This window comes from Equus quagga, chromosome 2, assembly GCF_021613505.1.
Source record: "Equus quagga isolate Etosha38 chromosome 2, UCLA_HA_Equagga_1.0, whole genome shotgun sequence".
Taxonomy (NCBI): Eukaryota; Metazoa; Chordata; class Mammalia; order Perissodactyla; family Equidae; genus Equus; species Equus quagga.
In genome coordinates, this window is record NC_060268.1 from 57,025,802 (window position 1) to 57,097,437 (window position 71,636).

General features: G+C 40.4%; 3 protein-coding genes and 2 long non-coding RNA genes across 7 annotated transcripts in view; 2 read left to right on the forward strand and 3 right to left on the reverse strand.

The window, feature by feature from the left end:
* Nucleotides 1-10,520: 10,520 nt before the first annotated feature.
* Nucleotides 10,521-15,205, reverse strand: LOC124235806 (uncharacterized). The gene is made up of 3 exons (XR_006887571.1): nt 15,148-15,205; nt 13,269-14,533; nt 10,521-11,247 (listed from the first exon to the last, which is right to left on the reverse strand). It is a non-coding gene; the product is annotated as an uncharacterized LOC124235806 (long non-coding RNA).
* A 966-nt stretch (nt 15,206-16,171) lies between these two features.
* LACTB (lactamase beta) lies at nt 16,172-28,164 on the forward strand. 2 transcript variants are annotated; one of them, XR_006887595.1, is made up of 6 exons: nt 16,172-16,603; nt 17,063-17,129; nt 18,654-18,844; nt 19,134-19,485; nt 20,711-20,872; nt 27,386-27,522. XR_006887595.1 is itself a non-coding variant. In XM_046654407.1 (6 exons), exons 1-6 carry the CDS (start codon nt 16,241-16,243, stop codon nt 27,915-27,917), a joined length of 1,671 nt encoding a protein of 556 aa, XP_046510363.1. In that variant the 5' UTR covers nt 16,175-16,240; the 3' UTR covers nt 27,918-28,164. The 2 variants fall into 2 exon arrangements, 1 of the variants encoding a protein (XP_046510363.1); XM_046654407.1 differs by having other exon boundaries at nt 16,175-16,603; nt 20,707-20,872; nt 27,386-28,164.
* LOC124235883 (uncharacterized) lies at nt 20,880-29,574 on the reverse strand. 2 transcript variants are annotated; one of them, XR_006887596.1, is made up of 3 exons: nt 29,354-29,574; nt 28,303-28,890; nt 20,880-21,012 (listed from the first exon to the last, which is right to left on the reverse strand). It is a non-coding gene; the product is annotated as an uncharacterized LOC124235883 (long non-coding RNA). The 2 variants fall into 2 exon arrangements; XR_006887597.1 differs by having other exon boundaries at nt 28,303-28,440; nt 28,728-29,574.
* Nucleotides 29,575-41,883: 12,309 nt separating this feature from the next.
* On the reverse strand, nt 41,884-45,700 carry RPS27L (ribosomal protein S27 like). Its single transcript, XM_046651187.1, has 4 exons — nt 45,572-45,700; nt 44,568-44,676; nt 43,782-43,892; nt 41,884-42,081 (listed from the first exon to the last, which is right to left on the reverse strand). Exons 1-4 carry the CDS (start codon nt 45,575-45,577, stop codon nt 42,053-42,055), a joined length of 255 nt encoding a protein of 84 aa, XP_046507143.1. The 5' UTR covers nt 45,578-45,700; the 3' UTR covers nt 41,884-42,052.
* A 22,499-nt stretch (nt 45,701-68,199) lies between these two features.
* The window catches only part of RAB8B (RAB8B, member RAS oncogene family), a 66,906-nt gene continuing 63,469 nt past the window's right edge, over nt 68,200-71,636 (forward strand). Inside the window, exon 1 of the mRNA XM_046653780.1 lies at nt 68,200-68,397. Coding sequence (XP_046509736.1) covers nt 68,274-68,397 — 124 coding nt within the window. The 5' untranslated portion in view covers nt 68,200-68,273. The remainder of the gene's footprint in view (nt 68,398-71,636) is intronic.

Here is a 71,636-nt window from a genome sequence, read left to right on the forward strand (position 1 = left end):
ATGCTGTGGTAGGCATCCCATGTATAAAGTAGAGGAAGATGGGCGTGGATGTTAGCTCAGGGCTGTTTTTCCTTAGCAAAAAAGAGGAGGATTGGCAGTAGTTAGCTCAGGGCTAATCTTCCTCCAAAAAAAGACAGTGTTGGCAAGGATGTGGAGAAATTAGAATTCTCATACAGTGCTGGTAGGAAAGTAAAATGATGCAGCTGCTTCAGAAAACAATCTGGCAGGTTCTCAGAAGACTAAACATAGAGTTATCATAGGACCCAACAATTCCACTCCAAGGTACATACCCAAGAGAAATGAAAACATACGTTCACACAAAAACTTGTATACAATGTTCCACAAAAACTTTATGCAAATGTTCATAGCAGCTTATTTGTAATAATCAAAAACTGAAACTAACCCGAAAGTCCATCAACAGCTAAGTATATGAACAAATCGTGTGATATCCACACAATGCAATGCCGTCTATCAGTAAAAGGAATAAACTATCAATACCTGAAGTATCATTATTAATTTCAAAATAATTCTGCTGAGAGAAAGAAGCCAGGTAAAAAAAGAAAGCACATACATACTATATGATTTCATATATATGTAATTCTAAAAGATGCAAACTCATGTATGGTGACAGAAAACAGATCAGTAGTTGCTTGGGGAGTGGGGAGAAAGCAGGGAGGGAGGGACGGATTATAAAGGGGAGGGATGGAAATGTTCACTATCTTGATTGTGCTGATAGTTTCACAGGTGTATACATATGTCAGAACTTATCAAATTGTACACTTAATTTTTGTACAGCTTATTATATTTCAATTATCTCTCAATAGAGTGTTTTTTAAGTATATATTAACAACATTCTTTTTAAAAAACACCTGTAATCATAACAGATTCCTCTTTCTCCACATTCTGGTGATCTTCATACATGTTTGTGTTTTTGCCACTGCAAATTAGAATGTCTTACTTTTTCCACTTAACACCATTTCAATGAATATTTCTTAAATGATCCCTTGTTATCGTTTTCTCAGGTTTTTATTTTGTTATATGTGAATTTTTACATTAACGTATAAGACACAGACAGAACAGTGCACAAAACATAAGTGTACATCTCAGTGAATTATCACAAAGTGAACACACCTACGTAACCTTGTTTTGCAAACAAGTGTCTCAGTTTCTTAAGGGTGGTATTTGGGGAAGAACAATTCATTGTGCACGGTCAAAGATAAACACAGCTGGACATTAGCTAAAGCAATGAAAACAGCTTTTACTCAGTAAATCTTGACAGTTGGGAAAATGAGTGCCATTCCAATTTGTGCAAAAGTGACTGGGCGTTTTGAAGGAAGAATGAAGGATTAGGGAGGAGTAGCAGTGGGGGCTTCAGCAGAGTCAGGGAAGTGAAAAATTACAAAAAATGGGAAGAAGGGATTGGTGCATGTGAAACCCATCTGGCTTTGCTAAGCGGCACTTATTGAAGTCAGGCTTCCAACCTCCCACAGAGACTGGGAGGCAGGGGCCCTATCTTCAAGTGTTGACTGGAACAAACAGTAAATGCTCTTGGCAGCCACAAGTATTCTCAGGCAAGCACTTTAACAGGGCTAGAGTCAACCTGGGAATGAGGCCTTGAGCTGTTAGGTACTGTTAGTGTTAGTTCAAGTCTTTATAGCCAAAGTTGAGGCCTAGGTGAGAAGAGGGCTCAGAGGAGACTGCCTGGAGTTAGTCAAGGAGAGAATCTTTGTCAGTACAACTGTCCCACAGATTGGAGGATTTTCCAAATCATCCTAAATCCCCTTCCACTAAATGTTAGGGACCGTTTTTCTCCTCCCCTCATTATGATAAGCAAAAAATAGCTTGATGTCTTTCCAAACGCCCCATCCCATGAAAGCCACTGTTAGTGCTGCCTAAATAGCTAAGATAAATACAGCCAATGGTTAACATAAGTTAGCATAAGGGAAGCCATCTTATAGAGGGGAACTATGTTGGGACTAAAACAAGACACCCCCTTTTCCTTGTTAGCAATGCTCTAGTTTGCACATAGCTTAGAAAAGTACACATCTGTTTGCTCTGCTATTTTTGTAGCCTTGGCTTATACATAGACCTCCCTATTCTGATAAGGCAATAACTTTGTTCTTTCAGCTTTTCCAGGGATGTAATGACTTTTGGGAAAAAATCTCTGCTGATATCTGTCCCTGGTGAAGAGAGAAAAGGATATTCGGTAGTCTCAAGGACTACAACTCCAGATGGTCAACATCCTGAGACCCCCCTTTTTCAGCCCATTTGCCCTATAAAACTGCTTCAAATTTTTGTAGTTTTAAGATGGTTCTTTAGGACACGAGTCCACCATCTTCCCCTTTGCCAGCAAACTGTAACAAAAAGACCCTTTCTCTCTTACCACCTCGCCTCTTGACTGTTGGCTTGTCTTGTGGTGAGTAGAAGACCCCCTTTGGTGGTTACACTACCACACTAGATAATGTCTAATGTGCCTTCTAGCTTTGAAATCCTACAGTAATATCACTGGCTGTTTCATCTCCATTTGAAGATAGAGCCAAAGAAACAGGCTGAAAAGACAGTAGTCAGAAGTGTTGGATAGGCTGTGGCCTTCCCTCCTCTGTAAATCTTCACATGGAATGCATACTCCCTTGCCTTATATAAATTCCCAAGGGAGCCAGACAAGGAAATAGGCACAACCTGTGTTACCAAACCTAAAGTGAGTTCGCTCACCCGTTGCGCAGCCAGCCAATCTCTGACACCGGGTGTGGCGGAAGAAAGTAGGAATTTTATTTTTGCACAGCGCTGAGCAAGGAGAGAGGGCAGCTAACGCTCAAACCCCAAACTTCCTGAAAAGCTAAAAGGAATGGTTTTTATTTGGGGGGGTTAGGCAGGGGAGGGTGAGAATATGGCCTTGCTGGTCGGAGCTTTCCCACCAGCCTGTCTTTGGCCTTGAGACTACTTGCAGAGAGGAGGGAGCCCCGTGACCTTGCTGGTCAGCAGCTTTCCCACCAGCCTGTATCTCCTTGCAGGGAGGAGATCATGAAGCCAGGTGCATGTCCTTGGCGGTATCTGTCTCCATGGAGGATAGTGGATTCTGGAGACAGGAAGCCAGAGAGTAAGCAGGGAATGAGTGCTTTGGTTTTAACCCCATATATGCTGGGTTTAATGTGGGGAAACTGATATCAGCATCGGTATCACCTGGAGGGAACCCTATTTCAAATTCTGATTCTGCCATTTTGCTTTATTTCCATGAGGAACTTAGCCTTTCTTAGCCTCAGTTTTCTCCCTTGTAAGGGAGATAATACCTGCTATTAAATAAAGTAGTCTAATAATGGTGAGGGGGCCTAAGAGGCCAAGATAGCTGAGTACTCATTAAGATGTCCTGATGACCTGAATTCCATTTTCCAGTCCTCTGATAGGTTTCTCTCAAGCTGAAAGTCAAGATCCACAGATGAAAACCTTTAGAGATTGAAACTTTAGTAGCAGACCGCTAAAACCACCATTTAAATCAGTAATCATCATAAATCAATTTACATATTTTTCCATAAAAAGTACAATTTTACACTCATTCATAGAAAGTTTTCAATACGTACTTGTGGAAAAGCTTCCCATGTGCCAGGCACTAGGGCTAAACCCAGACAAAACAGTCTCTACTCTGAAGGAATGTACAGATCATTGGCAAATCCAAATAGTTAGGTAAAAAATCAAATCCAAAAAACAAATCCAAAAAGTTAGGTCAAATTGCAACATGCGGCTAAGTGCTACAGTAGAGGAACGTAGGGCAAGATGGAGGGAGGAACGAGGTGCCTGACACTCTCGGGGGCAGGAGTTTGCCAGGTGAACATTGGAGAAGAGAACATTCCAGGAAGAAAGAAAAGCCTGTGCACAAGCCTGGAGGCATTTAACAGCCTTCTGTTTTCAGAAAACTGAGATAAGAGCACCAGTGAGAGGTGGGAAATGAGGGAGGGTCTGATTCTGAAGAGTCTTTCATATCAGGCACGTTTCTAGCTGCAAATCACAAAGACCACTCTAGCCAGTTCAAGCAGAAAAGGAATTTATTAAAATATACTGGGTGGAATGACCATACATTTTATTTCCTCATTTGAGAGGGAAAGGGGTGCTATTTTTAATTATGCCTGCACAGCAGAGGTAAAGGAGACACACATAGTCTTTAATATTAGGGCATTCCCAGAACCTGGGGAGGTGAGAGCGGCCGTAGTGCCCGGAACAGTGCGGGAGTCCACAGTGGGGCAGCCCTGCGCAGAAGGGCACTGGGCACTACAAGAACCCCTACCACTGCTGCCCCAGAAACCGGATGTCTCGACCACCACGCTCAATGGCATCACCAGCTTCTGAAAAAAAGCACCTCTGATCAGTGGAGCCTACTTCACACATCTGCTGCCAAGTGAAGGGAGACTGGGATAAACATAAATTCTTGACGCCATCATCTACCAGCTGTGTGGCTTTGGGCAAATTACTTAACTTCCTTGTCCCTCCATTTCCTCATGTATAAAATGGCAACAATAACAATGCTATCCACCTTTAGAGCTGGTATGATGCTTAAATGAAATGATGTATGTAAAGTGCTTAGAACTGTGCCTGACATGGAATAAGCACCTTTATTTGCTATTATTATTGTTATTCCTTAGGGAGGTAGGATTCATAAGATAAGAAATTCTCTCTAATAAGGGAAAAGTGTTTTAAGGAGGCCCCAAAGAAGCCAAATATCCACGACAACTTGATTCAGTGCTGAAGAGTATAACAAAAATGAATTACTCCACTCATTTCATTCAATAAAAATGTCAGTGTCCATGGGGCTCAGGGTGCAAATAATACTTTATCTTCTTATTTGCATAAATCAAATTAAATACAGTTAGGGCCTCACCTATCAAAGTTGGTAAAAAGCACAATATTAACCGTTTTGGGGGGAGGGACTCTTTCCTCCTCTTAAGTATCAAACAAGAGCCCCAAAAAATTGTGGCGACAGGTTGCTGGTCCTCTGTCTATGGTTGCTGCTGTGGTGTTCTGTGGGGATCCCCAGGCCTGCAAAGGCCACTTGTAGGTGGGAATTCCCTCTGCACACAACCTCATCAGTATCCAGCTTGGTCTTGGGAGGTCTTCACTGAGCTTGGAAAAGCCATGGTCTTTGGAGGTTCCTGCTCAATGTGCACAGGCAGCTGTGCCTTCTAGAGGCAGGCTCTCCAGGGCTGTGCCAGCTGTTCCAGACCCAGGGCCACACTCTTGGAACCTGCACAAACCGTCATTCTCCTGTCTGCTCCCTTTCCCCATGCCTGTTCCCAACAGTGGGTATGGGTGTGAGAGACTAGAAGGAAGGAGGAGGGTGATGAAAGAAAGCAAGCAGATGCCTCTCCCTGCATAACCCCCATTCAACTCCTACCAGGCCCCCAGGCAGCTGCAAGAGGCACCCTGCCCAGCTCCTGGAGACAGGTGTGGACTGGACTTGGCAAATGGAATAGTATCTGAAGCAACTGAATAGTCCCTTGAAATTACACTATTTTAATAGCTAGATGTGGCAGAAAAGGTACTAGAGCAGACAGAGATATCACTAAAGCTCCCCTCTACCCGGCTGGAAAGGGATTTGGCGAAGCAAAGCAGATAGCTGGGCAAGACAAAACCGTCTCTGTTTGCTCTCCGGTGGGTTGAGACCTCTTAAATGGACCAGTGAAGGTTGTTAACTACCCCCTGGGGACTCAGAGTCCTGGCTGCCCTCTTGGCAGGGGAGGAAATGTGGTTTATTCCTTTGTGGGCTGCTTTTTTTTCCGGAAAAAACAAGAAAACAGTTTTTCTCAATAGGTTATCCACATGCCTAGCTAACCACAAGAGTCTGGACTTTCTCATGTGGCTAAACAGAGCTTGAGCTTCAGAGTATTCATCCTGGTTCATACTGCATCTTTTATTTTTAAATAAACTTTTTATTTTGAGATAATTGTAGATGCCCATGCAGTTCTAAGAAACAAGACAGAGAGATCCTGTGTACCCTTTATCTGGTTTTCCCCATGGATAATCTTGCAAAACTATAGTAAAATTTCACAACCAGGATACTGACAATTGATGCAATCAAGATACAGAAAAGCTCCATCATCACAAGGATCCCTCATATTGCCCTTTTAAAGCAACATCCATTTCCCTCTCCTTAACACCCGGCAAACACTCGTCTGTTCTCCATTTCTATAAGGTTGTCATTTCAAGAATGTTATATAAATGGAATCATACAGCTACATATCTTTGGGAATTGCTTGTCTCACTCACCATAATTCTCTGGAGATTCATCCAGGTTGCTGTGTATATCAATAGTTCTTTCCTTTCTTTGCTGAGAGGTATTACATGGTAGGAATGTAACACAGTTTGTTTAACCATTCACCAGCTGAAGGACATCTGGGTTGCTTTCAGTCTGGACCATATGAATAAAGCTGGTATAAATATTCACGTACAGGCTTTTGTATGAACATAAGTCCTCATTTCTCTGGGCTTAATGCTCAGAATTGCAAATACTGGGTCATATGGTTTGTTTTTTTAGGAAACCACAAGACTATTTTCCAGAATGGCTGTTCCATTTTACATTCCTTCCAGCAATGCATAAGTGATCCAGCTTCTCTGCATCCTCGCCATCATTTGGTGTTGTCACTATTTTTTATTTTTGCCATTTCAACAGATGTGTAGTAATATTCCACTGTAATTTTAGTTTTTATTTACCTATGGAAATGATTTTGAACATCTTTTCATGTGTTTTTTGGACATCTGTATATCCTCTTCAGTGAGATGTCTCTTCATGTCTTCTGGCCATGTTCTAATTATATTGTTTGTTCTTTTCTCTGTTGAGTTTTGAGAGCTCCTAAAATATTCTAAATGCTAGTCCTTTCTTGGATATGTGGTTTGCAAATATTTTCTCCCACTCTGTAGCTTATCTTTTCATCCTATTATGAGAGTCTTTCTCAGATAAAAGTTTTTAATTTTTAAGTCTAATATATTAATTTTCCTTTTATGGGTCATGCTTTTGGTGTCAAGTCTAAGAATTCTTTCAATAGCCCCAGACCCCAAAGATTTTCTCCTAAGCTTTATTCTAAAAGTTTTATAGTTTTACATTCACATTTAAGTGTGTGATCCATTTTGAGTTAAATTTTATGTGAGACTTAGATTGAGGCTCATTTTTTTTGCTTATAAATGTTGAATTGTTCCAATACAGTTTGTTAAAAAGGTTATCTTTCCTCCATTGAATTACTTTTGCACCATTGTCAAAAATCAGTTGGACATATTTGTGTAGGTCTATTTCTACATTCTCTATTCTATTCCTCTGGTCTATATGTCTGTTCCTCTGCCAGTACTACACAGTCTTGATCACTGTGTTATATAATACGTCTTGAAATCAGGTTGACTGATTTCTCCCACTTTATTCTTCTTTTCAAAATTGTTTTAGCTATTCTGGTTTCTTTGTCTTTCCATAAAAATTTTAATACGTTCTTGTCTATATCTATAAAAAGATCTTGCAGGGATTTTAATAGGAATTGTGTTAAACCTGTATATCAGTTTGTGGAGAATTGACATCTTTACTATGTTGAGTCTTCCAATCCATGAATATGGTATGTCTCTCCATTTATTTAGATCTTCTTTGAGTTCTTTCATCATTGTTGTGTAGTTTTCAGTATACCAGTGCTGCACATATTTTGTTAGATTTACACCTAAATATGGTGGGATATTTTTGAGTGATAAAATATGGTATCGCATTTAAAATTTTGGTGTCCAAGTGTTCATTGCTGGCATATGGAAATACAATTGGTATTTTTATGCTTTTCTTATATGCTATGACCTTGCTGAACTCACTTATTAGTTCCAGGAGGTTTTGTTTGTTTGTCTTTAAAGATTCCTGTGAGGTTTTCTACCTATACATTCAGATTATCTATAAATAGGAACAGTTTTACCTCTTCCCTTATAATATATGTGCTTCTTATTTCCTTTTCTGCCTTATCTTACTGGCTAGAATTTCCAGCACTATGTTGAACAAGAGTAGTGAAAATGGACATACTTGCCTTATTCTTAATCTTAGGGGAAAGCATTCAGTCTTTCCCATTAAATATAACTTAACTGTAGTTTTTAGAGACAGAGATGCTCTTTATCAAGTTGACCAAGTTCCTCTTTATTCCTATGTTTCTGAGAGGTTTCTGGTTTGTTTGTTTTTTGTTTTTTTTTTTTTTTTTGAGGAAGATTAGCCCTGAGCTAACATCTGCCACCAATTGTCCTCTTTTTGCTGAGGAAGACTGGCCCTGAGCTAACATCTGTGCCCGTCTTCCTCTACTTTCTATGTGGGATGCCTGCCACAGCATGGCCTGCTGAGCAGCGCCATGTCCGCACCCAGGATCCAAACTGGCGAACCCAGGGTCACCGAAGCGGAGTTGTGAACTTAATTGCTGTGCCACCAGGCAGGCCCCTGAGAGTTTTTATTATGAAAAGCTGTTGACTTTTATCAAATAATTTTTCTACATCAATTGATATCATTATGTGATTTTTCTTCTTTAGCTTGTTAATATGGTAGATTCTGTTGGTTGATTTTTTAAAATATTAAACGAAGCTTCAATCCTTGGAATAAACCTCACTTGGTCACAGAGTATAATTCTTTTTATGTACTGCTGAATTTTATTTGGTAGTATTTGTTAAGAATCTGTAAGTCTATATTCATGAGAGGTATTGGGCTGTAACTTTCTATCTTTTTTTGTAGTGTCTTTGTCTGATTTTGGTATCAGGGTTATACTATGGGAAGGTGTTCCCTCCTCTTCTATTTTCTGGGAAAGATTGTAGAGAACTGGTGCTAATTCTTGTTTAAATGTTTGTTAGAATTCTCCAGTAAAACCATCCGGGCCTAGAGATTTCATTGGGGGGCAGGGGTGTTAAATTATAAATTCAATCCTCTTAGTAGTTATAAAGCTATTCAAATTATATTTTGGTTAAGTTGTGTCAAGTTTATCAATCTTTTTGAAGAACCAGCCCTTTGTTTCATTGATTCTCTCTATTGTTTTTGTTTTAAATTTCATTGATATATGCTCTTTATTATTTCCTTTCTTCTGCTGCTTTGGGTTTATTTTGCTCTGTTTTTTCCTAGATAGGAGCTTAGACTATTGATTTGAGACCTCTACTCTTTCCTAATGTACACCATTTCCCAATTTATATAATTTAGTGCTGTAAATTTCTCTCTCAGTGCTGCTTTATCTGTGCTCCATAAATTTTAATATGCTGTATTTTCACTTTCATTCAATTCAATGTATCCTTTAAATTTTCCTTGAGGCTTCCTTTTTGACCCATAGATTACTTAGAAGTGGAAAAATGTGAAAATAGAGAAAGTGAGTAATAAATTCTAACCTATCAAAGCTATCCCCTTATATGAGACTTTTTCCATACAGAGTGTAATTCCAGGTATTCAAGAGAATGTAATGTGTTCACATAGATTTGCAGGCTCTGGCATGAAGGCATAGGTTTCCACCTCACATAGAAGACATACTTTGTGATGGTGCTATAGTGAAGGATTATTTGATTAGAAGTAACAGAAACCCATTCAGATTAATTTTGAAAAAACTGAAAGAAGAATTGGGGAGATTATTGGAATGTTTAAAGGAATTCTTACAGACATGCCCCAAACAGGAAGTGTACTGGGGGGCAGGTGAGCTGAAAGCTGGAACCTAAGCCATCAAACTAAAGCAGCTCTGATTCTTAATTAACCGTCTGTCTAACTAACTAATTATATGGCCTCTCATCTATGCACATCTGTCTCATTCTCTTCTCTGCAGACCAGCTTTCTCTATTTCTCAATACTTGAGGAAAAAGGTGGCCATCTGGTCCTCCAGGATCCACCAGCCCAAGCACTCAAGAAAGACTGATCAAAATTCCTGTACCACCGTTAAAAAGTTCTGGGAGAGAAAATCCAATTTGGCTGACCCTGGGTAGGGGTTTACCTGTCATCCAATCATTTGTGGCAAGAATGAACAGGTCATATGACGCTCTGTCGTCTGCTCAATAAAAGCTTTGGAAACAAGCTAGGAAGGGGTTTTGCAAGAGGGTATAGGGATGGGATAAAAATGAATGGCAGTGTTAAAACAGTATGTGATCCTTGCTAAGGGGTGACAGCCGCCACGTTTAATCTTGACAAGGTTCACTGGGAGGCATGCATCTTCCCAGATCCAGATACAGTAATAGCCCACCAGTCACAGCCCGTTTCTGCTGATACACATGGGAATCCATAATGCGGTCAGAAAAAACCTGGAATTTCTTGCTAAAGACTTTGAAGATATGGGTAAGAAACTGATTAGAGACTAAAATGGTGGGAACCTGACAAAGGATTGAGTGCCCTTAGCACCCAGTACAGTGCATAGATCACAGCAGTCTTCACTAAATGTGGTTGAGTGAACGACAGAATCTCATAAAGACCTGGAAGAATGTGTCAGACAAGAGACTTACCCTGAAATGGGCTTCCAACCAAATTTATGTTTTATTTTTTTAATTTTAATTTCATAGAATACATATGTATTCTTTTTTGAAAAAAATAACCTAACAGATGAAGCTAAAATCCTCTCCGACCACCACTTTGAATTCTTGCCTCCTCCCTCACTCCCCAAGAGAATCACTGCTGTAAGTCAGGTGTGTGTGCTTCTAGACCTTCTAAAATACCTCTACAAGCATATACATGTACCCATCAAAAATACGTAATGCTGTGTAGGTTTTAAAAATATATAAATGGTATTATTCTGTACAAACTGCTCTTCAGTTGTCTTTTTTTATTTAAAAAAAAAAAAGTTTTGCTTTATATTTCTTCTAGTCGGCCCAGAAAGAGACCTAGCTCATTCCTTTCAATGGATACACAGTATTCCATGGTATGGATGTGCCACAACTTGCCCATTCCCTTAGTGAAGGGTGTTTAGGTTGTTTCCAATGTTTTGTTATTATCAAAAATGCTGCAATAAACAGTCGTGTATTATTTCTATATGCACACGTGTGGAAGACTGTAAAAAAGGGTCACAATTCTCCACCCTCCCTATATCCATACACTTTACAATGAGAGTTTGTAGCTCTTCTCATCAACAGGTAAAATCCTTTTCTCTTCCCCTTAAATCTAGGATGACTTTGGACTTAATTTGGCCAATAGAATGCAGCAGACGTGACAGTGTGCCAGTTCCAAGCTTAGGCCTCAAGAGGTCTTGAATGCTTCTGCCTTCTCTCTCTTGGATCTCTGTCCAGCCATCAGGTGAACAAGCACAGGCAACCCTGTTGGAGAAAGAGAGACCAGACAGGACAGAACTGAGCTGTGTCAGCTGAGGGCAACCTACCCCAGCCAGCCCCCAACTAACCCAGCAGCAGACTGCTGACAATGACTGAGGCCAGAGGAAATCAGAAGAACTGCCTCGCTGAGTCTAGCCCAAGTTGCCAACCTGGAAAACTGTGAGCTAAATAAATAGTTCTTGTTTTACAGCAAAAGTTATCTGATGCAATGTGTGCAGATACTTCTTTAGAGTAGTAGTTTTCAAACTTTAGCCTGTATCAGAATCAGCTAGTGGGCTTTTAAAATCACAGATTGTAGGGCACCACTCTTAGAGTTTCTGACTTAGTAGAGCTGGGTGGGACCTGGAGCATTGGCATTTCCAAAGAGTTCTCAGGTGATGCTAATGATGGTGGTCCAAGGGCCATACTTTGAAAAACGCAGCTCTAGAATATATAACCTAAAAGTGGTGGTGTGGGTCATGAGTTATAAGCATTTTTTGATAGTTAATAGTTACTCCCAAGTTACTATCCAAAATGAATGTACCCTCATCTAAATTTTAGGGATAAAAAAATAAACCACCCAAATAAAACTTTAAAATCACATAGTGTGAGGAACAATTGTGACCAAGTAGCAGCATTAAGGAGGAAGTACTTAGTAATTCTTGACGTTGGAAGGTGCGGCAAGAAGCTGATTAACAGTATATTTATGACCTCTGATGTCGACACACCAAAGCACAGGGTATGAGTAATGAATTTTGAAATGTTAACCCAAGCAAACAAATAGTATTTCACAATACTACATATTATAATACAGTATATACTATACTGAGATATAGTTGAACAGAACTTGTGTCCAGAAGCAGCTCCAGAAGAGTATTCCTTCTTCCAAAGAAATAGCCGGGGAGGAGGTCCCGAATAGTCACTTCCTAGCCTCATCTCTTACCTCACTCGCCTTAGGTCTCCATGGCAGCCGCCATGGCCATCTCTTAATTCCGTAAGTGAAACCTCCTCCCTCCCACCACAGTCTCTGCACTTGCTGATTCCTCTGCATGGAACACTTCCTCTCTCTTTCTGCCCAAGGTCTTAGATCTACCTTCACTTAATTAGGAAAACCTCTCCCGATCTCCCAGACTAAATCAAACCTCACAATAATAGCCTCTCAACGCACTATGCATCTCTCCTTCTCAGCACTTACTACAGCGGGATTTTACATTTGTTTCTGTGTTTATTTGACTCATGACTTTCTTACCCTCCGGCCTGTAAGTTCCAGGAGGGCTGAGACCATGTCTGTTCTGAGTCACCATTGTAACCTCAGCAACAACTTTGTCTAGCAAAGAGCAGATACCCATAAATATGTGTTGGATGATTAAAAGTAGGGTTCTGCAAAAGCCTTAAAAGAACCTGAGGTCAAAAGTACAAAGGAAAATATTCAGGAGAGGAAACAAAAGTACTACCTCCGAGTCTCAGAATAGCAATGACGGGCTCCCCGCTGTATGAACAACCATCTCAAAAGAGTACTGGCTACGGGACCTCTGACCCCCTGGAGAGAGGTTCCTACTGGTGTACCAGTGGGTTCTATCTGAGGTCCAGCCCTATTCAATACTTTGAATGAGACAGAAGTTTTGCCTGTCTTATTGGAAGAAGATATGAAAGTCAAAAGGTTTATGATATAGCCAAAACCAGAATTTAGATTAAATACCATAGAAATACTAACTCGAAACCAATAAGATAAAGGTTAACAGAGCTATATGTTAAATCAATTTTGCAAGTACATGATATGGAAGGGAAGCTGGATTTGACTATAACATTTATGTAAAAAAAAAAAAGACTTGATTGCTGACCACAAATTCATTATGAACCAATGCTGTGATTCAACTGGTAAAAATGTTAACTGTCCAGAGGATAGGAAGTGAGGGTCTAGTTCTCAGAGCCAGTTTGGGGCCTGGGAACCTTGAGATGTGAAGAATGGTTAGAGCAGCTGGAGAAGTTTAGCCCGCAAAAGTAAACAAGAGAAAACAAAAACTGACCTCGGAGGCAGGCCACCGCCTTTGCGCTTCAAACTCCAGAGGGAGAGAGATGCCCTTTTTAAAGCTCTCAGGACTTTTTATTTTCCAGAATTTCTGATAAGCTCTTTTTCATATCCTTATGTTCTTGTTTCATTTATTCCTATTTTAGTTTCATAATTCCTTGTTTGTTTCTTGAATATTGTGATTCATTTCTCCCTTTGAGAATTCTTTGAAAAAACACATATTTAGTTTTCTATCGACTCATCTTTTTTTTAGCCAGAAAATGCCCTTTTTTTCACTTTTCCTGTAGATTGTTCTACTGCTTTCATTTGTCTGAGGTTATTTCACTTTTTGATTATTGATTTTGTTGCCAGTCTTTCTTAGAAATATTTTCCTTCATATGTTTTGGAAATTTGGTTTGCAGGTTTATTTTTAGCGGAAAAACTCTTTCCTTCTTCTTTTTCCTTCCTTTCCTTCTCCTCTTTCTTTCTGTCTTCCCACTCTTCTCCCTGTCTAGGGATTTACTTTTCTTCCATCTAGTTTCTCTGGCTCCCAATCCAGAGCCAGCTAAAATATTGGCACTCTGGGCTCCCCTCCGAGGTGACAGTAAAGATCCTGCCAACACATCTGCTACCTGCTGGGTCAGGTTGCCTCCTAGGCATTGGGCTTGCTTGGAGAACCTTTATTTTGTTACCTTCACAGAAGCCATACTTTGGGTGGCCTCTACCTGCTTCTAAACTGGTGGAAGTCCACAGGAGCTTAGCTTTTGCTCTCTATGTGGCTCTGTGTTTCTGTTCCATTTCTGATCCAAAGAGAGGTAGAGAAGAGTGCATAAAATATATATATACAGTTTTTAAAAGAATGGTAAAATGAGGACTTATTGTAACCACCACTGGTTATGTCTGTCACATTTTTCTCTTTATATTTTTTCTCTCGCTGTCACGCACCTCGATATGACCTGTAGGGACCCTGTGATGGCAATCTCCAATACCATCTTGACAGAGTGCACATGTCCACCCTAACTGCAGGTGCTGCTCCAGAGACCTGTGAGTTTCAGTGCCAAACCCTGTGGGTCCTAGGATACCCTGATCTCTTGGGGGTTGTGGCTTTGTGAGCAGCCTCAGCACCTTATAATTATTTAGCCCCAGTATCTCCTCACTAGGTGTGGTTACCATTATTGCCTTGTCCTCCAATTAAACAATTATTAGCTCAAGATGTTTACAGCTTCTTCTCCTGACACCAGCTTGTGAATTCAAGCCTGCGAACTCTCTCTCTCTCTATTCCACCTGCAAGGAAAGACAGCAGCATTTTATACATTGGGTATAATGTCCCAGTACCTAAGGCCTACAAGCTTTCAAAAATCTTTAAGAAATATATATATCAAAGTATAAATAGAAAATTGTAAAATCAGAATGGATGTTTAATTATCTTCAAAATTAACATTGTATTGGGGCCAGCCCTGGGGTGTAGTGGTTAAGCTCAGCGTGTTCCACTTCAGCGGCCCAGGTTTGCAGGTCGGCTCCCAGGCGCAGACCTATACCACTGTCGGCCATGCTGTGGCAGTGTCCCACATACAAAATAGAGGAAGTTGGCACAGATGTTAGCTTATGGCTAATTTTCCTCACGCAAAAAAAGAGGAGGATTGGCAGCAGATGTTAGCTGAAGGCAAATCTTCCTCAGCAAAAATATATGTATCTATTTTTTAATTAATATTGTGTAACTAATTGTTCAATTAGGATTCACACATTTTACATTTTGTAGCAATTTGAGGTTTGTCCACTATAGTGGAGCCATTTTAAATGGAGTCGAGCAGCCCTTCCAGAGAAACTGCCTTGCTGTCTTCAACCTTGGGCTGGGCAAAACCTTTGGAGTGGGCCAAAACAGCAATTGTTTTACAAACCATTGTTTGAAAAGTCAGCAGGAGAACTGGACATCCTGATCACAAGGACTGAGGATTGTGGACTTTCTGAAGATAAAATCAACAGTCAATCAATGTTTAGCCAAGTCTAGCTCTCTGTCTCCAACTCCAATTAAAATTCTTTGTAATACAAACTTCCTCCTTTGCCTTTAAAAGCCCCTAACTTTTACTCCCTAGTGGGACACTATTTGGGTTTCTACCTGAATCTGTCAGGCTCCTCGAATTGGAATTCCTGAGATCCCAAATAAACTTTTTGCTTCTCTTGCTATGCCTCTTATTCGTTGACAGGTTAGATTTCTTATTTCAAGAGAATCTCTGATTATGTACAGATGTCAGAAATCATAGCTAACTGTAATTTTATGAGTTACTTTTGGATTAAAATTTTTAAGTGCCAAATTTAAAACTTTTTTACAGCAAAAGAATTTTTTTTAAATATAAGGCCTGGATATAAGTTACTAAGTTTGCTGTGGTGTAGAGCTAGACCTCCAGAAGTAAGAGATTTTAAAAGAGCCTTAGGTAAATGGAAGAAGTTGAAATGAGACAAAGAGTGGAGATGGCAAAAGAGAAAAAAGAGAGTTCTCAGGGGAAAAAAGATGCCTGTTGAGCGGCTGCTGTGTGCCAGGCGCTGTTCCAGGAGCTGAGGATCCAAAAGCAAAAGTCCTGGCTCTCCAAACAGGTCACAGCCCGGTAAGGAATCAGATTAGTTCAGCGAAACAAAGCGTTAAGTGTTATTAAGGAGGGGTGCGCACTGGCAGTCCAGGTGTGGCGAGAACATCCACGGGGACGGGAACTAGGAAGTCTTCTCAGATGAGGTGACAGCAGATTTGATGAGAGGCAGAGAGGGAAAGTCGGGGGAGGGGGATGAAAAAATACCCAGAAAGAGACAGGCAAGGAGAAAACAATGAAAGGAGGAAGGGCTCGATGCGATCGGCGCTCCGGACGTCGGCCGTCGACTGCTAGAGTCTGAGCGCGGTCCCCGCCCCCTCCCCTCCCCGGCCGTCCCCTCCCTTCCCCGCGCCTCCGCAGCCCGCCCGGCCAGCGGGAGCTGCGAGGCTGCCGGCTCGCCAGAGACGCCATGTACCGCCTCCTGTCAGCCGTGACCGCTCGGGCCACGACCCCCGGGGGCTGGGCGTGGGGCAGCGGGCGGCGCGGGGCCCACCAGCGCGCCGGGCTGCCGCCGCTCGGCCCCGGCTGGGTCGGGGGCCTCGGGCTGGGGCTGGGACTGGCGCTCGGGGTGAAGCTGGTGGGCGGGCTGAGGGGCGCGGCCCCCTCGCCGCTCCCCGCAGCCCCCGACCCCGAGGCGTCGCCTCAGACCGAGCCGCTGCCACCGCAGGAGCTGTCCCTCGCCCCGTGGTCACCGCAGACCCCCGCGCCGCCCCACTCCAGGCGCTTCGCCAGAGCCATCGAGAGCAGCCGCGACCTGCTGCACCGGATCAAGGTGCGGCGACAGGGGGCGTGGGCGGCCGGGCAGCCGGCGGCCCACCCCCGGCGTCACCTCGGAGTGGGGCCCCTCGATGGTCGTTTCCTGGGGCCGAGCGGACGCCAGCCGGGTGGTGGGATGCCCGCGGTCGGCTTCTGAGAAACACTTCCCATTTCCTGACCGCACAGCCACGGTCAGACGTTCTTGGGGGGTTGCCCAAGTCGAGGCGGAGGTCACCGCCCGCCTAGGGGACCGCCCCTTCCCCCTCCGTGTGCCGACAGCGTACACCCCTCACCAGTAGCGCCCGGCCGGCCGGAGGCGAGGTGGGCGGGCCCGGGCCGAGGGGGCGGGGCCGAGCGGAGGGGGCGGGGCCGAGCGGAGGGGGCGGGGTCTGGGGGCGCCGGAGGAAATCGGTGGCGGAGGGGCGGGGGCGTTGGGCTGTCTTTGAACTGTCGGTTGTTTCTCCTTCGTTCTTAGGATGAGGTGGGCGCGCCGGGCATAGTGGTTGGAGTCTCTGTAGATGGAACAGAAGTCTGGTCCGAAGGTGGGCTCAGAAAGTGTTACTTAGTGGCTTGTTTTGTGCCAGTTGGTGAATGAAATCTTGATGTTTTACCGCCTGGCGTGAATCCCATGAAATGCTGTTCAGTTTACTTCAAGCCACACGTATTGTAGAGAAAACGTGTCTAACAATGAAGAATTAGGTTTTCTATAAACAAGATTTAAAATGTGACTCTAATGAGTAAATTGGAGTCCTCAAGATAGCTTGTTTCTACCTTTACTTTTCTGTAACGACTGGATTTATTCTGAAAGTTGTGTATAGAACCATCTGTTAACTGCGTATTTGTAGATAACCCTGATGACTAGATAAAGCATGAGAACTTTGTGTTTTTCTTTTTTAATTCAGTCAACAATTCATTGAGTCCCCTGTTTGTAATATGCACTGTACTAAGTACTGGAGAGAGACACGATTCCTCGTCCTTAATGAGTTTACGGTCTACTTTATTACTTTCTTTCAGGAGGCAGAAATGTCCGCTACTTTTTCAAAGAAAAAGCTAGAAACTTTGGGAGGAGGATTTCTAATCATTTTATGATACTTTTATCAAAGCATATTTTATAACTTGATTTACATCTCCATTGCACACCAATTGGTCCAACTGGTCATCCCAGGTTTTGAGGAACTGTGCTTTTAGGAAATGTTGTTTCAGACATCATTTAAAGAAAGTAGTACTTGTTTACTCCTTACTATCGGAGCAGTAGGGTTTTGAATTTAAAGAAAAATGATTCTTCTCCCAAGTATAAGTATAGTCTAATTGTGATACCTAATTCATGGAAATATTTTAGTCAAAAATGAATGTAAATATTAGCTTTATGGGTGAGGGCTTTGTTTTTATGTAGATATTTTTCAGCATAATCCACATTTAACAGTTTAAAAACAATCATTATACCTTTTCTTTCTTTTCAAATCTCAGTTATTTATATCTCAAAGTTAGATTTCCACACTTTCAGCCTGTCAAGAAGGTGAAACCAAACCTAAAAAATTTTCTAGAAGGAGCTTTAAATTAGAGGTACATTGTTTTTCTTCTAGTTTGTAACTGAATTAAATTGATGGTTAGCTAGATTGGATTTGTGGGACATCTTTTCACATTCATTTTTATTGGGTGACTATTTTAATGAATTCAGTGGAAACTCACTGAAAAATCGAGAATAAATATAATCTGAAGAAGAATGATGTTTTCTTTGAAGAAGGTAGAGTAATTTATTTGAAATGTAGAATAACTAAATTGTTTAGTTAAGCTAAGAAAAATTAGTGTCTGAATCAGAAAATTACTATTGTGCACATGGTACAATTCAGTTTAGCTATAAGGTTAAATTGTTAGACTTACTGTTGTCAGTGTTGCTAAGACACTCATCGCTTACATGTTCAGTTTTAATTCACTTATAAGAGTGGAATATCTTTTCCTTTAGATAAATACACAGGATGTTTTAAGATAGTGTTATTTCAGTTTTTCAAGACTCCTTTGACAATGAAGTCAATTAATAGTGACTTTTTGCTTTTTTTTCCCCAAAGGTTTAGGTTATGCTGATGTTGAGAACCGTGTACCATGCAAACCAGAGACAGTTATGAGAATTGCCAGTATCAGCAAAAGCCTCACCATGGTTGCCCTTGCCAAATTGTGGGAAGCAGGGAAACTGGATCTTGATGTCCCAGTACAACATTATGTTCCTGAATTCCCGGAAAAAGAGTATGAAGGTGAAAAGGTAACAAAACTCACAGTTCATTTTACTAATGACATGTTAAATGGTTTACAGTTTCATAGGATTCTTTGGTTTGTTTTTAATAATTGTTAATGGATTAAGTTTTCTTAATCCAGATGATAATCAAGTGGGTATTTTTCTGAAATTTAAGGCTAAAGATCTGTATATGATATATTTTTCCAGCAGCAATTTAACATAGAAAATATTAATTCCTGATGCATTATTCCAAGGCTACTTACTTTTTATTGTACAATTTAATCATGTAATTGAATTTTCATGTTTTTACAATTAGGTTTCTGTCACAACAAGATTATTGATTTCCCATTTAAGTGGAATCCGTCACTATGAAAAGGACATGAAAAAGGTGAAAGAAGAGAAAGCTTATAAAGCCTTGAAGATGATGAAAGGGACGATGGAATCTGACCAAGAGAGAGAGTTAAAAGAAAAAGGAGGCAAAAGTAATGAAAAGAATGACTTTGCTAAAGCTAAGATAGAGCAGGATAATGAAGCCAAAGGCCGGAATTCAAAGCCTGGCAAGAAAAAGAATGATTTTGAACAAGGCGAATTATATTTGAAAGAAAAGTTTGAAAATTCAATTGAATCCCTCAGATTATTTAAAAACGATCCTTTGTTCTTTAAACCTGGTGAGTTTTAATTCCTTCTCTTAATGAAGTCATCATTATTTGAAGGATTAATTTTCAGAAAATCCAAAATGACACCACTCTGAGTGCATTCGATGTGGTGGGTGATTGTGGCGTGGATTTTGTTGTCAGTGCAGCGCTTGCCTTTTTGTCTGTGGTTCCTCACACAGCCTAGCATCTAGGTGGCCAGTTGTCTAGATTTAGCCTCGTTAGTGGCTACCCAGTCATTCTCAGTATCAGGATGCTCAGTATCAAGATGTTTGTGGAAAAATTATGGAGAAATGTTGGAATGATAGTTCTCCAAATAAAATCTGGACAAAGTGGACAGAATAAAGTATTGCTAACATTTTAGTATTTAGTTAGAATTTAAATTGCTCAACTTATTTTGTACTTTATTCCTTAAATTAGTGTTCATCAACTTAATTTTATTTCCCAAAAAGCTGATCTGTAAAAATAATTCTTTGTTTTTGTATACTTTTTGGTGCGATGCCTACTGAAATCACTTAATATCTTTAAATTTACCATAGATTTATTTACTTTTATTCCATTTTCATTTTTAAAGTTGTTTTTACTGTGAATATATATTATATAGGTATAGTTTTATAAGGGCAAAGAATATAATTATGGATTTTGTCTTAAAAAATAAGGTTCCTATCCATTTTTAATACAGATCATACAATCTACATTTCCAGAATCCAAAATGATTCAAAGGTATATATTTGAAAAAATATATATATTTGAATATGTATTTGTATTTTAATATGTATTTGAAACAAGGTTCTTATACCTACATATATTTTATTAAAATAGCATGTTCAACTAATTATGCCTTAAACAATGGGTAGTAGTATATTAAGAACAAGACAGTTGACTCAAGAAACCGTATTTGCTTTTCTTTCTCTTCCTGTTTTGTTGCTACTTTGACGGATTTTTGTTTTGTTTTGAGGTAGGATTTATTTGCTTATTTCATTATCATAGAAAGGAATAGATTCATATGAAATTTTAAGTATATTGTCATCATTTTATTCTTATGTTAGAGACATGGGATAAGTAAGGCCATTGCAAAATTGACTAAATTTAATATATCATCCATGATGTTTTTCTAAAAGCTGAAGTAAAATATTCCAGTTTTAAGGTATGGCAATTTTCATTGGGAAACTTTTACATGTTTTTAAATAATAATGAAGCATTTTCTTTTTTTTCCCCTTGCAATGATGTCTCAAGGTAGTCAGTTTTTGTACTCAACTTTTGGCTATACCCTACTGGCAGCCATAGTAGAAAGAGCTTCAGGATATAAATATTTGGACTATATGCAGAAAATATTCCATGACTTGGATATGCTGACAACTGTGCAGGAAGAAAATGAGCCAGTGATTTACAATAGAGCAAGGTAAATGAATACCTTCTGGTGTGTCTAGCTATATCACATCTTAACACTATGTTATCAATTAAAAGTTAGATTTTCCTTTTCTTCATTCCAAAAGCAACTTGCCGCATTTTGGGAGCTTTTCTACATGTCTGTTTTTCCATCTATAAAGTGAAGGAAATAAAATGTATTTGTAGAGTACCCCAAAGATCCTTGGATAAAAGACAGCAATAATAATTTAAGCACGTAAATAATTAAACCAAAAATTGCACCCATCATGACTATCTATGATTTGCTCTTCAGTCATCTCTTTCTTGTATGTTTTAGCTAATGCTTTGTTTGCTTGTTTACCTTTTATTATTTTTTGTTTTAACTTTATTTTGAAATGATTTCATACTTATAGAAAAATTGCAAGAATAGTACAAAAAATTCTTGTATACCTTTCACCCAGATTCCCCAAATGTTATCATTTTACCACACCTGCTTTATCTGTCTACATTTGAACCATTCTCTGAACCATTTGGAAATAACTTGCAGACATGGTATCCCTTTACCTGTAAATACTTAAACATATATTTTCTAAAAACAAGGACATTCAAGAAATTAACATTGACACAATGCTTTTATCAAATCTACAGACCTTATTCAAATTTTGCCAATTATCCCAATATGTCCTTTATAGCAAAAGAAAAGAACAAAATTTATTTCTGGTCCAGGATCCAGTCCAGGATCACACATTACATTTAGTTGTCATGTCTCTCAGAAGTCACATGATGTCAGTTTGTCCCATTATTGGTGATGATAATTTTAATCACTTTGTTGAAATGGTACCCGCCAGATTTCTCCACTGTAGAAATTTGAAAGTCATTTCATTGAAATGTATCAAACTAAAACTTTATCATAACTTTTATTAGTAATTTGTAAAAGGGACGTTGGGAGAGAATCTTGAGGCTAATGACTAATATGAGTTTTATGGTTATGGTGTTTTCTTTCCATTTTACTCTTACTATTATTTGATTTGTTAGAAAGCTAACACATTTAACAGATCAACTGTTACTTTTAGCTTGCGTATTTCCATTAGTACATACTTTAAATGGCTTAATGGTACTTGAAATAGATGAAATGATGGAATTTTTTTAGCTTTATCTTCCTATCCCCACACTAGTTTTGTTCAATCTTATGTTGTATTTAATTAAATTACCATTTTTAAATTCCCAGCTTATTTAAAAGGTTTAATGTGCGTTGCAAATCAGCCCGAAAGAGATTTTTTTGGATCCAAAAGAAATTAGGTTAGCAGCAAGCAATGAATTTTAATTTTTTAAATGGCCTATAGTTCTTGACCACTTCATACTCTGATGTTTATTAATTTTAGATCCAACAATTATATTCTACTGGAAAGCATAAGAGATATTGACAAATACAAGAGGTTGTCAATTGAATCTAAAAAAGATTCTCTAGTAAAGATGGCATATATGCATGACCTTATTTTGATTTTGATCTAGGCATTTGAAAATGAATGCCTAGATTTATATATGAGGGAGAGAAGACATTATGTATAATCATTGAGCCTCTTTTCTAAACTGAAAATTAAGGCTCTATGAATGTACACACTACAAGCCACTTATCATTTGCTGTTTCTTAATGAGCAATTAATTTACAAGTTGCACAAAAATCAAAATATGGCATATGATGATGAATTAATTTCATTGTATCTCCCATTTTTTGAAAAAAGGCCGTGGACTTCCATTTCTGCTGTTCAAGGTTCCTGTCAGCTCTGGGCTTTTTCTTTAGATTTTGGTGGTCCCCAATGGTGCTACAGGGGTACTTGATTCATTTTAGTTAGCTTTGATGGGCTGCTGTAATAAATTAGGGCATGAAAAGAAGGAAATATTGTCACCTAGGAAAATGTTCTGTCCATTTGCTTTGTTTTTATTTTACTTGATACAATATCTATTTGGGCCTCTAGAACTCTGATTCTTTTTTTTGTAATAATCATTTTAAAAGAGCTTAAAGGCATCAGCTTTTGAGGGAGTTCAGGGAGTAAAAGGAATCTTTTCAAAGATAGGAACAAAAATTTAAAAACCTTGAAGTAAAACTTAGCAAATGCATATATTTCTATTCATTTGTTTTATGGCATCATTTTGCAGCAAATAAAATTTCCAGCCAAAGTTTCCAACTCCTTGATCGTAATCATAAATTAAATATGTTTATACTGTCCTGACCAAGGCTTTTTAGAGTTATCGTATACCAAGAGTAAATATTTATCATCTTTATCACTGCTCTCTATGTATATGTGTGTTTTTAAAATAGTGCCTCCTAGTGTCTGTCACCTATTTAAGACATTTCCCCAGAATCCCACCCCAAAATACTAGTTACATTTCTTTGGCCAGAATTTTAGCCACAGGCCACACTTAGCTGTAAGGGATACAGGAAAATTAGTTTTTAGCTGAATACGTTCTTGTCCTAAATAAAATTGGGGTTTTCAAAATTGACTCTCTATGGGCAGGGGACAGGGGCAAATAGGATGAGGACTGTAAAAAGTGAATTAGAAAATCTTTCAGAACCGGCAAGACAGCTGTTTTGCACTGATAGAGGAACAGAAACCAGATTTTAAGGAACTGAATGGATGGAGAGGGTGAGTGCATGGAAACAGTGCATGGACTATTTTATGTAGTTTGGCAGTAAATGAGGAGAGAGAAAGGACTGGTAGCTGGAAGCTGTAACAAGGATAAAAAGATAATAGGGGTTTTTTCCTTAGGATATAGGAAACTAGAGCATTTTGTGAACTAAGGTGAAGAAGTCAAAGTTCCTAGCATGGCACAGAAAGTCCTTTGTGACCTACCCCACATCCCATGTCTATTCCTCCAGCATCATCTCTTGCCACTTGTCCCCTTAGGCTCTCTGCTTCAGCCAAACTGAACTACTTTGCTTCCCAGGCTGGCCTCTGTGGGCAGCTATTTCATCAAGGCTTGCTCTTGATTCCTCACCTCTGTCTTGCTAGTCATCCCCCAACCTGTTACTCAAAGTGAGGTCCAGGGACCAGCAGGATTGGCATCACCGGGGAACTTGTTAGAATGGCAGAATTTCAGGCCCTCCCCAGACCTACTGAAGCAGACTCTGCATTGTAACAAAATCCTCAGGCGATTCATCTGGTTCTTTGACATTTAAGAACTATCCAGCAAGACTGTTAGCCCCTTGAGAGAACAGCCACAGTGTTTGGTTTTACTTCTCTCTCCAGTGCCTTGCAAGGTGTCTCCATTAAATATTTGGCAAGCAAATGATGCTTTGATGTATTCAATATGTTTAATGAGCACTTAGTGGATGGCAAGTACTGTTCTAGGTAGGGGAATCATCAATGAACAAGGTAGATAAGGTTCCTGCTCTTATGAAACTTGCATTCTGCAGGAAGAAACAGACTAACATGTAAACTAAGAATTTCAGGTATTATATTAAAAAATAAAACTGGGCAATGAGATATAGAGTGACAGGGAGAGGACGTCAGGGGATCTACTTAAAATAAATTCATTTAAGGCCATGTCAGTTGAGCTGAGACACGAATGATAAGGAAAGCTAGCTTGCCTTGTTGCAAATACAGAAATAAGTCTGGCATGAAAGAAGCAAGGCAAAATGTTGTAAGTGATAAAATCAAAGAGGTAAGCAGGGGCTAAATCATATTGGACAGTAAGTCTCAATGCCATTAGGCCCACTGCCCCTTAATTTAATAAATATTTTATAACACCTCCTTTAATATCCTGAAATGAAAGTCATAGATCATATAACCTAGACTCAATACTCTAACTAAAATATAAAAAAGAAAAAGGATGTAATTTATAATAAATAAATGATATTTCAAAATGTTAAAGTTTACTCATGACAACATTAGGAGTCATAATAAAGGTCAGATGCAACTATTTAATACATAAAAGCATTGTAATTGTGACAACTGTAAGTGCAGACCAATACAGGTGTATTGTATTGGTGCTTCAACTCATGCCCTTGGTGGCCAACTCTGGCTAAAGTTGTGAACAAAATAAAGTGTGGTCTTTCTTCAATTTTCACAATGGTTACATTCAAGAAAAATTCATTGCAGAGTGAAAATGTGCAAAAAGTACATTGTGTTTATATGTGAAATGGAGAGGTTCTAGGGTCAGCTAGTTGTAAACAGATTTTTTACTTATATGAATATCTGGTGGGATAGTTGAAGGTGTTACAGGATATGGGAGAATGTACCCATTGTGGTGTGACTTTTCCATACATCACAGGACATTTAGGACCTTTGGACTTCTATCCATTGAATGTCAGTAAGAGCCCCCTAATAATTGTGACAACTAAAAAAATGCCTCCAAAAATTTCCCTTAGGAAGTTGGTGCTGCCTCTGTTGAGGACCATTGAGTGTGTTGTAGGCCATAGTAAAAAACTGAGCTGTATTCTCATTACAGTGGTAACCATCGAAGGGTTTCAAATGTATAGGAAAAGAGGGAGACACAATCTCTGGCTTCTGCATGAAGAATGGACTTCAAGGAGATAAAGTAATCTAGGAAGTGTAACTGGAGGAACAAGGTTGTAGAGGCAAAAAAGAAGCAGTCAAAAATGCAGGTAGTAGAATTTTAGTCTTAAAAACAAAAGGAAAATTTCTTAAGTGACGAGAGAGAAGGAAAAAATAATGGATGATGGCGTAAATACATTTTAAGATAAAGGTGGGCATTGCTAGCTGACTCTAAATGGCTTCAATGTCCTCAGTAAAACAAAGGATATAGTTATCTGTTGACTGGGCCTGAGCTAGGGTAGAGGACTGAGTGGAAGAGATTGGGAATAGCCACTATATACCAGGGAATGACCAGAAAGAATGCTAACAGCAGTGGAGACCCTTAGCAAAAGTATGAACTGATATCAGTCAGCTCAGCTTTGTTATATGAACTTCCACAGCCTTTCTTGGCAGATAAGGAACCAAGGGAAGGATACCTGGATTTATTCAGGATTGGTGGATTGGTGTAATGTAAGGTCACGAGAGTGAGGAACCCAAATGTGCTAGTGAGACCACAGCTGAAATAGCTGAAATGGCTGATGATATAATTCAGGCTGGAACAGAAAATCAGGTGAAATCAGTAGGAACTGAAAGACCTAGGAAAATTGGTCATAGTCAAGGAGAATAGATGGAGGTCACAGTGAGGGCAGAGAGCAGGTTCAGGTGGAGAGTTGGAAGGATTGGAAATCACTGTCATAGGAAGAAATTTCTGAGTTTGAGACCTTAGAGATAAAACAGTTTAAATTGATGGTGAGATTGAGGTCTGACAGTGCTTATGAATAGCCCAAGGTAGCATGAAAATGAAGATCATTAGAGGTGAGACAGTCAGCAAACTGAAAACCTAAGAGCACCATTTTATTATGACTCTCAAAGGAAAGGATCCTCATGAGCCAAGTTTCATTTTTTGTGTAATTATTTTGTAATTTCATTTCATTTACTAATATTTATGGTACAGTCTCCCGATATTAGAATAGAAACTTCATGAGGTCAGGCACTTTGTCTCTTTTGTTTAACGCTTTATCCCAGCGTCCAAATAGTACCTGACACATGGTAAGTGCTCCATCAATGACTGTTGAGTGCACGAGTAAATAACAGCTACCAGTTATTAAGTACCTACCAGAAATATGCAAAGTGTTTTAAACATGTATTTCTAAGCGCAAAGTAGATACTTTTGTCTCCATTTTACAAATTAGGATGCAGAAACAGAGAGGCAACAGACTGCCTCTCAGTTTGAATCCAACTCTGCCACTTACAAGCTGTGTGACCTTGGACAAGTTACTTATACGCTCTGTGCCTCAGTTTCTTCATCTGTAAAATAGGAATTATAATAATATCTACCTCCTAACATTGTTACTAGAATACAGTAGTTCTTATTTATATAGTTCTTAGAACAATTCCTGGCACATAGTAAGAACTAAGTGTTTGTTAATCAAATAAAATAAACATAGCTAGTAAGGGTGAGAGTTGGGATTCAAACTGAGGCTTGCTAACTCCAGCTTCTGCCACTACACCAAGAAGGTACTACATATCATTCTACATAGTTTTTCTATGGTTTTTTTAGCAGGAGATATAGTCTCTTTATATATTAACCTTATTCCTGAACATCCCACTGTGTGCACTTTTCGTTATAAAACTCACATGGCACATGATTCACCGAGCCCAAGGACTGGGAATGTCTACTGAATGACAGGTGTCTCTGCATACGCCTGGGGCAAATATATCGTGTGTAATATTAATCAATACATTTTTGCAGGTATTAAAAGTTTGATACCCTCAGCATAGGCGAGCCATGTCAACAGAAAAACAACCCGCTTTCTATGCTTTAATTACCCAGTTATCTGTGTTTCATCAGGATCTGAATCATACTGAAAATTAATGGTTAGTTTCTCAGAATGTATGATCACTACATTGCAATACAATCTGTCTCATGTACACATTTTCCTGTTTGTTTTCATGTGTAAAGTCAATAATAGACTATTAAATTTTTAATGACCATTCTTATTTCATTTTAGATTTTATGTTTACAATAAAAAGAGACGACTTGTCAACACACCTTACGTGGATAACTCCTATAAATGGGCTGGTGGTGGATTTCTGTCTACAGTGGGTGACCTTCTGAAATTTGGGAATGCAATGCTGTATGGTTATCAAGTCGGGCTGTTTAAGAACTCAAATGAAAATCTTTTACCTGGATATCTCAAACCAGAAACAATGGTTATGATTTGGACGCCAGTCCCTAACACAGAGATGTCTTGGGATAAAGAGGGTAAATATGCAATGGCATGGGGTGTTGTGGAAAAGAAGCAAACATATGGTTCTTGTAGGAAGCAACGGCATTATGCCTCGCATACTGGAGGTGCAGTGGGTGCCAGTAGTGTCCTGCTGGTCCTTCCTGAAGAACTGGATGCAGAAACTATACATAACAAGGTTCCCCCAAGAGGAATAGTTGTTTCTATCATATGTAACATGCAATCTGTTGGCCTCAATAGCACTGCTTTAAAGATTGCTCTGGAATTTGATAAAGACAGATCAGACATACCTTAACATCACAAGTGCAAAATGAGTTGTTTTGTTTTGTTTGAAACATTAAAGTCCCAAAATACGTGAGATTTTTAAGAATAAATTTGTAATAGAGTATAATTGAATGCAGAGAATTATGTACCTCTAATGGCTTAATTTTGTAATTGTCTTTTATTGTAGGATTAGTTCTTTATACTCAGGGAAGTAACTATATTGTTTTTACTTTTTGAAAAAAAGTGTTAACTCTTGAAATAAAATATTCTGATAAAAATATGTACTTTTGAATGTATAATATAGAGGAAATCTCATTCAACAGGAACCTCCAAATATTGTTATTTTAATATGACAGCAGAAACAAGATTATGATAAATGGTATATTAGTTATCTATTATGGTTTAAAAGAACAAACCTTTATTATCTCATAGTTTCTGAGGCTCAGGAATTCAGGAATAGCTTGACTTGGGTGGGTCTGGTGCCAGAGTCTCTAATGAGGTTGCAGACAAGAAGTTGTAGTCATCTAAAGGCTTCTCTGGGGCTGGAGGAAATGCTGCAAGTGATTCAAAAGAGAGAGAGAGCATACACATGCACGCACAAGCAGGCAACCCAGACAGAAGTCAGTGTCTTTTATAACGTAGCCTCAGAAGTCACATACTATCACATTTGCTATATTTCCTAGATCACACAGATCAACTCTGATACAATGTGGGAGGGATTACACAGGATGTGACTATTAGGAGGTACAGATAATGGAAGGTCATCTTGGAAGCTGGCTGCCAAAGTCTGACCTCTGGCTCCCAAGGATTCATGTCCCTCCCACATGCAAACTACACTTACCTCCTCCCAAGTCTTCCAGAAATTTTATCCCATTATAGCATCAGCTCAAAGCCCAAGATCTATCATCCAAATCAGATCTAGGTGTGGATGAGGCTTCTTAGGGGTAGTTCCTTAAGTACCGCAACTAAAATACAGTACACTTCTTGATCTGAAGACCTGTGAACTAAAGACAAGTTGTTTGCGAACGTAACCACTCAAAAACAGGGCCGGCCCCCATTTTTAGGATTCTTGTTGAAGCTCTGAGAAGAGCTGTGAACATTCTCAGTAACTGAGCCAATACACAAATGTCAGGTGTTCACAGACCTCAAGGTTAAGGTTTCCTGTTTGAGATATTTTTGCCACAATAACTTCTTTTCTTACTTAATACTATTAGAAACAGTATTGATAAATTTCCACATCTCCCAGAGTGGTATCTCTGGGGTGGCTGATCCTTAATATTATGGAAAAGAACTCAAGAGAACTTAACACAAATTCCTTGTGTTTTTGTTCTTTTTCCTGAAGTTTACAACTTGTCAAGGTGATCATTGGCTATGAATCATTTGCTTTACCTTCTTTGTGTTAAACTGATGTTTTATTTTGTAAACACTGCCCCAAGACTGCCTTGTAAGGAAGCCAGACTAGCTTACTGGAGCATAGGAGGCCACACAGAGAAGAACTGATAGCCCAGTTGACAGCCAGCACCAGCTGCTGGACATGTGACCGAAGCCATCTTGGATCTTCCAGTCCAGCTGAGCCTCCAGCTGAATGCAGACATGAATGAGCCCAGGTAAGACCAACCTACAAAACTTGAGAAATAATAAATCATCATTACTTTAAGCCACCAAATTTGGGGGCAGCTTGCTTTGCAGCAATAGTTAACATGAATATGCTCCAATGTGGTAACGAGGTGGGTATATAAGTTGGGAGAGAAAAATAGAACTTGATAGCACTTGATTTTGAATGGATAGGATCCTTTTTATTTAAAAAAAATTACTATTAACAGAGCACTTACTATGCATCACGCATTGTGCTAAGCACTTTATACATGTTATTTCATTTTATGTTCATAACAACTCCATTAAGTAGAAATTGATATCTTATTTTGCCCAAGGTCACACAAGCATTAACCATTAGAACTTGTTTCAAGCCCAGGTATATCTGACTCTGAAGCCTGTTCTAACCATTATCTTGCTTTCCCATAAAAAAGGTATCTCTGAAAATTTACAGATCCAATAAAAGACACATTTAGTGACATGCAATTTTATACATGCTATGTTTAGTAAATATTTTTTAAGTCAGGGCCAGCCCTCTTGGCCTAGTGGTTAAGTTTGGCACACTCCACTTCAGCATCACAGGTTCAGTTTCCAGGTGTGGACCTACACCACTTGTGTGTCAGTGGCCATGCTGTGGCTGCAGTTCACATAACAAAAAAAACGAGGAAGATAGGCAATGGATGTTAGCTCAGGGTGAATCTTCCTCAGGAAAAAAAAAAAAGTAGGTCACATGAAAAAAATAAAAATAAGCATATACTGGCATTTTAATTAGTAAATCTTGCTGCAAATAAAAATACACAACTTCTATTTAATACACAAATTAATATAAAGACAAGACAAAGATGGCACAGTAGGGTCATCCTTTTACACACCCCCTTCTTTTAAATACATAGCACAATATATAAAATGCAAAATGAGAAAATGAAAAAGACATTCATGGACTTAAAACACAAACACAAAACACTGAGCAGAGCTGAAGCTGATGTCTGCTGAACCCCAGGTCCAGAATGCAGTGGCAGCTCTGATTTCTGTTCCTGTTAAATAATCAAAACTAAAACTCCTTCCCTAAGAATAATTTAAAATGTCGGCTTTTAACTAAAGCCTACAGGACAGTACGATTCTGATTTTTAACTAAGGTGAGGTTTCGCTAGGCAAGAAAATAACAGTAGACCTGGTACATTAGGGGGGGAGCTGAGCCAGAATATGTAGAACAGAGATAAACTTAGCTATCCTGGCATCCTCTTAGAAACAAGGCTCAAGACAAAGGAATAGGTTATAAATAAGGGAAGAGGACAAAACCCCAGAAAAAGAACTAAACAAAACAGAAATAAACAATCTTCCTAACAAAGAGTTCAAACAAAAAGTCATAATGATGCTCTCTGATCTTGGGAGAAGAATGGATGAACTCTGAGAATTTCAACAAAGAACTGGAAAATATTAAAAAAAAAAAACAATCAGGAATGAAGAATACAATACTGGAAATGAAAAATTCACTAAAAGGACTCAATGGCAGAGTAGATGATACAGAAGAATGGATCAGTCAGCTGGATGAAAGACTAGAGGAAATCACCCAAGCTGAACAGATAAAAGAAAAAAGAATTAAAAAGAACAAAACAGTCTAAGGGACACCTGGGACAACCTCAAGCACACTAACATCTGTATGATAGGTGTCCCAGAAGGAGAAGACAGAGACAAAGGGGCAGAGAATCTATTTGAAGAAATAATAGCTGAAAACTTTCCTAACTTAATGAAGGAAATAGACATCCAGGTACAAGAAGCACAGAGAGCACCAAACAAGGTAAACCCAAAGAGGCCCACACCAAGACACATTATAATTAAAATGTTAAGAATTGAAGATAAAGAGAGAATCCCAAAAGTCATAAGAGAAAGGCAACAAGTTACATACAAAGGAAACCCCATAAGGCTATCAGCTGACTTCTCAGCAGAAATCTTACAGACTAGAAGGGAGTGGCACAATATATTTAAAGTGCTGAAAGGAAAAAACCTACAGCCAACAATATTCTACCTAGCAAGCTTATCATTCCCAGAATGGAAGGAGAGAGAAAGAGTTCCCCAGACAAGCAAAAACTAAAGGAGTTTATCACCAAGAAACCAGCCCTACGAGAAATGCTAAAGGGACTTAATTAAGTGGGAAAGAGAGGCCCACAAATAGGAATAAGAAAGTTATCAAAAAAAAATAAAAGCAATAAAGTCACTGGTAAAGGCAAATATACAGTAAAGGTAGCAGATCAACCACCTATGAAGATAATATAAAGGTCAAAAGATAAAAGTACTAAAATTATCTATTTCCATGATAAGAGGGTAACAGACACACACCAAAAAAGAGGTTAGATATGATATCAAAAACATAAAATGTGGGAGGAGGGGTGTAAAAGACTAGAGCTTTTAGAAAGAGGTCAAACTAAAGAGACCATCAACTTAATATAGATTGCTGTATATGTAGGTTATTATATATGAACCTGATGGTAATCACAAACCAGAAACCTATAATAAATACATTAAAAATTAAGAGAAAGGAACCCAAACATAATACTAAAGAAAACCATCAAATCACAAGGGAAGAGAGCAAGAGAAGAAGAAAGGAACAGAGAAGAACTACTAAAACACTCAGAAAAAAAAGTAACAAAATGGCAATAAGTACATACTTATCAATAGGTACTTTAAATGTCAATAGACTAAATGCTCTAATCAAAATACATAGGGTGGCTGATCGGATGAAAAAACAAGACCCATATATATGCTGCATAGAAGAGACACACTTCAGACCTAAAGGCGCTCACAAACTGAAAGTGAAGGGATGGAAAAAGATACTCCATGCAAATGGCAATGAAAAGAAAGTTGGGGTAGCAACACTTATATCTGACAAAATAGACTTTAAAACAAAAACTGTAACAAGAGACAAAGAAGGGCACTACATAGCGATAAAGGGAATGATCCAACAAGAGGCTATAACACTTGGAAACAGCTATGCACCCAACATAGGAGCACCTAATTATATAAAGCAATTAACAGACATAAAAGGAAATAGACAGTAACACAATAATACTAGTGGACTTTAACACTCCACTTACACTAATGGAGAGATCATCCAAACAGAAGATCAATAAGGCAACATGAGCCTTAAATGATACATTAGACTAGATGGACTTAGTAGATATATACAAAACATTCCATCCAAAACCCACAGAATACACATTCTTTTCAAATTCACATGGAACATTCTCCAGGATAGATCACATATTAGGCCACAAAACAAGTCTCAATAAATTTAAGAAAATTGAAATAACACCAAGCATCTTTTCTGACCACAATGGTATGAGACTAGAAATCAACCTGGAGACAAAATGAAAATACAACATGCCAAAACTTATGGGATACATACAGCAAAAGTGGTTCTAAGAGGGAAGTTTATAGCAATACAGGACTATCTCAACAAACAAGAAAAATCCCAAATAAATCTAACAGTGCACCTAAAGGAACTGGAAAAAGAAGAACAAACAAAGCCCAAAATCAATAGAAGGAATGAAATAATAAAAATCAGAGTAGAAATAAATGAAATAGAGACTATAAAAAAATAGAAAAACATCAATGAAACTAAGAGCTGGTTCTTTGAAAAGATAAACAAAACTGACAAACCTTTAGCTAGACTCACCAAGAAAAAAAGAGAGAAAGCTGAAATAAATAAAATCGGAAATGAAAGAGGAGAAATTACAACAGACACCTCAGAAATACAAAAGATTATAAAAGAATACTACAAAAAGCTGTACACCAACAAACTGGATAATCTAGAAGAAATAGATAAATTCCTAGAATCATACAACCTTCCAAAACTGAATCAAGAAGAAATAAAGAATTTGAATAGGCCAATCATCAGTAAGGAGATCAAAATAGTAATAAAAACCTCCCAAAAAACAAAAGTCCAGGACAAGATGTCTTCCCTGGTGAACTCTATCAAACATTCAAAGACATAATACCTATCCTTCTCAAACTCTTCCAAAAAATTGAAGAGGAGAGGAAGCTTCCAAACTCATTCTATGAAGCCAACATTACCCTGATACCAAAACCAGACAAGGACAACACAAAAAAAGAAAATTACAGGCCAATATGACTGATGATCATCAATGCAAAAATCCTCAACAAAATACTAGCAAATCGAATACAACAACACATTAAAAAGATCATACACCATGATCAAGTGAGATTTATTCCAGGGGTGCAGGGATGGTTCAACAGCCACAAATCAATGAACATGATACACCACATTAACAAAATGAAGAATAAGAATCACATGATCATCTTGATAGATGCAGAGAAAGCATTTGACAAGATACAGCATCCATTTATCATAAAAACTCTAAATAAAATGGGTACAGAAGGAAAATACTTCAACATAATAAAGGCCATATGTGACAAACCCACAGCTAATATCATTCTCAGTGAAGAAAAACTGAAATTTATCCCTCTAAGAACAGGAACCAGATGTCCACTTTCACCACTCTTATTTAACATAGTATTGGAAGTCCTAGCCAGAGCAACCAGACAAGAAAAATAAATAAAAGGGATCTAAATTGGAAAGGAAGAAGTAAAACTGTCACTATTTTCAGATGACATGATTTTATATATAGAAAACCCTAAGAATCCACTAAAAAACTTTAAGAAACAATAAATGAATATGGTAAAGTTGCAGGATACAAAATCAACATACAAAAATCAGTTGTGTTTCTATACACTAACAACAAAGTAGCAGAAAGAGAAATTAAGAATACAATCCCATTTACAATTGCAACAAAAAGAATAAAATACCTAGGAATAAACTTAACCAAAGAGGTGAAAGATCTGTACTCTGAAAACTATAAAACATTGCTGAAAGAAATTGAGGAAGACACAAAGAAATGGAAAGATATTCTGTGCTCTTGGATTGGAAGAATTAACATAGTTAAAATGTCCATACTACCCAAAGCAATCTACAGATTCAATGCAATCCCTATCAAAGTTCCAACAACACTTTTCACAGAATTAGAACAAAGAATCCTAAAAATTATATGGAACAACACAAGACCCTCAATAGCCAAAGGAATCCTGAGAAAAAAGAACAAAGCTGGAGGTATCACACTCCTTGATTTCAAAATATACTACAAAACTGTAGTAACCAAAACAGCATAGTTATCACACAAAAACAGACACACAGATCAATGGAACATAACTGAGAGCCCAGAAATAAAATCACACATCTATGGACAGCTAATTTTTCACAAAGGAACCAACAACAATGGAGAAAGGAAAGCCTCTTCAATAAATGGTGTTGGGAAAACTGGACAGCCACATGCAAAAGAATGAAAGTAGACCATTATCTTTTACCATACACAAAAATTAACTCAAAATGGGTTAAATATAAGACCTGCAGCCACAAAAATTCTAGAAGAAAACATAGGCAATACACTCTTCAATATCAGTCTTAGCTGCATATTTTCAAGTACCATGTCTGACTGGGCAAAGGAAACAATAGAAAAAATAAACAAATGAGACTACATCAAACTAAAAGGCTTCTGCACAGCAAAGGGAACCATTAACAAAACAAAAAGACCACCCTACAATTGGTAGAAGATATTTGCAAACCATATATCTGATAAGGGTTAATATCCAAAATATATAAAGAACTCATACATCTTAACAACAAAAAAACTAACAACCCAACTTAAAAATGGGAAAAATCTGAACAGACATTTCTCCAAAGAAAATATACAGATGGCCAATAGGCACATGAAAGGATATTTAACATCACTATCAGGGAAATGCAAATCAAAACTATCATGAGATATCACCTCACTCCCGTCAGAATGGCTATAATTAACAAGACAGGAAATAATAAATGTTGGAGAGGATGTGGAGAAAAGGGAACTCTCATACACTGCTGGTGGGAGTGCAAACTGGTGCAGCCACTTTGGGAAACAGTAGGGGGGGTGGGATAACTAGTGGGCCAGCCCGGTGGCACAGGGGTTAAGTTCACAGGTTCCACTTTGGCAGCCTGGGGTTCACCAGTTCAGATCCCGGGTGCAGACCTACGCACCACTTGTCAAGCCATGCTGTGGCAGGCATCCTACATATAAAGTAGAGGAAGATGGGCACAGATGTGAGCTCAGGGTGAGTCTTCCTCTGCAAAAAGAGGAGGATTGGCAGCAGATGTTAGCTCAGGGCTAATCTTCCTCAAGAAAAAAAAATTGAGACTAGAACTACCATACAATCCAGGTATTCCACTGCTGGGTATTTACCCAAAGAACATGAAAACATGAATGTGTAAAAATACATGCACCCCTTTGTTCATTGCAGCATTATTCACAATAGCCAAGACTTTGAAGCAACCTACTTGCCCATCAAGGGGTGAATGGGTAAAGAAAATGTGGTATATATACACAATGGAATACTACTCAGCCATAAATAAGGATGAAAACTGGCCATTTGTGACAACATGGATGGACCTTGAGGGTTATGCTAAGCAAAATAAGTCAGATGAAGAAAGTCAAATACCATATAATCTCACTTATAAATAGAACATAAAAATAACAAAGAATCACATAGAGACAGAGGTTGGACTGGTGGTTATCAGAGGGGAAGGGAGGAGAGAGGAGGGCAAAAGAGGTGATTAGGCACATGTGTATGGTGATGGGTTGTAATTAGTCCCTGGGTGGTAAACATGATGTAATCTACACAGAAATCGAAATATATAACAATGTACACCTGAAATTTATATAATGCTATAAACCAATGTTACTGCAATTAAAAAAAAAGAAACAAAACTCAAGGGCTATTTGAGCCTGGATCGATAGCAAATATCTTAACTTGATATAATTCTTTATGCCTTTAGTTGTGAACATGTAGCTGTAAAATCCTAAAAGATTATAAAGTGAGGTCATTATTCTATAAAAGTAGTGTTTTTCCTTTGTAAAATGCAATAGTGAACTCTAACCCTTTCAGGCAAAGATTTAAGTTTTTTCCATTGAAAATTACAACTACATCTTTCCAGAATCTGTTTTCAAATCTGGGGTAGAATTTTATTTTGTTTTATTTTATTATTTTTTGTGAGGAAGACTGGCCCTGAGCTAACATCTGTTGCCAATCTTCCTCGTTTTGCTCGAGGAAGATTGTCACTGAGCTAACATCTGTGCCAATCTTCCTCTAATTTATGTAGGATGCCACCACCACGCTTGGGATCTGAACCCACGAACCCTTGGCAGAGTGTGCGAACTTAGCCACTACGCCACCAGGCTGGTAGAATTTTAAAACTTTGTTTTCTGTGATAGGCAGAGTAATGGCACCCTAAAGATGTCCACATTCTAATCCCCAGAACCTGAAAATATGCTCCTTAAATGGCAAAAGGGACTTTGTAGACGTAATTAAATCAAGGATCCTGAAATAGGGAGATTATCCTGGATTATCCAGATAAGCCCACTGTAATCACAAGGGTCCTTATAAGAGGAAAGTGGGAAGTCAGAGTCAGAAGAGGTATGATGACAAAAGTAGAGGTCGGAGTGATGTGGGGTCATGAACCAAGGAATGCAGGCAGCCTCTAGAAGGTGGAAAAGAGAAGGAAAACTTACTGTTCCCTAGAGCCTCCAGAAGGCATGTAGCCCCACTGACACCTTGATATCAGCCCCAAGGATTCCATTTTGGACTTCTGACCTCCAGAACTGTAAGATAATATATTTATGTTGTTTTAAGGCACAGATTTGTGGTAATTTGTTACAGCAGCAACAGGTAACTATATTCCAACTATTTTTAGCCATATTTATAATAGGGAGAATTTTTTCTTATTGTAAAAGAAAAAGCAAATGAGAAGGCATTCTAGGAAGATAGTAGCTTATTCTGGCTTCTTTCCATTTCCAAACTCATCAGTAATCAGATATGTAAATTAGAGTAACAATGATATATAACCTTACAATCATCAAAATGGCAAAAAATTTAGATTCCATTCATTAATGGAAGAGATAGAGATTGGGGAGAATATTTTCATATATTGCTAGTGGAAAGCAATCTGGCATCACCTGTTAAAATCGAAAATACATTTGTCAGGGCCTGCCCGGTGGCACAGCGGTTAAGTGCTCACGTTCCACTTTGGTGGCCCAGGGTTCACCAGTTCGGATCCCAGGTGCAGACATGGCACCACTTGGCAAGCCATGCTGTGGTAGGTGTCCCACGTATAAAGTAGAGGAAGATGGGCATGGATGTTAGCTCAGGGCCAGTCTTCCTCAGCAAAAAGAGGAGGATTGGCAGCAGATGTTAGCTCAGGGCTAATCTTCCTCAAAAAAAAAAGAAAATTGCCTTTTCATCCAGCAATCCACTCCTGGAACTCTAACCCACAGAAATAAAAGCACCATTATTAAGGACATATTTAAATGTATTTATAGTGGCTTTGATTATAGTGGAAAAAACTAGAAACAAAGTGCCCTTCAATAGGATAATGCTGAATAAATTATGGTACTTTCATACCAAAAACTATTATGCTGCCATTAAAAAGAATTAGAGAATGAAGTTGGACCACTGCCTCACACCATATGCAAAAATTAATTCAAAATGGATCAAACCTAAATGTAAGAACTAAAATTATAAACCTCTTAGAAGAAAACAGGCATGAATCTCTGTGACCTTGGATTAAGCAATGATTTCTTAGACATGACGCCAAAAGCATAAGAAATGACCAAAAAAATCGATAAATTAGACTTCATAAAAATTCAAAATGTTGGTGTTTCTAAGGACAAAAGATAAAAAGCCACACACAGAATGGGAGAAAATATTTGCAAATCGTATACATAAGAGATTTATATCTAGAATATATAAGAACTCTTACAACACACAATAAAAAGACAACCCAATTAAAAATGGGCAAAGGATCTGAATAGACAGTTCTCCAAAGAAGATATACAAATGTCCAATAAGCACATGAAAAGATGGTCAATGTCATTAGTCATCAGGGAAATGTGAATCAAAACCATAATGAAACAATTCGTCACACACTAAGATGGCTATAATCAAAAAGAGACAATAACAAGTGTTGTCGAGGATGTGGAGAAATTGGAACCCTTGTGCATTGCTAGTAGGAATGTAATATGGTGCAGCCTCTTCAGAAAACAGGCAATTCCTCAAAGAGCTAAACACAGAATTGCTATATGACCCAGCAATTCCATGCTTAGGTATATACCCAAGAGAATTTAAAATGTCTACACAGGGGCCGACCCCATGGCCGAGTGGTTAAGTTCGTGCACTCCGCTTTGGCGGCCCTGGGTTTCAATGGTTCAGATCCTGGGCACGGACATGGATGGCACCGCTCCTCAAGCCATGCTGAGGCGGCTTCCCACATGCCACAACTAGAAGGACCCACAACTAAAAATACACAACTATGTACCAGGGGGCTTTGGGGAGAAACAGGAAAAATAAAATCTTTAAAATGTCTACATAAAACCTTGTACATGAATGTTCATAGCAGCATTATCTGTAGTAGCCAAAAAGTGAAACCAACCCAACTGTCCATCAACTGAGGAATGGATAAACAAAATGTATATCCTTACAACAGAATATTATTCAGTTAGAAAAAAGTACTGATACATGCTACAGCATGGATGGCCATCATAAACATTATGCTAACTGAAAGAAGCCAGACACAAAAGGCCACATATTATATAATCCCATTTATGTAAACTGTCCAGAATAGGCAAATCCATGGAGATAGAAATTCTATTGATGGTGCCAGGAGCTGGAAGGTGGAAGGAACCGGGAGTGATTTGGGATTATGAAAATGGTCTAGGATTAGACAGTGGTGATGGTTGCAAAACCTTATGAATACACTAAAAACCATTGAATTCTACATTGTAAAAGGTTGAATTTTATGGTATTTACATATCTCAAAAAAAATTAGAACTTTATCAGATGACTTAGAGGGGCAACCAGTCAAGAAAACATTTGTCATCTGATCAGGTCGGAAGCCAAGAATTTCATTTTATTTTATCTTTATGTAACTGGTTTTTCTATTTGTGGAAGAAATATAGTTTCCTTTAAAAAATATTTACATAAAAAAATGAAGTCAATATACATAATAGTATTAAAGAAAAGCAGTCAGTAATAATGTATATAGCAGACCTTGAAGATTAGAACAGTCCTAGTGTTCCATTGAGCATTTTTGAAACCCAGTAATACTGCTTACTACACCATTCAGTTCCCAGCGCCAAGCGTCTCTATAACGTAACCCTTAGATACGTTCTTTAAAGTACAATACTTCCTTCAAGGAAATTGTCAGGGATTTGCCCTCTAGATTACTCATCACAGGATTTGCTCCTTTCCATATCACTAGCCCGTCATCCCCACTGGCTCTACTCGGAGCCAGAGTTCCTAAATTGTGCAAATTGAGGCACCTTGGGGCACCATGAGAAAAACAGTGATACTCAGCATCTTTTGGATACCATGCAAACTTATAGTTCCAGGTATTGTTACCTTAGATGGCACCACATTCCTTTCTATGATGTCATATCTTTGTGAAGCTGGGTTTGGGGGCATTGCTGTAATAAAAAGCAAGTACTATGCAAACATCAATGTGGCAGAAATGAGGATGGCAGTGTCCAATCTGATCCCAATTTTGAGAAACTGTGCAGTGCCCAAAAGGCACATGATTCCATTAATAATTGTGATCATTTAAGATAAAAAATTATCACTTTTGTTTTAATTTACTGGGGTTTTTTTAAGATTTTATTTTTACTTCTCCCCAATGCCGCCCAGTACAGTTTTATATATTTTAGTTGTGGGTCTTCCTAGTTGTGGTACGTGGGACGCCGCCTCAGCATGGCCTGATGAGCGGGGCGAGGTCTGCACCCAGGAGTCAAACCGGTGAAACCCTGGGCCACTGATGCAGAGTGCGCAAACTAACCACTTGGCCACAGGGCCAGCCCCTATGGTTTTTCTCCAACAGCTATTAAAGTTATTAGAACCTAACTAAATACATCTAACTGGGGTCAGCCCCATGGCCTAGTGGTTAAGTTCAAGAGCTCCGCTTGGGTAGCCCAGGGTTTCGCCATGGGCGTGGACATAGCACCGCTCATCAAGCCGTGCGGTATCCCACATGCCATAACTAGAAGGACCCACAACTAAAAATACACAACCATGTACCAGGGGGCTTTGGGGAGAAAAAGGAAAAATAAAATCTTTAAAAATAAATAAATGTACGGGGCCGGCCCAGTGGCTCAGCCGTTAAGTTCGCACATTCTGCTTTTCGGCGGCCCGGGGTTCGCCAGTTCAGATCCCAGGTGCGGACACGGCACCGCTTGGCAAAAGCCATGCTGTGGTAGGTATCCCACATATAAAGTAGAGGAAGATGGGCATGGATGTTAGCTCAGGGGCAGTCTTCCTCAGCAAAAAGAGAAGGATTAGCAGTAGTTAGCTCAGGGCTAATCTTCCTCAAAAAAATAAATAAATCTAACTGTTAGGTATTTCCTTTGGCCAAGGGACTCCATGAAAAAATTACTGAAACTCTAAAGATGCCATAAACCAAGAAAGTTCGGGAACATCTGTTATTTACTTCTCCATATATTAAATACACCCCAAACTTTCCAGAGTTCTTTAGTTTTCCTGCAACATTCCTGTGATATATGAGTCAACATGTTAAAGAATCAGTCTCTCCCATCGGGGGTGTATATGTAGAAACACCTCTTAATAGGAAATGCCTGTCTTAAGTACTTGCCTTAAAGTTAACGAGTAAAATAGAAGAGGTTATCTTCCCCCTCGAGAGAGCAGCAGGATAGTGGCTAGAGAGGCAAAGATACAGTCTAGTTCCTAGTTCCCCAGGGTCACTTCATAAGCTATAAAAATGACAATGAGACACCAAGGCCACTCAACACACATCTGTAGTCAGGAGTGCTTACCTGTCTGGACCAGAGAATTCAACACCATCTACTATCACCAGCCAGGATATCCTGGAGTAAATCATGCTACTCCTGATTCCTCCTCTCAAATTTTCTACTCCAAAAGGAGCTTCCTATAACTCAACCCCAGCTGCAGTTATTGTAATAAATTATGCAGTATGTTAGGGCCACATGAATCCAAGGCATTACACTGTGATTTCTACTGCATTAAATATGTATTTCTATAAATATGTGTTTCCATAGTTACAAAGGCAAAACTGTATTTTGAATTAACAAATAATGGACTTCTTTGCATTTGTAATTATTTAGCTCATTCATAACAATTTTGAAAACGACTAAAAATCAAATATTTAGGGTTTCTATTCTTGAAATGAGACACAAACTAATCAAAATACACTATTTAAAATGTTTAAACCAAATTCACATTCACAGTATATATAAATGTATAGCATATTCACACATACTTAAAAAAAAAAGGGAAAATTTGCCCATAATCAAAACTTTATTGAAAAACTGACACCCAAATAGGAGATCACTGTTGTACACCTTACAAAATTAAACATAATTACATTATCTTGGTAGATTAACTAGAATTACTGAACTGATAAGGCTTTCTGCGATGTAACACAAATTCAAGAAGCTGTGTGGATCATTAGTGCTGCTTTCTTCTAAATGAGCACCCTGCAAAAGAATCACAAGAGCGTATTAAACACTGGCCTAGTCTATCTTTGCCATAGTTTCAACGACAACAAGTACTTTTTAAGTATAAAATAAGTTTTGGGAATATTACATTAATGTTTATATACAGGTTAGCCTTTAATATCAGAAATTTGCTATAATAAATCTTCTATATTTCAATTATTCTGATGTGACTATAACTGTCACTCCTATTTCTCACATGCTATAATGGAGTTTAAGACCACAAGCCTGAATTCAACAGTTAAATTTTAGATTTTATTTTTCCTTTTTCTCCCCAAAGTCCCCCGGTACATAGTTGTATACATATATATTTTTTTTTAGTTGTGGGTGCCTCCAGCTGTGGCATGTGGGACACCGCCTCAGCATGGCTTGACAAGCGGTGCCATGTCTGTGCCCAGGATCCAAACCAGCGAAATCCTGGGCCACCGAAGCAGAGTGCTCGAACCCAACCACTCGGCTTCTGGGCTGGCCCCACAACAGTTAAAATTTTAACGTAAGGTGTCAAAGATGCAATCTTAATTTTTAGGAACTATTCTGAATTATTTTCCCAAGAAAGTAATTTTGATTAGAATTCTTTTCAGATCTACTAGGAACTCTGGTATAGATACACTCTGTTAATCATATGTCAGCACATGAGCACAAAATTCCAAGATCATGGCATGATATAAAGGTTTCAGAAATCTTCCAAAGACACTTTTAAGAGCAATACTGCAGTTAAATATCATACACTGACTTTATACTTAGATCCCACCAGGTCACACCAAATAGATCTCGGATTTGTTGCCAATCCACTTATGACTCTTGCAGTGAGAACAAGGACTCACAAGCAAATTTCAAATATCACTATGGAATTATAGATCTATAAGTACTACTATGGAAAACAATATACATAATTAATATTTTCTTACTGTGTAAAAGTGAAAGACGAAGTAAAATTGGATTTTTATATTAACCATTAAATAGGTGCTCATGGAAATCAAACCTCTGGCATTTTAATTTATACATTAGTCATCTGTTGCATAGCTAGCAATGATAAAAACTGTCTTACGTCATATGTACCAAATACACAGGAAACAAAATATTCACAAGAGAAATTTGAAAATCCTATGGTTTCAAAAATCCAAATGTCCTATTGTATGTAGTCCTTTTGTTCCATTATGGTTTATGTTTAATATTTCAAGTTAAGCAAACTAAGTGACTAAATACAACACAATGAGGTGTTCCAAACTAAGGAAAATAATAGTTAAAGGAATTCTGTGCAAGTTGAAGAGTATAAACTTATCCAGTTAATAGGGCACTCTACTGAAAGAGCACACAATGAAAGATAAAATTATTTTGGTAACCATGAATTTAAGATTTCTTTTAGGGGCCGGCTCTGTGGCCAAGTGGTTAAGTTCGCGTGCTCCGCTGCGGCGGCCCAGGGTTCAGATCCTGGGCGCGGACATGGCACCGCTCATCAGGCCACGTTGAGGCGGCGTCCCACATCCCACAACTAGAAGGACCTGCAACTAAGATATACAACTATGTACAGGGGGGGTTTGGGGACATAAAGCAGGGGGAAAAAAAAAAAAAAAAGATTGGCAACAATTGTTAGCCCAGGTGCCAATCTTTGAAAAAAAAAAAAGATTTCTTTTAAACTGGTTTTTCCTCATCACTGCATTAGAAAATGCTAAATGATATACCTTCTGTGAGCCTGGCCTTTCCTCCTGTTGGCTGGCACAATACTGTTGAACAACCTACACAAAGAACCACTGTCTGAGCATGGCTGAAAACCGTAGTAATCTTGTAGCAACCTAAAAAAAAGGGCAATGTTAAAAGTGAAAAGCAGAAGAAAATAGAGCATTTGTTCAACATATATCTAGTAAAGACCTTATAAAAAATTAAGAACTTCGATGCTGTGCAAGCCACATATGTAACTTAAAGTTGTCCAGCAGCCACGTTAAAAAAAAAGTAAAAACAAAATAAAACACACAAACCCAGCAGGTGAAATTATTTTATTGAACTCAAGATTTTCAAAATATTATGATATCAACATGACTTTTTTTTTGCTACATTTTCACAATCTGGCGTATATTTTACACTTAAAGAATATTTCCATTCTGATTAGCCACATTTCAAGTGCTCAGTAGCCACATACGGCTAATGGCCACCATACTAGGCAGCACAGCTTTACATTTTAAAGAATCAGTACACTTTTCACTGCAGCGTGAAAAGAAAACTCATCATCTGAACAGCTGAAAAACTTAGTCAAATGTCATATCCCTTTGGAGTCCCATCTTCACCACCCCTTCAACTGTTTCTAAAATCGTTTGACTACGTTTATGATGAAAACGTCCCTTACGACGTTTCCAATTCTGTAATCCCACTTCTACTCAACAGAGGGTCCTAATGTATCTAAATATACACACCACACTAGCAATCCCTATAGAAATTTTCCTTGGGACAGGAACTAAAATTTAAAATATTACCTGGACATTTTACATCCATAAAATAAGAATTCGGACTTTGAACTAGCCGTTTCTTTTTATGTTTTTTCTTTTCCTCTTCCAAGGACGGATGTAGTAAATCTCTTGCCAACTGAATAAAAAAGCATATTATTACTACTAGAATGAAACCACAATGCTGGCAGATTTAACCATAAGTGAAATATACATGCAAAAATAGGAATAATAGGCATACTCGGCAGAGGCAACGCTTCAGATGTTAGTGACTTTTTAAAGCCTGTTAACTTTCATCAATACTTTTTAGAATGCGTGCGTTCTCCAAGTCCCGGTAAAGGGGCTCTGTGAAGGTCAGGAAGCATATGGTAAGCATATGGTAACCCTGTTCTTGTTTAGTCAACTGAATAATAGTCCCCAATGAAAACAAAACTGCGGTGCTAAGTAAGAACGTGACCCCGACCCTGCCCACTGAGAGAAGTCGCCGAGGCAGTCAGAAAGTGCCTGCGCCGGGGCGATTTCTGCCTCCGGGGCTCAACATCTGATCTGACTTGAACTCTGAGCTGCTGGGCCGTGGCCGTCTTGGACGGAGTTAACATGTCAGGCAACTGCAAAGACAGTTTTTAAAAAGGAAACAAGCAGGAAATCGCTTCTGAGAGGAGGCAGAGGGGGTGAGAACCATGAACCACAAGAGCAACTCGACTCCGAAACCATAACCTCTCGGGCGCCCACCAAAACCAAGACGGCTAAGTTACCCGGGCAGTTGTCCACTCCCAGCCACGGACACCAGAGACCGCAGCCCTGGGCGGCCCGGATCCTCCCCGCCCCACGCCCAGGCAGGGCCGCCACGCCGCGCTGCCCGGGCAAGTCCCGACTAGTCCGCCACGCGCGAAGGGATGCACGCTCCGAGCCGCCCAGCCGCTTTCGGCAGGGGCCGCCCGGCCCCGGGGTGTGCTGGCCTAACTCGCCCCGCTGGACCCTTGACAGAGTGAGAAGCCCAGCACAAATCCGAAGCCCGAAAGTAAACAACTCACAGGCATGCTGACGCTTCCGCAAGCCCAGCCCGTCCAGATCTCTAAGGCGACACACACCCTAGCGAGCCGCACGCGAGCTGCGGCGCGGCATCAACTTCCGGGATAGAGGAGGCTGGGAGGAGCGGAGCAGCGGGGCGGGCGGGCCGGTCCGCTCTAGGCGCTGCTCTCGGTGGTGGGGGACGGCTCTGGCCGTTCCGCAGATCCCAGACGAAGGAGAGGCTCTGAGGCTCGCGCCAATCCGAGAGCCCCAACCCCGCGAACCTGACGGTCTCCAGGGCGGGGCCGCCGGTCCTAGAGCTCCGCGCTGGACTAGCCCGGCTGGGAAACCGCCTCGGGCTTTGGCTGCAGAGACGGAGCGCTGGCGGCCGCCCCGGCCCGCGGCATCGCGGAACAGGGCCGCTCGGTCGCTGTCCGGCCAAGCCCGTCGGCCCTCGGTGCGCTCTGCGGGCGGTGCCGCCCGCTATTGTCTGTTCTTTTGTGTATTAAAAACAGTATTATTAATTAAAACTTTAACATGTGCCAGCGAGATTATGAAAGAGGCTTGTACACTTGTGCATCCAGCTTCCAAGTTACCGGTTATTAAATTCTTTGCGGGATGCGTCTGTGCCTTGGGTATGCTTTGCCTTGAAAAAGTTTCTTTTTTCCTTTGGTGAGGAAGATTGGCCCTGAGCTAACATCTGTTGCCAATCTTCCTCTTTTTGTTTGAGGAAGATTGTCGCTGAGCTAACATCTGTGCCAGTCTTCCTCTATTTTGTATGTGGGACACGGCCACAGCATAGCTTGATGAGCAGTGTGTAGGTCCACGCCAGGATCCCACTCCCAAATCCGACCACCAGCAAGCAGAGTGTGGGAACTTCACTACACCACGGGGCTAGCCCCTAAAAAGTTTTTAAAAGCACTGTCCTGCCTGCTTAGTTCACGTCAGGCTATTTCCTGTCCTCTGAGGATTATGCCTACTTCCCAGAGGGGACAACTCAAGCCTAAAAAAATGGCGCGTGTCTCAGATAGCCAGACATGAAATGTCTTTGATCAGGAAGACAAGCTTGAGGGATGGGTGTGAGCGAGTGTGATTGAAAGCTAAGAAATCAGGGAGAGAGGCTTGACCAGAAAATTGTCCTAGACAGACGTTCTCAATCATCTTTTATTTCTCTTTGCAAAAATAATACGTGTATTCTGCACATTTTGGAAAATGCAGAAAAATAGAAGAAAATTAAAATTACCATCCAGAGATAAACGTTGTTAACATTTTGACCTATATCCTTCCAAACATTTTTTATTCACCTGCATAGGTTTGTTTTGGGTTTGGGTTTTACATAATTGGTATCATCTTGTGCATATTCTTTTTTAGACTTTATTCCCCCCACACGCTTACCATATAATGAACATTACTCCATGTTACTACATGTTTTCCTATGTTATGACTTTTAATGGGCACACAGCATTCATCGTATGAATATATATCCTTTCATCTGTACACTAAATTGGAATTAAGCTTGGGTTTTTTAATTTAATAAATATTAAACATTCTCAGTGAGATAAGTATATAGAGTAATACAATTGTGTAGGCAGAATAATGGCCCCCAAAGCCTTCAATGTCCTAATCCCCATGACCTGTAGTTACATGGCAAGTATAATTAAGGTTGCTAATTAGCTGATTTTAAATAGGAAAATTATCCTGGACTGGCAGGGTAGGCCCAATGTAATCACAAGTGTCCTTAAAAGTGGAAAAGGAAGGCCGATAAAGAGAATCAGAGAAAGAGATGGGGTGACAAAGAAGGGCCTGAGAGATGCTATGTTGCTGGCTTTGAAGATGGAAGAAGGGGCCATGAGTCAAGGAATGGGGGCAACCTCCAGAAGCTGGAAAAGATAAGGCCTGGACTCTCCCCTAGAGCCTCCAGAAGGAACACAGTCCATTTTAACCCAGCGAGACCCTGGTCAGACTTTGAACTACAGAACTGTAAGATAACAAATCTGTGTTGTTTTAAGCACTCATTTTGTGGTAATTGGTTACAGCAACAACAGAAAACTAATACAATAATGGAGACCCATGTACCCACCACCCAACTCGTCAAATCTTGGCATTCAATACTCCTCCCCTGCAATTTTTCACTATTAAAATAACACTGCAGTAAAACATTCTTGCAGATAAGTTCCTCCCCGTGGAGCTGTCAGGAGCCCAGATTCCTACTCCTCCAGGGTAACGAATCAAGGATACTTCCCTAGACTGGAGCAGGGAAGCCCGTCTTCCCCTGCTTCTCCAAGATACTTTGTTCATCCCAACAAATCCCATTATCTCATACTGTGTCTAGGAACTCTTTAAGTCAATGATCCTCAAACTTGGTTGCACATTAGAATCACCAAAGGAGCATCCAGTCAATTAAAATAAAGTATTTGTGGATGGGATCCAGGAAGTAGTATTTTTTAGAACTCCCCAGGTGCTTCCATGAGGAGGCAAGGTTGAGCCCTACCTCTCTAACCTCTCCAGGGGGCTCAAAATTTTCAAAAGCGAATCCCAGAAAGAACAACAGGCTACTCCTGCTTAAAGCTAGAGAGAGGAAAAAATACAGAGAGAAAAAAAAATTATTAATTAATATTCGAAATATCCAGGTGACATCTCCCAGTACTGTCTTGCATGCCTAGAGGATCAGGTCTCAGGCATTCTCCTCCTCTCCCTGGCGATTGCTTCCTGCAAACTCTCACTGTCTGCTTAAATCTCTAAGGAAGAAAGTGAGCTACTTAGAGGCCAGGTGCTCTCTCCAACTTCACTGTCTCCCCACAGCTCGTAGTGAAGGTGTTTTATGAAGATGCCTGAGATCAGCAAAAATTAATGCAAATGTCATCCCTCCCTTTGCTGAGCTCCTGCAGTGCTTATTGCCTGCATTAATCATTGCTCGATAACCACTGCTATCTTGTGTAGTTTTTCTTTTTATGTTCTTGTACTTCAGTTTCGCTTTCCTTGTGTCTACGTCTTCTCTAAAAGTACATAGGCTTCTTAAGATCAAGAGTTGGTCTTATCTTCTTACATGCCTACTACTGTGCATAAGTGCAGGAATGTGTCCACTGAGTGACATACTCAGTGTAACTGACTCAATGGTCATTCTTTGAGGACTAACTGTTCTGCCTCTGGTTTATCCAGAACCCTTCTTTTCCAATCATAACTGTACTAGGTTCTTCTTGATACATGCCTTTGGTCTTTCCTCTTCCTCAATTTGGTATGATCAAAAGATCACTGAATTCTGAATTCTAAGCCTCAGTTAACTTGTTTCTAAAATTGGGAAGACAATTCTTAGCCCTTGTAGGGTTAATGAGATATTATGGTGAGCTCTTCACTTGGAAAATGTGTACAGGCAAAATAAATGAAAATTATTCTGTTTTCCTGTTAGATAAAAGCTGATTAAAAGGCTAATGGGTCAAAGGGCTCAAAGTACTAAGAAGAATGGTGCTCTATTTATTCACATTAAAAAACTTATTCAACTATTTATGGAATGTCTGCTATATACAAAGTAGTAGGCAATGTAAACCCTGTTTCCTAGGAGCGCAGAAGCTTTTCAACTCTAATAGCCACTTAACCTCTTTAAGTTGTTTCCCAACTGTAAAATGAAAATATTTATACCTATTTCCTAAGGTAATATGAAGATAAAGTGACATAATGCTTGTAAAGTACATAGTATACTGCAAGTGTTCAATAAATGCCAACTGTAATTGCTAGAGCTTGTTGATGATATAGAAATCAGTTGGCACTGGGAATCGGGCTGATGGTGATTTCCCTCATAAGGAGTTGTAAAATGCAATGTTTTTAGAATGGTTCTCCCTTAAGGAAGAGTCTCAATACATTCTGTCTGCAGAAAATACTTGCTGGAGTCTTAGCTTTGAATTGAAAGCTGAGCAATTGTTCTTTCAAAATCCAATAGGTGGCACAAGGAGCCACTTGTAGTGCAGGACAAGCGCTGGCCAGCAGAGAGCTTTATCTTCCCATTTCCAGAAGGCCTTTGTCTTGGGCATGGTGTTCTAGTCTGTTACACAGTCACTCCATAAGAAAATGTGCATAATAGACTCTTTAGATGTACAGACCATGGTTATTATGGGTTTTCTTAAAGGAAAAAGAGATGTGGCCTAGAAGGCAGTTGAGACTGAGTCTAGTCCTCCCCAAATATGTTCCCCTAAGTATTCCACTCGTCTGAAACTAGTTAACTGTATTACACTACTTAAATTCTGAACTGCCCTTACATGAAAGTTAAATACCATTGGCTCTAAATATATTTTTTCTAGAGACACATAGTCCAAAAATCTAGTAGAACGTCTGTCGACATTATCAATCATGCCAGCCCAGTAGTCACTGGGTAGCATAGACTCTAAAGCGGGGGAGCACTAGGAAGTGAGCTGGGGAGAGTCGTGTTGCTGATCTATAGTGTTTGCTAATTTCCATAAATGTTTCCACTATAGCGAATTTCAAGTCCTAAGATGAAGTCACTTTATACAGAGTATGGAAGAGATGAGTACAATCTCCTGATCAGGTAATGCCAAAGTCTTACTTTAGGAATATTTCCATTATCATCAGAAGTGCTGGTAAAATATCCGTATTGATGATTTGGGCCTTCCTTTTCTCTGTCCTCTGATCAAAAAGCAGAGAGCAGGACTGAAAAATGGGAGAAAGAATGGACTACTAGACTAACCAAACTGGATGACTGGCCTTGAATAAAGAAGAGTTGACCTACTTGATCATTGTACCTACCTGAGCACAACACATACAGACGAAGAGCTCTACAGGATGTTGCTCTCTGACTTACGAATAAAGAGGTGATTGATTTATTTATTATTATTTTTAAAGATTTTATTTTTCCTTTTTCTCCCCAAAGCCCCCTGGTACATAGCTGCATATTTTTAGTTGTGGGTCCTTCTAGTTGTGGCATGTGGGACGCTGCCTCAGCATGGCTTGATGAGCGGTGCCATATCCACTCCCAGGGTCCAAACCGGCGAAACCCGGGGTCACCGCAGCAGAGCGCGCGAACTTAACCACTCGGCCACGGTGCTGGTCCTAAAGAGGTAATTTATTAAATGTGGAATTTCAGGTTAGCAAGGGACAATCCACTCCAATTTTAGTCAGCTCTAATTGTTCCTTATATCATGTCAAAATCTGCTTTCTTTTAACTTAATCTATTGAAGTTCTGACCCAGGAAGAGAACATAGAAAATACATGTTATTCGTTTTCCAAATGACAGCCCCAGAGCTAATTGAGGATGGTGTTTTATCTCCTCTTGGGCTTTACTTCTCCAGGATGAATATCACGGGCTCTTACAAACAGTATTTGCAATTTCTCATCACCCGTTTCATGTTTCTCTGGACATGCTTTAATTTACCCACGTCCCTCTTAAAACAGTCCCAATGACTGAAAACACTGCCAGCTCAGAATCACAGAGAACCATTGACTTGTCTTGTTCTGATCATCATATGTGTATCAATACAGACCAATATCACATAAACTTTTTTGGCAATACAATGGCATCATGCTATTGATTTATATAAACTTACAGCTGACTAAAATCCTAAGTCTTTTTAAGTGTTATTAGATCTCATATCCCTTTTGCTATGACTGCATTTTAAGAAATCTAACTCCGGTGAATATACTAAAAACCATTGAATTGTACCCTTTAAATCAGTGGATTGAATAATATGTGAATTATATTGCAATAAATCTGTTAAAAAATGTAAGTGCAGGAAAGAAAGATGAATGTATTTTATTAACACTAAATTTTGCATTTTATTAGATAACTGCTAAATTTTGCCAGACACGTTATCATTATATAACCCTTTCAAAATCTTTTTGAGTTCTAGAGGAATTAAGAAATTTGTGCAAGTGGAGGAGGAGAGACTTGAACCCAGGCCTGCTCAGGTTGCCCATGCTCATGTCATGCTCATTCTACCACACCACATTGCTTCTCTGTCTGCGTGCTAGGCTTTGTGACTGGTGGCCAGTTAAAGTCAGTGGGAGGAGGTCTGCCAGGCAGGCAGAGCTTCAGGACCATGTGGACCCTCAGAGTAGTTTCAGGTGGTATGGTGATTTAGAGAGATTCAGGGTTAGAAAGGTCTAGAAGGTAGGTGTACCATAAATGGAGCAAATATGATTATTGGCAGTTGTAAAAGTAGGGGTGATGGAGTGGTGGGGAGATGTTGGGAAGAGCAATGTGAATGACACGACTGGAAGCATGGGTCAGACTGGACAAGGGGCAGGTAGCAAGCTCCCAGCTTGGTCTGCATTTCAGTTGCATTCCCTGGGGAAAATAGATATAAGCAAATTGGAGTCCTGATTTTGAAGAGACCAGGATCTTGGTCAGGTTACGGAGGCAGGGGCTGAAACCTGAGGAATCGAGGACTCAGGTCCTGGAACAGGGACTCAGAACTGAGACTCGATGCCAAGACGAAGGCAGAAGCCCAGAGGCTAGAACAAGGGCAGAGCAGGACAAGTCACAGGATAACTTAACTTTGTCCCCTGAACTACTAAAACAGGGCTCCTTGAAGCCTTCAGCTAGAGATGGGATTTGCCCCCTGAATCTGGGGCAGGGCCAAAGCTGTGGATGAATGTCAGTTGGCTAAGCAATGGTGATTGACAGATCATTAGAAGAGACTAGTGCCTATCCAGTTGTTTTGTGTGTGTGTTTTCTGAAACATGCATGACCAATGACAGCCACAGGTACACATACCCCTGTCGAAGTATTCAGGGTTAGGCAAAATTCTGGGTGTGCCATCTCTAATGCCACCTGCTTCCCTCCTACACAAGAAAGTGTATCGTGAAGTGACTAAGAGAGAAGGTTGTTTCAGGAAGAACTTGGAGTCTGTTCCACTCAATTTTATCATCAGCAAAAATTACTTGTGTGCATGTCTGACTTTTGGCAGGCCAGAGTGATGGGACCACCCAGGGAGCACATCACCAGGCAAACCCTGCCTGCGCAACCAGAATCCCTGGCTTAGCCTCTCTCTCTGTGCCAACCCACTCACTTAGCCAAGGCTCCTTGGGTTTCACGTAACAGATACATCTCATGCTTCCCTGAGCTAAAATGGAGAGTGTGCTGGACACAGGCCATGGCAGGAAGGACAACTGGGCCTCATGAGGGTCAGAACAAAGCCTGAGAGGCCACTGGGAATGGAGACAGCTATTCTTTTGCCACCTCCCTTTTACTCTCAGGAGCGACCTGGTTTCTCATCTCTACTTCTCCCTGACACTGTTTCACTCTGCTTTCCCTACATCCCAGTTTTTTCTGCCTCCCAGAGCACATTGTGAAGATGGTCCTGCCCGTTCCCTGTTATATGCTGTCCTTGTTCCAGAGCCAATAGTGACTGACCAGAAGGCCTGTGTCACCAATTCCAGATGCCCTGGAGAGAGAATCTGGTTGTCTCAGCTTGGGTCAGGAGTGTCTACTCCAATCAGCTGTGGGCACTTGGGGTGATAGTGACTCCTGGGGCCCACCCTGTGGACGGGGATGGGGAAGCTCTTAGGAAAGGAGGCGTAGTCTGAACAGAGATCTCATAGGTGCCTACTCCCTACAAACTGTTGTCATTACTGTCTTGGGCAAGGCAGCCTGTGGGCCAAGTCCTCCTCTCCTCTGCCTCCCTGTGCTCTGCCTTCTCCCTGAAACACTGAACATTAACTGGACAAAGTTTGTTAACTGAGAATACCTTCTTCATGAACTTCAGCAGACTAGTGATGAATGTTGCAACAAAAACATTTTTTCACATAGAAAAATCAAATCTAGGGACCACATGTTGAAGGGAGAAACCAGTTTAAATTAAAGACATATCAAGTACATTGGAACGGAGCCCATTTATAAGGATCCACATGGCCTAACAATATATCTTACAACCAACAAAATTACTTATGCATATGCACCAGTAATTAATTTGCAAAGTGCCTTTGTAAATAGACCTCATATTATGTCTGAAAGAGAACTGTCTTATTCATACTTCTTTAAGTATCCAAAGAATAAAATCTGAAATCAGGGGCTAGAAGCAGAAAATCTGGTGGTTCTGACCTAAATGGGTTTCTGCTTCAGATTTATATGGTGGCATTAAGGGAACTATGGGGCAGGTTGTTAAATCTGAAGGCTATACTTCTAGGCTGTGAGAACAGCCAAGACTCCTTTCCCTACGATCTCTGGTGATGATGATGATATTATCTGAGCACTTATTTCGTGCCAGGCACTGTGCTAAGCACTTTACATGGATTATCTCATTTAATCGTTACAACAACTCTGTGAGATAGTATTATTATCCCCGTTTTACAGATGAGGAAACAAAGGCACAGAGCTAGTTAAGTACCATTCTCAAGGTCTCATGAATGGTAACTTGCAGAACCAAGATATAAATCTAAGTCTGGATAAAGCTGAAGACCTTTGATCTTAACCAGTATGATATACTTGGATCTTCTAATAAGAGATTTTAAAAAGATGTTTGAAAATGAAGCTCCCTAATGGACATTAGACCTTTCTATCATTTTTCATCACTCATTAGGTCTTTTCATTTTTCAATGCATTTGAACAAGTATTTTTTTGTGTCTCCTAAAAGGAAGTTACCGATGTCCGGGGCAATGTAAAAATGATTAAGACTCGCTTGGAGTTTTCAAGGAGCTCAAGATCATATAATATTAAGGAAAAGGCTGTGCAAGCATAGTAATAATATACAATACACCATCCTTGAAACACAGAGGCTCCAGGAGATTAAGAGAAGGAGTGATCAGGTCTATTAAGTATATAAAAGTTATGATTTGCTGCATATGAATGTCGTTAGATAAATTGTGTGAGAAAGACCCAAATCCCACGTTAGCCAAAGCAATCAACAACTCCCAGGTGTGATTCTCAGTAGGCTCAGTATGACTTCTGGTAAATCATGTAGCCACGTCTTTAAGCGAACTATGGGATGTGACCCCTATGAACAAGACACAAGACTTTAAAGGAAGGAATGGATCCTAGACAGACTTGATCCTTGTTGCATGTTCTCTGTAAACACTTCCCTGAAAAAAGTACCTCTAACGTGAGCTGTCAGCCAGCAAACTGAGGCAGAGACCATAGGAAGAAGTGCAGGGGAGATCTTTGGAAAGAACTCTCCCCTCACTGTGACACTTAAGATCTCAAGGATCTTTCCAGAACAGTTCCAGAAATAAATGGGCACACCTGTTCTTTGTCCTTTGATTACAGAAACCAGCCCATTATCTGCCACCAGCTGGACCCAGTGGCTCTTGGTGCTGCCTGCCATCCAGAAATCTGAAACATGCACTGATTAGTTGCTCTTCGCCCCACTCCCATTACCAAACCCTGCTTTCTGTTCAGGTAATGCGAGCCCAACTGTGCTTTTCTGTACCCTTGAAGCCTGCAGTAATTTGTGATCAGGACTTAGAGGCTTAAACGGTGAGAGTGGAAAGCAGAGTGCACTCCAGACTTTGGATAAAATAGCTCTAATGCTCCTTTTCATTTATATAGACTTTACATTACAAAACCCGTCACAATCATCATTAATTAAACCTGCCACTGGTTGCCGTCCGAGGTAGGGCTGAATTTGTCTGCTCATTTTACAGCTGACAAAACAGTTAGAAAAGCCTAGGGATTTGCTGAAGTGAAGTGGTGTTCAATCAAGGAAGCCTGGCCCAATTCCTTTTCTAGTTCATTCTTTTTCGCCTGGAAGAGGCCTTCAAAGTGCCTGGCCCTTAACTCCAAGCAGCTCAAAGAAGTCAACTGGGAAGAGTTGCTTGTCAGGGAAATGGCAGCAATCTAGACCAGAGCAGCAGTGTGAGGACGGAATTATTTGAAAACAGCCAAGTCGTGTTTTTCTGGTTCTCAGTGGATGTTAAACACACACACACACGCACATACACAATTTCTCCTGTCAGGCCAGGGAGCAGGGCCAGGACATGGGACATAGTTGTAGCAATGCTGCACTTGACCGGCGGAAAACGGCCTACCCACTAGCCACACTGCAACCATCCGTTACCACGTTCTTCATATTAAGATTTTAAACCAACTCAAAATCAAACCTATTCCAAGAGCAGACCTAGTCCCATATTTGTGGGACCTGGGGTAAGAGTAAAAATGGACACCCGCATATCATGTGACTAAATATTTAAAAACTATGGCTGAAGCTAACAAGCTAGTTTCCTACCTTGACAGATAGATGTTTATAATGACCTATAAAAACGGTTTGAATTTAGAATATTCTGGCGCCTCAGAGCTCCGCAGCAGAATGTGATGGTTCAAGGAGAGCAGGCCTGGCCTGAACCAACGTCCTTCTTTCCCACCCCTAGGCCTGGCCTGCGTCGTGAAGGGCCTCACACATGCATGATGGGGATCCCAACCCATATGTTCAAGCTCTGGCCATATCACCACCCCGTTTTGGCCACCACTTGGACCCATGGTGCCATGCCAATGGCACAGTCCACCCTCAGAAGGATATATCAGGAGAAGAGGCCCACACCAGTCCTGAATGCAGGGCCTCTGGCAAGGAATTCTGGGGTCTGGGTACCTGGAGTGTGGCCTAAAAGGGTAACATGTCTCTACGGGAATAAATCCACGTGGCCTGCAGATTCCTTGCCCAGTGGGGAGGAGTGACCAGAAGAGAGCAAGCGTAGGGCTCTCTAAAGAGTGAGCCCAAGGTGAGGGGCCCCTCTTGCCAAGACCTAAGAGTGTATGATATCTGGCCAAATAATGAATAAGCCCAAAGTGTGAGTTAATACTAGAGTCTACTCAAATCTGGAGATCATAAGTAATTTCAACCTAAACTATAAAACACAGAGCCATGAGCTCTTTCAAGTGTTTTGTCTGCGACCTTCCACAAATAACTTATTCTGGGCAGTAGGCATGGCCTTTGGTAGATAGAAGGGCCAGAAACCAAATGAATAGGCTCTGTAATTAAATATTTTACCAGAGAAGTTGAGCTCCCATTAGAAAAATAGATACCAAAGCTCTAGATGGTGACCCTAGGGGGGGTGCCCCTGCTGTTGCCGCTGTGAAATGGACCAAGTGGAAGAAGAAAAAAAGGGTGATTCCCTGGGTCACCAGGAGGGCCGCACTGCCTTGCTGTTTGTGGAGGGGTCCATGGGGCAGCTGAGGTTGTGAGGAGCTGTGGGACAAAACAGATCCCTCTGTCCACATCATTCCCTCAGAATCAGCATTATGAGCCCAGTCCTGGCTTGTAATGCAAAGAAGTTAAAATTACGAGCTTCCTTATTAATTCGTATCACAACTTTGTTTAATTATTTACAACATTTAATTTAAGGGAACTATGTTCACATATAAAAAATATTTTTATCATTGAATTCTCCAGGCAAAAGATGTAAATAAGGAAATGTGTAAGGTGTGTATTTTTATGCTAATTTATTGTTGTTGTGTATATCAATGCTAACAGCATTGAATTCTGCATTCGTGACTCAGACAAAGGCTTTAGTCCAAACTTCTCTGACAGCATTCTTCCTAATATATGAAGGACATATTTCCTTAATGATCTTTGGATGTTGGTTATATAAATTAATTGCTTAAAAAATTTTACCTTTAGGGGGCTGGCCCCGTGGCCGTGTGGTTAAGTTCGCGCGCTCCGCTGCAGGCGGCCCAGTGTTTCGTTGGTTCGAACCCTGGGCGCAGACATGGCGCTGCTCATCAAACCACGCTGAGGCAGCATCCCACATGCCACAACTAGAAGGACCCACAACGAAGAATATACAACTATGTACTGGGGGGCTTTGGGGAGAAAAACGAAAAAAATAAAAATCTTTAAAAAAAAAAATTTTACCTTTAAAATGGAAGTAAAAATACAGCCTGAATCAGAATAAAGAGTTGGTTCATGCCATCAGGTGGTGGGCGCTTCTGGGGTGCAGACAGACTGGTCTTCCTCCTGCTCCTACACCTTCTCCCCTCAGATCCACTATCGGTTCAGACAGAGCCACTCTGCAGAGCCAGGGACAATTTGTGTGCCTATAGTGACCCCATTTCTGGTTGTCACTTGACAGCTTGGCCTGTCTGCTACTGTGTTGTTGCCCACCACAATATCCACTTCCTGCAAGCATGACCCCAGCCTCCCCACCACAATTCAGGTTCCCACGTCATTGTGACACATCCTCCTCCAGTTCAGGTGAATTGTATGTCCAGAGAAAGTGACTTAGTGCTGGTCAGTAAGATCTTGGTGGGATGGTCCTGTCCTGCCATCTATTGAGAAATGCGGCTCTCGGCTGATGCTGATGACTCCTAGTGAAACCTGACGTCAGCGATACCAAGTAATGTACCCTTCCGTTTATCCAGGACAGTTAGGGAAAGGGGTATTCTAATACACTGGGTAATGTGCTTAACTGTAGACTATCAGTTTTGAATGCAATATAAACTAATTTTGAAAGAACTATAAACTAACACAACAGCACATTACTGGCATATCATAATTCTACCTAGCATTGTAATTATTTACGTGTGTGCCCCACTTTTCCTGCAAGACCATAGGCTTCTTAAGCGAAAGTCTGTATCAGTTTTGTCTTTATTCCCATTGTAGTACCTAGCAAGTTGCTTTATATACTGTAGGTACTAAAAAAAGTTTTTATTAAATGAATGAAAATATAGAGCACAAACTGTCATTTACCAACATGACTTAATCCTTCTTCGATCCCTCAGAAGGCCCTCCAGAGTGACACACTTCTTCAGGTTTAGTATTATGTGTGTCATCTCTGGGGATGTTAATACAGGCCGAGTGGCTGGAAGGGGAAGTGTACAATGACTGGAAGTTAGGACTCCATATCTACTGACTCATTCCGATTCTAAGTCTATGTGCATGTGTTTAAAAGTCAAATATAGAAGTGATCCCGTTTATTATTATGTAAAAGAAACACCACATCACAGTGTAATTGTTTATGAAAATAAAAGATTACAAATAAGGAGTGTTAACTAGCTTCTGTTTATAAACCTTAATCAGGTCAAGGAATTTATCTTTGAGATTTTTGAAAAGGTAGGATATCGTTAGTACCATTAGTGTATTATAACAATTTTATTAAACTCCAATCGTCAGATTATAATTTATTAATTAATGCAAACATATTTATCATTATGTGCCTAATATATGCCGAGCCCTGTGTTAGTCATTGGGGGTACAATGTGAATATAATTCATGCCCTCAAGAAACTTAAATAATTCATGTTTAAAAACATTTTATTGTGCAGATCATTTCACAGAACTTTGGATGTCGGTGCAGGAGATGAGCCTGGGTGTGATGTGACCCCCTAACAGATCCTCTAACTCTCAAAATACAGAGTGATACAAAAGGAAAAACGTAAATGTTAGCTTAATTACTTGACATTAGTCTTTTTCTGAAAAACATCACATCTAGAATGTTCATTTAAGAATCAAGTGTTTTGTACTTTGAGAATTCTGGGTGAATTTGCTTATGCACATAAGGTGATTTTCATTTCAGTTTAATACAATCCCTGCCAGTCTCCCAGGACTTGGGGGCATTAAGGCCACTGCCCCCGGTGGGGAGGAAACAGCCGTCACAGCACACCCACCCCCTTGACTGATCTTTCTGTGGGTGTGCTAATGACAGAGGCAGCATGGGGGAGCCCTGCCCTGGGAGTCAGGAGACACCTGGGAGGCAGGGACAGGTGTTCTCGGGCCAGTTTGTCAGGAACTCTGGTAATGGGTGCTGCCTCCCTTCTAGACAGCTTCCTGTAAACATGCTGATTTTCATCATGACAGTAGGGCTTTACAATTTAGATCTTTATATCTAAAACTAAGGGTTTAGATTAAATCAGAGTTTCCCAACATGTATTCTACAGAACACAGGTCCCTTAGGATGCTCCATCAGAAAGGGGCCTGGGGCTGGAATGTGGGGAAAGCCACGCACGGCATCCAGTCGTGGAGAGTCACGAGGCACATTAGCGTATAAGGGTTCTGAGAAGCTGTTCCATCAAAACACTATGATAGCAGCATTTCTCAAAAGGGTTTGACCATGAAACCCTTTCTTCTAGTTTCACCTACTAACATCTGCTGATTCACTTAGTGATCTGAGATACAAACTTTGGAAACATTAGAATAAACCATCTCTATGTTCATTGGTTTTATAGGATCCTAAAGCACAAAATAGTCTTAGAAGTCAGAGGTCCCTTGAGGTTAGGTATCCTATCAAGGACCTCATAGCTAGTCAGTGGCCAAACTAGGTCCCTTTCATTTGTCAATTTCTTACATTCTATATGCTAATAACCCCAATAAATTAAATTTTACTGTGAGGAGGGCTAGGAAAAGCCTCAGTAATTGAAATCTATAGAGCATCTCTAAGCTCCAGGGTTTCCACTTGCAGTTAAACTCTGTTGGTTGAACTTACTCCTGATTAAGCAAAACTAATGGTGCGTATCCGTAGGCTGGTGGAGATGTTACGAGCAGTTATCCACAATTCACGAAGCTAATGAGAAGAGGGGAAGGGGAAACAAATGGCACAGAATGAAAAACTGAGGTAATTAGCTCCTGGGTAGCTAAGAGTTAAATTACCTTTTTTGATATTGACCTCAAGGAGACCCTTTGTTTTTCATTTTTTTTTTAAAGTATTGAGTCATATATTCCTTTGGTGGCAGGACTAAGAAAAGAGAACTGATGCTTGCTGTACTGATCTTAAAATCCAGGATCCTAGATAGTATCTCCTTAACGCTAACTTAAGAAAAGCCCCACATCGCTTCACTATGATCTTCACCTGGAATTAAAAGGACAAAGATCACTTTAGACTTCAATTTCTTTTCATGCTATTTGCTTGTAAAGAATTCTTTAAATTGGTGGCCAAGCAAACAATAGTGTTCTCCTAGCAGTGAATGGGCTGTCCCACAGTCCCAACTATAGGATAGCTTAACCTCAAAGTAATTAAAGAACCAAGAGATTTGCATTCTTCTTCTACAAAACGACTCTTGAGAAGCAGATGGCTAACACAAATGTTTTGCTCTGGAGACATATGGAAACCTCTCTGTTTCATAAAAGCCTCAATGAATATTAAATGCCGAAGGATGCCCTTCATTGCAGAAATAAGATGTTGTGATAATCCCCCAAACAGGCCTAATTAGGCCATACAACTACTTGGGATTCAGAAAGTAATAGGTGGGAAATTACTATGTGATTGGGATTTCATTAGCAGTTTTTCTTAATCTGAATATTCATGCTGGCCCCAAAGAATCACCTTATCAGCCTTATTTCTTCAGCATTCTATTAGGATTTCACCATCATTTATAATTGTAAATCTCAAAAATGAGTAATCAAAGAGTTCTGCTTGATTTCATATTAACTTCAGTTCTGTCTGAACAGTGAGAGCAAAGAATTTTAAGAAAGATATAGTATTATATCATAGGTTCTACAGCATTCAACATGCCCCCTGATTAATTCCATTTATAAGCCCTTGTTGCTGTTAAATTATATATATATAAAAAAAAAAGAAAAATAAAAGGGGCCGGCTCAGTGGTGCAGTGGTTAAGTTTGCACGTTCCACTTCGGCAGCCTGGGGTTCGCCGGTTCAGATCCTGGGTGCAGACATGGCACCCCTTGGGAAGCCATGCTGTGGTAGGCATCCCACATATAAAGTAGAGGAAGATGGGCACAGATGTTAGCTCAGGGCCAGTCTTCCTCAGCAAAAAGAGGAGGATTGGCAGCAGATGTTAGCTCAGGGATAACCTTCCTCAAAAATAAAATATAATAAGTAAATATATAAAGTGGTTAAATTTTTTTAAAAAGTCTATGTTTAAGGTTATTCAGGAAGTGATTATCCATATTAAGTAGGAATTGGAGGCAGGAATCTGACTGGATATGGCTCAAAATACAAAACAGAATTTCATTTTTTTCTTAACTTTGTAGGTTGGCAACCCAATAAATTGTTGGCAACCCTATAAATTGTGGCTGCCTTCACAGTGAGACTGAAACTTTGCAGTCTTTGGAAAGAGAGAAGTACTGATAACTGAGTCATAGGGTGAACTGAATGCTATTTAGAACAGGGAACTAGGTGTCTTGAGCTCCTTTCCCAGAACCACACCCTGCCGGGCCTCTATGGGATCTGCTAAGCCTCGAGGCTGTTGATAAATCCCCTTGATTCAGCAGGGTGTTTGGTTGGCCTGGGAGACCAATGTCTCTAAGGCCAGAATCCCCAGGGCAGATCTTAGGTCATCTCTTATGGGAGTTTGGATTCAAGAGTCAAAGGATTTTCTAGACAGAAAGGAATTATCTAATCCAGCCTCCCTCATTTTACAGATGAGGAAACTGAGGCACAGAAAGGTTGTTGTCCTTGTTTAGGGTCACAGAGCTAGTTAATGGCAAAGCTGGGAACAGAACCCAGGTCACTTGATACTTAGTTCAATTCTCTTTCCATTACAAAGTCCCAGGACAGACTTGTCAGAGCCTGTTGGAGAAGTTAGAAAGTTCAAGGCTGCCTAAGCGGTTAACCTTAGCTGGTTGCTGAAGTAGGGTAGGAAAGGGACCAGGTGTCTAAGTGCCTATGTTAATTCTAGCTTTGGACCACTCATCCCTTCCTTAAGGAAACAGTATTTCCTTCTTGCCTCTTCTTCACAATTCAACATCAATCCATCTGTTTAAGAGAATAAGTCAGAATTTTCCTGGATTCAGCTCCACGACTTCTCCAGAAATTCCAATATAACCAACCCCTTAGCAGTACTTGATACAAATATCAATATGCATTTGACACTGCAACAGGTGGTAGTATGCATTTGTTGCTTCTGTAGCCTTGTCTCCTCCTGTCTTCTCTATTTCTAACTGAACCCTGTGATTTAGGGTGAGTTTGACCCCACACTCAGCTCCAATGGCTTAAGCCATTTGGCCTAGGCTATTCTCTTGGACCCTAGAATTGATCCACAGAAAGGCACTCAGGGCCCATGGAACTCAATTCTAGGGCATTTATTTGAACTCTTGAGGAAAAGGATTTTCTCTGCGTTCTGCTATGTTTGAATTTGGAAGCAAGGAATCCCAGGAGTTTAAGAAAGACAATTTGCAACAACATGGGACTGGGCTGTTGAAATAAGTATTACTTTGAGGAAGAATTGCTAAGAAACCAAGAGAGAGAAACCAGAACCCAGGCATGTCATTTGAGCTGCTGAAGCCTCACCTGTCACTAGTTCTATATCAGATTCTTTCAGCATGTGATTAAATAATGATTTTTTATTATTTAATCCATTTAGTGTTCTGACGTTTACTACCATAAGCACCCCAATATCTGTTAGGATGTTGACTGTGAATTTCAGCACATCTTGATTTTGCCATTAGATCAGAGTCCATTTTAAAGTTGGTCCCAAAAGGACTTCTTTAATCACTCAAGCTTAGAAGAAACTCTATGCAAAACACATAGGACTTACTGCATATGCCTTATTTGACACACAATCTTACATAGCAATGCCTAGGTTAATGAGAGGAATGAATTTTACCAACATATTTTGTTTTCAGAAACTTTATTCAGAGAAAGAAATAATAAAGAGGTATTGGAATGGATTCCTTCCAAGTCACCCTTCAATAGAGTAAAATATTGAGCCCTACTCTCTAGTAGGTTAAGCTCTACCTCCCCTTTCTGTAGGTTGGACCCTATCCAGAAATGGAGCCATCCAAAATAGTTGCAACTTGGGTGGCTTCTTCTCTATTCTAGGTGATTAGATATCCACTCCAGACTCCCAAGAAAAGAGTTTTGCCTTCATCTGGGCATTGGCCACGGCCCTTGCTCATATTTTATGAGCCTGTGCTATAGATGATCTCCCATTCAGTCATGCTCATTAACAGGCCTGAGAGATGCAGAATATTCTCTCATCCCCTCTTCACCTTGCTGACTTTGTTATAAGAAGCTAGGTTAATAGAGATTTGTTAATCAAACAGATATTGTACTTTCATGTAGCAGTTTTTTTGTATTATCATGTCATTTTTATTTAACTTTTCATCCACTGGTGGTATGCAAAATATTTAACATTCAGTTTGGCGTGAACATTTGGCCAATCAGATTGGAAGCCTGACCAATCAGAATGTATGCTCAAATAATCTAAATGGACACCCAACCAATCAGGATGGATGCCTGACCAATCCAAATGAAAAGCCAACCAATCAGAATGGACACCTGACCCATCAGAATAAATGAAGCATGTACTAGCCAAATATCTGACTCTCATTTATCGCTGAACTTTTCACTTGTGAGTTCTCCCCTCAATTAGCTGGGGAGCAAACTGAGGGCAGGGACCACGTGATAGATCTCTTTCTATCCTCCAGGTGGCCTTGCTGAGCTGGTTTCATAGTGTGAGCTTAATGAATATTTGCTTGAGTGGACATTATTCACCCAGTGATTGCTCAGGAAACATCAGTGGGTGGAAAGAGTACAGTCTGTCCCTCTCTGATGAAGATGATTATAGAATTATCCCACTAGAATATCACTAAACAAATAGCATGTTTTTGGATGACACACAGGTGATAAAAGAAATTGGTATTTTTGAGGGCTTATCATTCAATATGATCTTGACAAGCTAGAGAAATAATATACAATCACACTGATTTCTTAAACAAAACAATGAATAATATACTTACAGAATGAATAACATATAAACACCAGGTAGAATACAACCGGAAAAGTATAGGTGAGGCCAAAAACACATAGCTCTTAGAGCAAATAATAAACTGAAAGTGTCCCAGATGTTTTTAAAATACCTAGGCTGCTGGCATGATAGTCAGATGCTCATCCATTCATTCAACAACTTAAGTGAGTACCTACTCTGTGTAAGGCTTCATGCTAGGCATGCTGAGGGCACAATGAGAAATTAGCAATGTCCCTTTCCTCAAAGAGCTCAAGTTTTAAGAGAGAAGACAAAGAAGTACACAAACTAGTAGATAGAGAGAGAACTTATTCAATGGCTGAGTCATCAGTCAGTGAAAATAATCACCATGAAGGACATCTTTGTAGCCCAACGGGACAGCTGTGCTCAACAGATGGCAGAGGACCAGAACCAAGAGTGGTTGGGACAGAAGTGTCAGCACTGATGAGTGCAGACTGATGGCCAGAGGCTGCTTTGCCCCTAATTTTTCAGGACAATGTAAGCACATGGAATCTTATAGGATACAATTAAGGAGAAGAAAAGTCCAAATAACGATTGATACCGGTTTGGCCAGCTCTTGACAAGTAGGGGTCTCAGCCAAATTTAATTTCGTTTAAGCAATTAAGAAAGGTGACTTTTTTTTTTTGCAATCAAGTGTTATGGAGCAATTTAAACCAGTTAAAGAATGCTTGAATTAATTTGAAAGTTTGCTGGAGAACACACATACCCTCAAGAATATGTAGATTCTTAGGGATCTTTGACCCCCAAATGAATAAACTACTGTGAGAAGTGAATACGCAGCCGGCCCCATGGCCAAGTGGTTGAGTTCGCACGCTCCGCTTCAGCGGCCTAGGGTTTCACCGGTTCGGATCCTGGGTGTGGACATGGCACCGCTCCTCTGGCCATGCTGGGGCGGGGTCCCACATGCCACAGCGAGAAGCACCCGCAACTAAAAATACACAACTATGTACCAGGGAGCTTTGGGGAGATAAAGGAAAAATAAAATCTTTAAAAAAATTTTTTTTAAAAAGTGAATAATGCCGTCGGCATTGTGGAACATAGCAATCCTGCTTGCTACCATGAGGAAAGCCAGCCTCAGGACAAAGTAGCTGTATAGAGGAAGGCAGCAACAAGAGAATACAGGAAATTGAACTACAGCTCTGATCCAAACCAGCCTGAAGCTCACACAGACCTCACACCAGACAGACCTCCTTTCAGCGTCATCACCCCACCTCATTAGAAAATTCACAGGGAAGAACTCAGATTGACCCAGCCTGGTCACATGCTCACCTCTGTGGCTGGAGGAGTAAAGTACCATGATTCACAGCTGTCATGGGGGAAGAGCAGCTTCCCATAAGCAGGAAGGGAGAGTGCTGGCCTGACAAAAACCACAGAGGGTAAACCCCTTGGACATCTAGATTTCTGTAAGCAAGCTACCACGTACATGTTAACTTTGTCAGGCTTCGGTAAACATTTACAGAGTCAAACTGACGTGCTGGGCTGCCCAGTCCTCTGCAGTAAAGTAGCGTTTCAAGGGCGGGTTTGAGCAACTGGCGAAAAAGTATTGATGTGGTTTCCTCAGGGCACAGTAACATGGATTTTTAGAAAGGAGTCCCCTGATGCCACTTGGAGAAAGAATGGAAAGCGGCAATCAGCAGCCTGTTACCTGTGTTACCCTCAGCTCTACAAATAGACTTCCTGTCCAGTCCTTCGGGCAAAGTGCCTCGATTCAATAGTACTCTTACTACTACCAAAATCTGATCTGTAAGTAACATATTGATGTACAAAATATGAAAACTAATAACATGTAAGAGGAAAAAATTGGATTCTTCTTGAAGTAGTGCCAATATATCAAAATGCTTGACTAGTTCACTAGTGGTGCACAGACTTACTGGCTAGAAAGTCCCAATGTTATATACACTTGGTAGTAGAGAAAAACTGGGGAAGTGAAAATAAGACAGAATTTTTTTTTTAATTCCCATCAATTAACAAAATTCCCCTAAGGAAATTTAGGGACTTTAAAATTCCTAACTTTAGTTTCTTCTCTGAACTTAAGTTCTTTACCCCATCAGTGTGTTCTTATTCATACAGAAAGAGAACGCCAAAAGTTGCATGCAGATAGTGGGACTAAAAGTTATTTTAATCATAGACATTTTATATAAAAAAGAAGATTCGCTGGTCTTTGAAGATTTTTTCCCTTCTTTTCCAGAATGAAGATGAAGGTATGGAACTGATCTGTCCCCTCTTTTCAGCCCTGGCTGAGGCCAAGTTCACAGACTTGCCCAAGGATTGGCTGGGGCAAGGAGGCTCAGCCTATGCCAGAGGGCAGAATCTCTCCTCATTAGCAGACAGAAACTGTGGCTTTGACTTTCTTAGAGCTTTGTTCCCATCAAGCGGACTCTAAAATTAGACATGAGATTAGCAGCAACCCTCTGGGTACTGTAAGATCAATAAGTATGAGTTAATGATGCCTTTCATCTTCTTTCCATATAGAAGGTGAAGGGTGATATTAGGGCCAACTGGATCTTCTGCCACAACTTCATTTGTCGTGAAGTCACAAGGCACTCAGGATGTGTTTTAGAAAAGCCAGCTGTCTTGTTTAATTCTCCAAGTTTTATCCTTATTCCACTAGTGGCTGAGTCCACTGGTTTCCTTAATAACCTCTTCTAACCTTCCGGAAGGTGTTTCTTTAGATCTAAGGTAAATGCCTAGGCGAGTGATTCTCAAATATTTTGGCCTCAGGACCCTTTATCCTCTTAAAAATTACTGAGGACTCTAAAGAGCTTTTGTTCATACGGGTCTTATCTGTCAGTATTTGACATATTAGGATTCAAAACTGAGAAGGCAGAAGAGATGAGGGACAAAGAGCTCTGACTGAATGGAATTTCTGGTGTGAGACTTGCTTAGCTGTTTGCTTTGCCCTTCAGCTTTACCTGAGCCAGTAAACCCCCCTTTCACAAGAGCCAGTGAATGAAAGAGGCCTGAGCAATACACCCACAAAACAATTAAAGAATAGTCTAAGAGAGTAAGTAAAGGATTAAACTGAGTATAACAGAATTTTGATTTTCCCCCATTTGTCATCCGTTAAGTGAGAGCCTACCAGAGCTGAAGAAGGTAACCATCACCATTAACATTTCTACAATGACTTACGGGTTTCAAAGTGCTTTCACATTCAGCATCTCATTTAATTTTCCCTACACCCCATGAAACAGCTTGTTCTCTACCCATTTTGCAGGTGAGAAAACTGAGGTGCGAAGAGCCTGTGTGTGGTTAAGCGGCTGAGCCAAGACAAAATCCAAATCTTATTCTCTACATTCCCATGGTCATAGTTCCTGCCTCAGATGATGACTGTAATTTTATAGGGCACAGATCTGCACCACAAGCCTGAATATTTTCAATTCCCCCATTTTTTGTCCATCCTCTTGCGGGCGGAGGGGAGAGGTCTGCATAGCAGATCCTCTAAAATACCCATCGTACGTGTTTGGCTCTAGTCCGTGTGGCATGAATAAGAGAACACTATAGGGGTTCAAGTTAGAACTGCAATCATTCTTTTCGAGTTCTGTAACTGCTTAGAGGTGACGCTGGGCAGGAACTGAAGGAGAAGCCAAATAATGTACTCTGCAGATAATCCACAGGCTGCGCCACAGCAGCGTGAAGGAAAGAAAGCATCTCTGCTCTGGGTCCCTGCGGAAGAGATGCGGAAACCACACGATTCAGATTCCAAGGTCCTGGATTTGAAACGTGCCCGCAGACAAAGAGACCACGAAGTTAAGTTCTACCGGCGCGACGCGAAGAGTTCAAAACCGGGCTTCTCTTCCCTGCTCGGGTGGAAACGCCTAGTCCACCCGGCCACCGCACCCGGAGCTGATCTTTCATCCACTCCGGCCGCTCGGACAGCCCGCGCTGGGCACGCCCGAGGCTCCTCGAACGAACTACAAGTTCCATGAAGCCCCGGGGCGCGGGCGGTGATGACGAAGCCCCCGCAGATTGGCCGCGCGGGGCGGGGAACGCAGGCCTTCTCCAAGGGAAGGGGCGGGGAGAGGGGCGGGGCGAACAGAGGCGGCTCGGCGGGCACGCCCCCTCGCCCGCGGCCCCCTCCCGCCTCTCTCCGCCGCTCCTCTCGCTCCCGGGTCAGAGGGCCGGAGCGAGAAGATGGCGAAGACGTACGATTATCTGTTCAAGCTGCTGCTGATCGGCGACTCGGGGGTGGGCAAGACCTGCCTCCTCTTCCGCTTCTCCGAGGACGCCTTCAACACCACCTTCATCTCCACCATCGGTGAGGGAGGGGCCGCGGTCGGGGACGGGGTGAGAGATGGGGGGCGGGTGCGAGGGGGCCGGGAAGAGGGCGCGGGGGGCGCTTGGGAGTCCCAGGGTGGGGACCCCGGGGACGGCAGAGTGGCGTGGGCTGTGGGAGACGGTGAAGGTGTGAGAAAGAGGGGGGGCGAGGACGTGAGGCTGGGAGTAAAGGAAGAATTTGGGGGCAAAGGAAGGGGCAGGCGAACCAGCGGAACAAGGACTACGGGTATTGGGGGAAATGAGAGAGTTGGGGGCATGACAAGGAAGGGTCTCAGAGAGACAAAGTGGGGGGGATACAGGAAATTTCATGGAGAGAGAGAGAAGAGGATAGTGGGTGTGAAATGGATTAAAAGACAGGAAAGAGGAAGGAAATGTGAAGGGGGAAATGAAGGGTTGGAGGAATGGGAGGGACCTGAAGTAAAGGGACACAGGACACAAGGGACAAGAGAGGTGAGAACTCGGCAATTGGAAGCAATTCAGGGGACTGAGTGATGAGGAGGTGAGGGATGAGGGGCACTACCTACAAGAGGTCTGGAACTCTTATCATCGGAGGGGGCAGAAGAAAATTGCAGGATGGGAGGAAGAGTTCAGGGGCCCAGAGGATGGAACGAGGATACTTGGTGGAGAGAGTAAAGGGGAGCTGGGTGTGAGATAGAAAGGAAACGGGGAAGCAGACCATACAGTAGAGAGGTTGAGCGGAGAAGACGGGAAAGGGAGAGGAAATGGAAAGGAGTGGGGCACAGGACTTTCTCCAGTAACTGGGAGCACTGGTTACCATTTTCTTTCTCTACTTTGGATCCAGTGCAGGAGAAAGAGCAAAAAGTGACTAGTAATGGAGTAATGTTTATGGAGCATTAAATTGTTCTGAAAGTGTTAATGGGTGTTAAGAGAATTGGTGACTTTTGGGAATGATGTGGTCAGGAAAATATGGTTCATCCCTTTACTACCATCTCCTGAGAAGCAACACTTCTCTGTTTTTTTAATTCTTGGGCTTGAGTGTTTGGTAACTCCTCAGCTGAGGAATTGATCTTACATTCTGCCTGCCTCCCTCTATATTTTGCTTTTGTTTTAATTACTTGCTAAATTAATCACAACATGCAATATACGCCCCAGTTACTTTCAATTGATTCAGTTTTTTCTGATCTTGACTGGGAACTGTCCTTGCTTTTGCGCTAGAAGACTATGTTCAGGTAACAAGATCTCTGACTTACCATAACTGAGGAGCAAATCAAAGCTGGTTTTAAGCTGCTTATACAAGTGACCTTGATATCATTTCCCTTGTTAAATAGTTGCAGTTAATTAAGTACCATAAGATTCTTAGCTTTTGGTTGTCTGGGTGATGTTTGTGGCTGCTAATAGTAGCTCACTTAGGCATTTTTCAGATGGTTCTTACAGAATGTTTCACCATGCATTTCTGGGATTATTAAGGGACTAGTGCTATGGTAATAAGTATATTTGAATATTTCTGTGTTTTAAGGATAATTTATCATTTAAAAAACAGAATATTTGGGTATAGAGCGTCCTTCAAATCAAGTACTAGGAAAGGCTATGATTTGTTTGTTTATTCTGGTCTCTTTTGTATGGAGTGAGTGGTCTGAAATCTCCCGGGTGTTATGGTGTCTCAGCTTAGGGAAGTTTGAGTTGCAAGTTCTTGGCAGTCAGTCTTGAGTGGGACTTTTTCTTTTCTGAGGAAGCAGATTTTAAATGTCATGTATCAAGTATATTCCTAAGAGATTTCATGGGAGCTGTTACAGTAACTAAAGTGTGTTAATTTTTGATGCTGGTGCTAATTTCAAAACCCTCGAATAAACCTTTTTCATTGCTGAAGGCGTGCTGTAGTCTGGATGGTAAAGGATAATTTCTGACAAGTTGAGCCTGTAGCCTTTTGTCCATTCTATGTGTGGCCCTCCCAGAGCATTTTCCAGTGTTGCAAGTGAGTGAATCTCTCTGATGCTGTTTCTGTTAAGCTCCTTGAATGACTTTTGCTTGTTTGTAATAGTTTGATTAGTTTTCTGTTTTGCCTTAAGTTTTGTCCCACGTTTCCTGTAAAGGTGTCTGCTTCCTTTTACAATAGTAGCTTTTAAAAATTACTTTGCATTTTGAAGGATTAGAATCTTGCGTGTATTCTTTTTTAATGATTGAAATTTGGTTCTGTGGAGGGTTGTAGCTACTAAGGCAGGAAAACCAGAGTCCTGAAACTGTTTAGAACAGGAGGTAGACGTTAATGGGGTGAATCTCGTGTATGATCTTGGTCTTTATACTTTCTGTGGGGTAGATGTGGTAAAAAGAGGCTTTGAGCTGTGTCGTCAGTTGACTTGGTGGGGGGGGGAATCCCATTGCTCTTACTTAGCCCCAGAGCTCCGACAGGAAGTGGTAACACACTGCCTTCAAACAGCAGAAGAATTTATCTACCTGAAACCTAATGCTTTGCAGTTGAAATTAAGCTAGGAAAAGAAGGTAAATGTTAACGTTCTAGTGAACAGTTCCACACGCTCTTCACCAACAACAAACATAGGCTTGGAGTGTCCACATCGCTAGCAGCAAGATGCCCCCTCCCCAAAACTTTCACCCCTCTCCCCAGGTGATCTGAAGTTGTTCAAGCGCGAGTCGGTGGTCTGTCTCCTTCCAGTCATAATGATTTCTTGAGGTACCTAGGCATATAAGTCCCTGGGCTTTTCTGACTGGGTTTTGACAAGGTCGCCTACAGGATTGCTGACAAAACTTGATAAGGTCGGCACAGAAAGATCCATTTCTTAATGCCCGGGGTTTGTGTGTGTGTGTTTGGTAGATATGTGTGCGTGCCTGTTTCTTCCCATGAAGATACATCTAGAGTCTTAATTTTGCTTTGTCAAAATTTAAGTAGTTTTGAAAAAGAGCGTCTGCCATCTTTAGACACTGTTTTGTTAGGGGTTCTGCCATCATGAAAGGAAGGAGACAATTAGTCATTTCGATTACAGAGATACTTGTCTCACAGATACTTTTCCTCTTCTCGCTTCTCTAAGGTTCTACTTTTTTCTCTGATTTCCTGGCTCCCCTCATTTCCTTTTTTCTCTGGAGGGTAGTAGAAAGTATATTTTCTTTCAACTGACTTACTGGGAATCTTCCAGTATATCAGTCGGATAATATTTGTTAACTATTGAGTAGGAATGTTTTATCCATTTAAAATTATAGGCCCAGTGCCTAGGATTAACTGGCCTTTCAGTTCAAATGTTTGAGAAC

What these genes read in the sequence shown, in the direction of transcription:
- LACTB (XM_046654407.1), top strand. Translation starts at nt 16,241, where the DNA reads ATGTACCGCCTCCTGTCAGCCGTGACCGCTCGGGCCACGACCCCCGGG. An exon ending in AAGAGTATGAAGGTGAAAAG is followed by an intron (nt 18,845 to 19,133) that starts GTAACAAAACTC and finishes TTTTACAATTAG; the next exon opens with GTTTCTGTCACAACAAGATT. An exon ending in GTGATTTACAATAGAGCAAG is followed by an intron (nt 20,873 to 27,385) that starts GTAAATGAATAC and finishes ATTTCATTTTAG; the next exon opens with ATTTTATGTTTACAATAAAA.
- RPS27L (XM_046651187.1), bottom strand. An exon ending in TATGGATGTAAAATGTCCAG is followed by an intron (nt 43,893 to 44,567) that starts GTAATATTTTAA and finishes CCTTTTTTTTAG; the next exon opens with GTTGCTACAAGATTACTACG. An exon ending in AAAGGCCAGGCTCACAGAAG is followed by an intron (nt 42,082 to 43,781) that starts GTATATCATTTA and finishes ATTCTTTTGCAG; the next exon opens with GGTGCTCATTTAGAAGAAAG.